Source organism: Amphibalanus amphitrite, unplaced genomic scaffold, assembly GCF_019059575.1.
Source record: "Amphibalanus amphitrite isolate SeventyFive unplaced genomic scaffold, NRLGWU_Aamphi_draft 000378F_arrow, whole genome shotgun sequence".
Lineage (NCBI taxonomy): Eukaryota > Metazoa > Arthropoda > Thecostraca > Balanomorpha > Balanidae > Amphibalanus > Amphibalanus amphitrite.
Window position 1 is genome coordinate 513,899 of NW_024881872.1, and position 70,739 is coordinate 584,637.

At 51.7% G+C, this 70,739-nt stretch overlaps 3 protein-coding genes and 1 non-coding gene across 12 annotated transcripts in view; 2 read left to right on the top strand and 2 right to left on the bottom strand.

Annotated features, from left to right (window-relative positions):
• LOC122389970 (tyrosine-protein kinase RYK-like) overlaps nt 1–5,021 on the top strand; it is an 11,264-nt gene extending 6,243 nt beyond the window's left edge. For all 5 annotated transcript variants that reach the window (XM_043382516.1, XM_043382518.1, XM_043382520.1 and 2 more), the window contains exons 5-11: nt 1–161; nt 514–685; nt 1,162–1,484; nt 1,771–1,936; nt 2,216–2,368; nt 2,710–3,006; nt 3,452–5,021. The exon at nt 1–161 is cut by the window's left edge and continues 7 nt beyond it. In XM_043382516.1, the coding sequence (XP_043238451.1) occupies nt 1–161; nt 514–685; nt 1,162–1,484; nt 1,771–1,936; nt 2,216–2,368; nt 2,710–3,006; nt 3,452–3,563 (1,384 nt within the window). In that variant the 3' untranslated portion in view covers nt 3,564–5,021. The remainder of the gene's footprint in view (nt 162–513; nt 686–1,161; nt 1,485–1,770; nt 1,937–2,215; nt 2,369–2,709; nt 3,007–3,451) is intronic.
• An 8,571-nt stretch (nt 5,022–13,592) lies between these two features.
• LOC122389972 (DNA polymerase alpha catalytic subunit-like) lies at nt 13,593–34,778 on the bottom strand. Of its 2 annotated transcripts, none has more exons than XM_043382521.1 (29): nt 34,648–34,778; nt 28,681–28,881; nt 28,241–28,419; nt 27,913–28,043; nt 27,639–27,756; nt 27,241–27,318; nt 26,759–26,892; nt 26,385–26,514; nt 25,934–26,098; nt 25,529–25,717; nt 25,035–25,211; nt 24,131–24,335; nt 23,570–23,694; nt 23,297–23,446; nt 22,860–22,982; nt 22,305–22,472; nt 21,877–22,011; nt 21,284–21,520; nt 20,757–20,906; nt 20,265–20,373; nt 18,716–18,855; nt 18,148–18,353; nt 17,550–17,685; nt 17,082–17,210; nt 16,626–16,803; nt 16,066–16,367; nt 15,696–15,812; nt 14,388–14,481; nt 13,593–14,129 (listed from the first exon to the last, which is right to left on the bottom strand). In XM_043382521.1, exons 1-29 carry the CDS (start codon nt 34,664–34,666, stop codon nt 13,966–13,968), a joined length of 4,389 nt encoding a protein of 1,462 aa, XP_043238456.1. In that variant the 5' UTR covers nt 34,667–34,778; the 3' UTR covers nt 13,593–13,965. The 2 variants fall into 2 exon arrangements, with proteins under 2 accessions (XP_043238456.1, XP_043238458.1); XM_043382523.1 differs by lacking the exon at nt 34,648–34,778 and adding an exon at nt 30,240–30,374.
• Trnal-uag lies at nt 23,876–23,955 on the bottom strand. The gene has a single exon. It is a non-coding gene; the product is annotated as a tRNA-Leu (tRNA).
• On the top strand, nt 34,610–41,033 carry LOC122389973 (NKAP family protein CG6066-like). Of its 4 annotated transcripts, XM_043382527.1 has the most exons (7): nt 34,829–35,038; nt 36,470–37,003; nt 37,172–37,616; nt 37,978–38,186; nt 38,398–38,523; nt 38,869–38,989; nt 40,397–41,033. In XM_043382527.1, exons 2-7 carry the CDS (start codon nt 36,478–36,480, stop codon nt 40,560–40,562), a joined length of 1,593 nt encoding a protein of 530 aa, XP_043238462.1. In that variant the 5' UTR covers nt 34,829–35,038; nt 36,470–36,477; the 3' UTR covers nt 40,563–41,033. The 4 variants fall into 4 exon arrangements, with proteins under 4 accessions (XP_043238460.1, XP_043238459.1, XP_043238461.1 ...); XM_043382525.1 differs by lacking the exon at nt 34,829–35,038 and adding an exon at nt 34,610–34,779 and having other exon boundaries at nt 36,470–37,616; XM_043382524.1 differs by having other exon boundaries at nt 34,780–35,038; nt 36,470–37,616.
• The last annotated feature ends 29,706 nt before the right edge of the window (nt 41,034–70,739 follow it).

Genomic DNA, 70,739 nt, shown 5'->3' on the forward strand with positions numbered 1-70,739 from the left:
CCCGCTGCGCGAGGGTCAGTTCCGACTGAACCTGAGGTGCGCTCCGGAGGCGGCGGCAGCGGAGATGGCGCCGTCGCCGGCCGAATTCGTCATTCAGCTGGACGCGGTGGCGGCCGGGAAGCTGACCAGCGTTCAGCTGAGGCGCAGAAAACACTGCTCAGGTAGGTACACGGGAGGCGAAGGGATTTCAGAATTGAGGGTCATCTGGATCTGTGAGATGGGTGCCGGAGAGCGGGTAGAAGCGTCTACTTTGGTTATATGCAGGCGACGACGTCCATTTTAGTTTTCTTTGAATCCTAATCTCGGCTCAACTTTAACGATGGTATGGACTCGGACCATCGTCTTCGCGCGCCGTCCAAACATTCGGAGCGTTGAAGTTACAAACGATTCGAGCATAGTCACTGGCTAGAAGCTCGATAAAGTACGAGTCCTACAGGCCAAGTGACCTTCTAAATTCCTTTACATCGTAAGTCCCCCGGCCCCCATCTGACCTCTGACTTGTATGACCCACAGAGCCGTCGCCGTTCGAGGCGGATATCGTGGTGATGCCGCGCCGGGATGGGATCGGCTCAGCGGCCACCTTCTACGTGGGTCTCGGCGCGCTGGTGGCCCTGATGGTCGGCGCGGTCATCACCGGTGTGGCGGTGGCCTATTGCAGCAGAGGCTGGGAGAGCACCCTCAGACCGTGAGTGGGGGAGGGGGTTGGAGGGGGGGGGGGGCAGTGCGGTGGCCTACTGCAGCAAAGGCTGGGAGAGCACCCTCAGACCGTGAGTGGGGGAGGGGGTTGGAGGGGGGGGGGCAGTGCGGTGGCCTACTGCGGCCGCGACTGGGAGAGCACCCTCAGACCGTGAGTGGGGGCGGGGGCAATCTGACTAGAGAGTAACTGGGAACTGGGGGACGATACTGTCACCTTGGAGCCATGTAGCCCTGCTTAGTGCGCGGGCTAACGATAGGTAAATCGTGTTTTGGTTTTTGATTTGGTAGCTGTTATCCTTTTAGCCCCCTAGTTTATGGAAAATGAGAAAGAACACTCAAGCCCAGTCGCTGCACTAGTATTTATGTCTTACTACGTCGCCTGACGCCTAGTATATGTTTCTCACTCGTCTGTCAAGCTCCATGTCCTTTACCCCCGCTGTGACACTCGTCTCTTTTCGCCGCCAGTTCCCCGGCCAGTCAGTACTCGTCAGTGAACGGCATACCCCCGCCACCTCCGCCGCTCTCCGCCCTACCTTCTGCCAGTCCCGCCGGCTCCGTGGGTACCCTGACATCACGGCCTGCCGGGGAGCCGCCCTCTGTGCCGCCGCCGCCGCCGCCCGGACCGCCGCCGGCCGCCCCCGCCCCCGCCCCGGTGCTGGAGCCACTGGATGTGGACAGTCTGGAGGTGGAGGAGGTGCTGATGGAGGGCACGTTCGGCCGCATCTGCCGCGGGAGACTGGTAAAGGACGAACAGGATGACCTGCCCGTGCTGGTCAAACTTGCCACAGGTGAGGAGGGCGTCGGGGAGGGACGCCTGACGCTTCTTACGAATTGATTCTCTTTAAAGATTACATTTTATCTCGCCGAATCGTACCGTACACGGCTTTGGAACTTATAACTATAAACAAACATCCACCAGCATATTTTCTGTAATATAGTGACTGGCTTCATACAGCTATGTGCTTTGGATTTAGTTCAACATTGACGACTCGGGAGGGGATAGCGATAAACCGTACCTCGACTTGTGGCTATCGTTAATATTGTTCTAACGTCACGTTTGTTTCCGCACGGCAGAGGTGGCCTCCGATACCCAGGTGTCTGTGATGCTGCGCGAGGCGGCTGCCATGACGGCACTGGCTCACCCGAACCTGCTGTCGGCCATGGGCGTGGTGGAAGACGGGCCGGAGTCGCGCAGACCGCGCATCGTCTACATGTACTACCCGAGCGTCAACCTCAAACGGTGAGACATCGTCTATCTTTACATCCATGAAGTTAAAATACATTCAGCTAGGTTTTGGAACGCTTACATATCTGTTTCAAGAAGCTAACTGCTTTTTATTAATGGTCTATTTTTATCGTCCAAAAAGTCACACTTCAGTTCTTTCTAGTCTGTTTGTTCCCTAGATTTGTTTTGATCCGGCTCAAACATTTCCCGTTCTTTTTCTGAATGCCTGCCCGCTGTCTCTCCCCTTTGTTCGTCGCCGTTCCCTGACCCCCTTTCTCTGCTCCCTGTTGTCAGGTTCCTGCACCAGTGCCGCTCGGCCGGCGAGGGCTGGTCGCGCACTCTGCTCACACAGGAGGTGGTGCACATGGCCGTGCAGGCTCTGAACGCCCTCAGCCACCTGCACCAGCACTCGGTGGTGCATAAGGACGTGGCGGCGCGCAACTGTGTGTGAGTACAGCAGAGGTGGCTCGGAGGAAGGCTAAGGGGTTTGAGAACTACGGGGAAAGGTTGCGAGAGGGGGCTGCGTTGGTACTGCGAGTGAACGAGAACCGGAAAAAGCACCACGTTTGAGTTACCGGAAGGAGTGATTGTGTGCACTACAATTATTATTGGGTGACGGTTCGAAAACTTTGTTGGCGTAGCGCAACGCAATAATTGCAGCTTGAATGCTTTGTTTGTTTATCTGTTGTTAAAAGTTATCTAACCTTTAGATTGCAGTGATGGACTTGACTCCTGTAACAGCTAGAATTATCATGTTCACTCCAGCTCTTTCCTTCCCTCACCCACAGCGTGGACGACCAGCTGCGTGTGAAGCTGTGCGACCTGGCGCTCTCGCGCGACCTCTTCCCGGGCGACTACCACTGTCTGGGCGACAACGAGAACCGTCCCGTCAAGTGGCTCTCGCTCGAGGCGCTGTCGGAGCGGCGCTTCTCACCGGCCGCCGACGTCTGGTCGTTCGGCGTGCTCTTCTGGGAGCTGATGACACTCGGCCAGCAGCCGTACGTGGAGGTGGATCCGTTCGAGATGGCTGCCTACCTGAGGGAGGGCTACCGGCTGGCCCAGCCCGTCAACTGCCCCGACGAACTGTGAGTAGGGGGCGGGGGCAGGAGCATTTGATCGTATCTACTGCACCCTTTCTGTTGCAGCCAATATAGCTTACGGCGTCACCGCTTTACACAGACAATACAGTTAGACTTTAGGTGGGGGTAGGATAATTATTGCCTGACGAACTACGAGTGGGGTTGAGGGGAATGGAGAGGAGGGTATGGTGTGTAAATGGCTGGGGTGATGCAAATTCATGTGTCTGGTAAAGTGCCTATGTTAGATATTCATGATACAGACAGGTGACATATTTTTGGCAGAGGCAATGATCGCCTAACATTTTTTTATACATATATTAAGTCTCGTATTTCGTGTAACTCATCTCTTGCTTTAGCCGATTATCTTATTTATCCTGAGCTGCCACGCCTACCCGTGGGTCATGGGCTCCCACAACCGTCCACTGACTGAGTTTGTACGTCTGACTGTCAGGTTTGCGGTGATGGCCTACTGCTGGGCCACGGAGCCGTCCGAGCGCCCGGGCCTGCACCACCTGCAGACGTGTCTCATCGACTTCCACATGCACCTCGACAACTACGTTTGAGTCACCGTCTCCTACAGCTGCTCCCCTGCTGAGCCGCCGCCCACTGCCGCTCGGTGGGACGGAGAGGGACCGAGTCTCAGTACTGGTGATACAGGGTATTCGGCATTTAGGTACTGACCCGACTCTGACAGACCGTGGTTTGATTGAGGGATTGGTGGGAGCATGGAGTGCTTCGCTACAGTCTGCTGCTGCATGTGTGGGTGTCTGATGGCGTGTGTGTGGTTCGGGGACCACTCTCATGATCGCTGCCATAAATGTTGCTCGCAGTCGCGTGTAAGTGATGCATATCTTTGTTCGGTTAGCCATATCATACATTAGGAGCAGCGATAGCTGTATAGCGCCCTGTGATATTTCGCCGTCATTGCTAGCTCGTGTTTCTTTGAACGGTTCGCTTTTTCCATGTGCCGTGTGCTTAGACGATGTTTTTATGTTTGGAGGGCGAGCCATAGTTCTATTTGCATCAGAGTCGACTGAACATGCCCGCGATCAGTGGGGGCTGCGTGACAATGAATTTCGGCGCTCGCCTATCTACTGCAATGGGAGAACCTCTGATGCGGCTGATTCGATTTTTATCACAAGTGACGACTCAAGAGGTGTGATGGTAGGTACGCATTATGAGCATTAACTACTATTGATTTGTCACGCCTTTAGCAATGAGATTTTCACTAGATAAAGAATAAGAGGCTGCCAGTAATTAGTATGTTCAGTAAGCGATGTGTGTCGTCTGCAGCCTGACAGGTATGGGCTCTATTTCCAGTTGTTTGGTACAAAGTGCGGCTCCATGGGTCACACGGAGATGCTGAGTTAGAGATAATGTATTGATACATCTAGTTCGTGGATATGTTTGGTAAGCTGGTAGATTGTTTCTCGTATAGGTAATTATCTTACCTCTCAGTTAATGGCACATCCAGGTGATTGTTACAGACCGGGTTGTAATAGTATGTTTTGTGACGTATTTTCACTATGTATAATGGTATCTTATCTCTTCGATGAGTATCTTCGGTAGGTTTGCCTGGTGTCTCATCGAGAACGCGTCATTAAATGTCATTGTAACTTATAGAATATGCGATACGCGATGTTGCTTATGGCATCCTCCACACTATGTTCATATCGTCAAGGTTGTCATGGCAACGCTAGTTGTGCGCGTTCATGGGACAATGATTCCAGATGGGAACGCCTTTTGTTGATTTTTTTTTCTGACGGCGTTCCGATTTGTGGGGTCGGCCCAGGCTGACCAACCGCCGCGTCGCAACTGTGCCACATTTCCATTGTTTCGCAACATGTTTCATCAGGGTTTTAGAGAGCTTCGCGTTAGTCTGAACCTCGTGCTCGAGGCGAAGGCGGTCAGAAGTGTCATTGTGCGCATGTCTCGCTATCATTATCTGGCCGACTGCATCGGTAGACTTCCGTTAGCCAGTTTTTACGCATTTTTGCTACGTCAAATGCATTTGTAATTAAGCAAACCAATGTTTTGCTTGCCGATGAACGAATGTGTAGACGTGTCCGGAGTCCCAACACCCAAGCCACCTGTAGACAGACATACATACAGGTACAAGAACATTGGAAGGTCGCTCGCCATGTATTCATAAAGCCCAGAAGAGAAGCCGGACAAGTTACACGAGCACGCATTCACATATGTACATTCATTCTACACACGCCGGATATAGCCTACTAAAAGCATGACTGATCACGGAAGGCACATGTGTAACTGTCGGCCAGAAAAGGGCAGCATTCACGACATCCCTTTTCACAACGTTTGTATAATTGCATGCAGATTGATATCAATCTCGTACATGCAGATTCCGGACCCTTTCAAATCGCCTCAAACTTGGCATGTAGACCAAACAGGACACGCTGATCACGAATCCGAAGTCCGTTCCGAGGCACATATGAAACTTTTCCCGTAACTGACGAATTACGGATCGGCGGCATGCAGATTCCGGACCCTTTCAAATCGCCTCAAAATCGGCATGTAGACCAAACAGGACAGGCTGATCACGAATCCGAAGTCCGTTCCGCGGCACATATGAAACTTTTCCCGTAATTGACGAATTACGGATCTGCATGCAGATTCCGAACCCTTTCAAAACGCCTCAAAATCGGCATGCAGACCAAACAGGACACGCTGATCACGAATCTGAAGTCCGTTCCGCGGCACATATGAAACTTTTCCCGTAATTGACAAATTACGGATCTGCATGCAGATTCCGGACCCTTTCAAATCGCCTCAAAATCGGCATGTCGACCAAACAGGACACGCTGATCACGAATCCGAAGTCCGTTCCGCGGCACATATGATTTTTTTTCTGACACTGAAAGGTCTGGCTTGGATGAAAAGTAGCATATCCAAAATTTCAGCTTTCTATTCCTACGCGTTCTCCAGATTCGTGATCAGCGTGTCCTGTTTGGTCTACATGCCGATTTTGAGGCGAGTTGAAAGAGTCCGGAATCTGCATGCAGGTCCGTAATTTGTCAATTACGGGAAAAGTTTCATATGTGCCGCGGAACGGACTTCAGATTCGTGATCAGCGTGTCCTGTTTGGTCTACATGCCAATTTTGAGGCGATTTGAAAGGGTCCGGAATCTGCATGCAGATCCGTAATTCGTCAATTACGGGAAAAGTTTCATATGTGCCGCGGAACGGACTTCGGATTCGTGATCAGCGTGTCCTGTTTGGTCTACATGCTGATTTTGAGGCGATTTGAAAGGGTCCGGAATCTGCATGCAGATCCGTAATTCGTCAATTACGGGAAAAGTTTCATATGTGCCGCGGAACGGACTTCAGATTCGTGATCAGCGTGTCCTGTTTGGTCTACATGCTGATTTTGAGGCGATTTGAAAAGGTCCGGAATCTGCATGCCGATCCGTAATTCGTCAATTACGGGAAAAGTTTCATATGTGCCGCGGAACGGACTTCGGATTCGTGATCAGCGTGTCCTGTTTGGTCTACATGCCGATTTTTAGGCGATTTGAAAGGGTCCGGAATCTGCATGCAGATCCGTAATTCGTCAATTACGGGAAAAGTTTCATATGTGCCGCGGAACGGACTTCGGATTCGTGATCAGCGTGTCCTGTTTGGTGTACATGCTGATTTTGAGGCGTTTTGAAAGGGTCCGGAATCTGCATGCAGATCAGTAATTTGTCAATTACGGGAAAAGTTTCATATGTGCCGCGGAACGGACTTCAGATTCGTGATCAGCGTGTCCTGTTTGGTCTACATACTGATTTTGAGGCGATTTGAAAGGGTCCGGAATCTGCATGCAGATCCGTAATTCGTCAATTACGGGAAAAGTTTCATATGTGCCGCGGAACGGACTTCAGATTCGTGATCAGCGTGTCCTGTTTGGTCTACATGCCAATTTTGAGGCGTTTTGAAAGGGTCCGGAATCTGCATGCAGATCCGTTATTTGTCAATTACGGGAAAGGTTTTATATGTGCCGCGGAACGGACTTCAGATTCGTGATCAGCGTGTCCTGTTTGGTCTACATGCCAATTTTGAGGCGATTTGAAAGGGTCCGGAATCTGCATGCAGATCCGTAATTCGTCAATTACGGGAAAAGTTTCATATGTGCCGCGGAACAGACTTCGGATTCGTGATCAGCGTGTCCTGTTTGGTCTACATGCTGATTTTGAGGCGATTTGAAAGGGTCCGGAATCTGCATGCAGATCCGTAATTCGTCAATTACGGGGAAAGTTTCATATGTGCCGCGGAACGGACTTCAGATTTGTGATCAGCGTGTCCTGTTTGGTCTACATGCCGATTTTGAGGCGATTTGAAAGGGTCCGGAATCTGCATGCAGATCCGTAATTTGTCAATTACGGGAAAAGTTTCACATGTGCCGCGGAACGGACTTCAGATTCGTGATCAGCGTGTCCTGTTTGGTCTACATGCCAATTTTGAGGCGATTTGAAAGGGTCCGGAATCTGCATGCAGATCCGTAATTCGTCAATTACGGGAAAAGTTTCATATGTGCCGCGGAACGGACTTCGGATTCGTGATCAGCGTGTCCTGTTTGGTCTACATGCCGATTTTGAGGCGATTTGAAAGGGTCCGGAATCTGCATGCAGATCCGTAATTCGTCAATTACGGGAAAAGTTTCATATGTGCCGCGGAACGGACTTCAGATTCGTGATCAGCGTGTCCTGTTTGGTCTACATGCTGATTTTGAGGCGATTTGAAAGGGTCCGGAATCTGCATGCCGATCCGTAATTCGTCAATTACGGGAAAAGTTTCATATGTGCCGCGGAACGGACTTCGGATTCGTAATCAGCGTGTCCTGTTTGGTCTACATGCCGATTTTGAGGCGATTTGAAAGGGTCCGGAATCTGCATGCCGATCCGTAATTCGTCAATTACGGGAAAAGTTTCATATGTGCCGCGGAACGGACTTCGGATTCGTGATCAGCGTGTCCTGTTTGGTCTACATGCCGATTTTGAGGCGATTTGAAAGGGTCCGGAATCTGCATGCAGATCCGTAATTCGTCAATTACGGGAAAAGTTTCATATGTGCCGCGGAACGGACTTCGGATTCGTGATCAGCGTGTCCTGTTTGGTCTACATGCTGATTTTGAGGCGTTTTGAAAGGGTCCGGAATCTGCATGCAGATCAGTAATTTGTCAACTACGGAAAAAGTTTCATATGTGCCGCGGAACGGACTTCAGATTCGTGATCAGCGTGTCCTGTTTGGTCTACATGCTGATTTTGAGACGATTTGAAAGGGTCCGGAATCTGCATGCAGATCCGTAATTCGTCAATTACGGGAAAAGTTTCGTATGTGCCGCGGAACGGACTTCAGATTCGTGATCAGCGTGTCCTGTTTGGTCTACATGCCGATTTCGAGGCGTTTTGAAAGGGTCCGGAATCTGCATAGTGCATGCAGATCCGTAATTTGTCAATTACGGAAAAGGTTTTATATGTGCCGCGGAACGGACTTCAGATTCGTGATCAGCGTGTCCTTTTTGGTCTACATGCTGATTTTGAGGCGATTTGAAAGGGTCCGGAATCTGCATGCAGATCCGTAATTTGTCAATTACGGGAAAAGTTTCATATGTGCCGCGGAACGGACTTCGGATTCGTGATCAGCGTGCCCTGTTTGGTCTACATGCTGATTTTGAGGCGATTTGAAAGGGTCCGGAATCTGCATGCAGATCCGTAATTCGTCAATTACGGGAAAAGTTTCATATGCGCCGCGGAACGGACTTCAGATTCGTGATCAGCGTGTCCTGTTTGGTCTACATGCCAATTTTGAGGCGATTTGAAAGGGTCCGGAATCTGCATGCAGATCCGTAATTCGTCAATTACGGGAAAAGTTTCATATGTGCCGCGGAACGGACTTCAGATTCGTGATCAGCGTGTCCTGTTTGGTCTACATGCCGATTTTGAGGCGTTTTGAAAGGGTCCGGAATCTGCATGCAGATCCGTAATTTGTCAATTACGGGAAAGGTTTTATATGTGCCGCGGAACGGACTTCAGATTCGTGATCAGCGTGTCCTGTTTGGTCTACATGCTGATTTTGAGGCGATTTGAAAGGGTCCGGAATCTGCATGCAGATCCGTAATTTGTCAATTACGGGAAAAGTTTCATATGTGCCGCGGAACGGACTTCGGATTCGTGATCAGCGTGTCCTGTTTGGTCTACATGCTGATTTTGAGGCGATTTGAAAGGGTCCGGAATCTGCATGCCGATCCGTAATTCGTCAATTACGGGAAAAGTTTCATATGTGCCGCGGAACGGACTTCGGATTCGTGATCAGCGTGTCCTGTTTGGTCTACATGCCGATTTTGAGGCGATTTGAAAGGGTCCGGAATCTGCATGCAGATCCGTAATTCGTCAATTACGGGAAAAGTTTCATATGTGCCGCGGAACGGACTTCGGATTCGTGATCAGCGTGTCCTGTTTGGTCTACATGCTGATTTTGAGGCGTTTTGAAAGGGTCCGGAATCTGCATGCAGATCAGTAATTTGTCAACTACGGAAAAAGTTTCATATGTGCCGCGGAACGGACTTCAGATTCGTGATCAGCGTGTCCTGTTTGGTCTACATGCTGATTTTGAGACGACTTGAAAGGGTCCGGAATCTGCATGCAGATCCGTAATTCGTCAATTACGGGAAAAGTTTCGTATGTGCCGCGGAACGGACTTCAGATTCGTGATCAGCGTGTCCTGTTTGGTCTACATGCCGATTTCGAGGCGTTTTGAAAGGGTCCGGAATCTGCATAGTGCATGCAGATCCGTAATTTGTCAATTACGGAAAAGGTTTTATATGTGCCGCGGAACGGACTTCAGATTCGTGATCAGCGTGTCCTGTTTGGTCTACATGCTGATTTTGAGGCGATTTGAAAGGGTCCGGAATCTGCATGCAGATCCGTAATTTGTCAATTACGGGAAAAGTTTCATATGTGCCGCGGAACGGACTTCGGATTCGTGATCAGCGTGTCCTGTTTGGTCTACATGCTGATTTTGAGGCGATTTGAAAGGGTCCGGAATCTGCATGCAAATCCGTAATTCGTCAATTACGGGAAAAGTTTCATATGTGCCGCGGAACGGACTTCGGATTCGTGATCAGCGTGTCCTGTTTGGTCTACATGCTGATTTTGAGACGACTTGAAAGGGTCCGGAATCTGCATGCAGATCCGTAATTCGTCAATTACGGGAAAAGTTTCGTATGTGCCGCGGAACGGACTTCAGATTCGTGATCAGCGTGTCCTGTTTGGTCTACATGCCGATTTCGAGGCGTTTTGAAAGGGTCCGGAATCTGCATAGTGCATGCAGATCCGTAATTTGTCAATTACGGAAAAGGTTTTATATGTGCCGCGGAACGGACTTCAGATTCGTGATCAGCGTGTCCTGTTTGGTCTACATGCTGATTTTGAGGCGATTTGAAAGGGTCCGGAATCTGCATGCAGATCCGTAATTTGTCAATTACGGGAAAAGTTTCATATGTGCCGCGGAACGGACTTCGGATTCGTGATCAGCGTGCCCTGTTTGGTCTACATGCTGATTTTGAGGCGATTTGAAAGGGTCCGGAATCTGCATGCCGATCCGTAATTCGTCAATTACGGGAAAAGTTTCATATGTGCCGCGGAACGGACTTCGGATTCGTGATCAGCGTGTCCTGTTTGGTCTACATGCCGATTTTGAGGCGATTTGAAAGGGTCCGGAATCTGCATGCAGATCCGTAATTCGTCAATTACGGGAAAAGTTTCATATGTGCCGCGGAACGGACTTCGGATTCGTGATCAGCGTGTCCTGTTTGGTCTACATGCTGATTTTGAGGCGTTTTGAAAGGGTCCGGAATCTGCATGCAGATCAGTAATTTGTCAACTACGGAAAAAGTTTCATATGTGCCGCGGAACGGACTTCAGATTCGTGATCAGCGTGTCCTGTTTGGTCTACATGCTGATTTTGAGACGACTTGAAAGGGTCCGGAATCTGCATGCAGATCCGTAATTCGTCAATTACGGGAAAAGTTTCGTATGTGCCGCGGAACGGACTTCAGATTCGTGATCAGCGTGTCCTGTTTGGTCTACATGCCGATTTCGAGGCGTTTTGAAAGGGTCCGGAATCTGCATAGTGCATGCAGATCCGTAATTTGTCAATTACGGAAAAGGTTTTATATGTGCCGCGGAACGGACTTCAGATTCGTGATCAGCGTGTCCTGTTTGGTCTACATGCTGATTTTGAGGCGATTTGAAAGGGTCCGGAATCTGCATGCAGATCCGTAATTTGTCAATTACGGGAAAAGTTTCATATGTGCCGCGGAACGGACTTCGGATTCGTGATCAGCGTGTCCTGTTTGGTCTACATGCTGATTTTGAGGCGATTTGAAAGGGTCCGGAATCTGCATGCAAATCCGTAATTCGTCAATTACGGGAAAAGTTTCATATGTGCCGCGGAACGGACTTCGGATTCGTGATCAGCGTGTCCTGTTTGGTCTACATGCTGATTTTGAGACGACTTGAAAGGGTCCGGAATCTGCATGCAGATCCGTAATTCGTCAATTACGGGAAAAGTTTCGTATGTGCCGCGGAACGGACTTCAGATTCGTGATCAGCGTGTCCTGTTTGGTCTACATGCCGATTTCGAGGCGTTTTGAAAGGGTCCGGAATCTGCATAGTGCATGCAGATCCGTAATTTGTCAATTACGGAAAAGGTTTTATATGTGCCGCGGAACGGACTTCAGATTCGTGATCAGCGTGTCCTGTTTGGTCTACATGCTGATTTTGAGGCGATTTGAAAGGGTCCGGAATCTGCATGCAGATCCGTAATTTGTCAATTACGGGAAAAGTTTCATATGTGCCGCGGAACGGACTTCGGATTCGTGATCAGCGTGCCCTGTTTGGTCTACATGCTGATTTTGAGGCGATTTGAAAGGGTCCGGAATCTGCATGCAGATCCGTAATTCGTCAATTACGGGAAAAGTTTCATATGCGCCGCGGAACGGACTTCAGATTCGTGATCAGCGTGTCCTGTTTGGTCTACATGCCAATTTTGAGGCGATTTGAAAGGGTCCGGAATCTGCATGCAGATCCGTAATTCGTCAATTACGGGAAAAGTTTCATATGTGCCGCGGAACGGACTTCAGATTCGTGATCAGCGTGTCCTGTTTGGTCTACATGCCGATTTTGAGGCGTTTTGAAAGGGTCCGGAATCTGCATGCAGATCCGTAATTTGTCAATTACGGGAAAGGTTTTATATGTGCCGCGGAACGGACTTCAGATTCGTGATCAGCGTGTCCTGTTTGGTCTACATGCTGATTTTGAGGCGATTTGAAAGGGTCCGGAATCTGCATGCAGATCCGTAATTTGTCAATTACGGGAAAAGTTTCATATGTGCCGCGGAACGGACTTCGGATTCGTGATCAGCGTGTCCTGTTTGGTCTACATGCTGATTTTGAGGCGATTTGAAAGGGTCCGGAATCTGCATGCCGATCCGTAATTCGTCAATTACGGGAAAAGTTTCATATGTGCCGCGGAACGGACTTCGGATTCGTGATCAGCGTGTCCTGTTTGGTCTACATGCCGATTTTGAGGCGATTTGAAAGGGTCCGGAATCTGCATGCAGATCCGTAATTCGTCAATTACGGGAAAAGTTTCATATGTGCCGCGGAACGGACTTCGGATTCGTGATCAGCGTGTCCTGTTTGGTCTACATGCTGATTTTGAGGCGTTTTGAAAGGGTCCGGAATCTGCATGCAGATCAGTAATTTGTCAACTACGGAAAAAGTTTCATATGTGCCGCGGAACGGACTTCAGATTCGTGATCAGCGTGTCCTGTTTGGTCTACATGCTGATTTTGAGACGACTTGAAAGGGTCCGGAATCTGCATGCAGATCCGTAATTCGTCAATTACGGGAAAAGTTTCGTATGTGCCGCGGAACGGACTTCAGATTCGTGATCAGCGTGTCCTGTTTGGTCTACATGCCGATTTCGAGGCGTTTTGAAAGGGTCCGGAATCTGCATAGTGCATGCAGATCCGTAATTTGTCAATTACGGAAAAGGTTTTATATGTGCCGCGGAACGGACTTCAGATTCGTGATCAGCGTGTCCTGTTTGGTCTACATGCTGATTTTGAGGCGATTTGAAAGGGTCCGGAATCTGCATGCAGATCCGTAATTTGTCAATTACGGGAAAAGTTTCATATGTGCCGCGGAACGGACTTCGGATTCGTGATCAGCGTGTCCTGTTTGGTCTACATGCTGATTTTGAGGCGATTTGAAAGGGTCCGGAATCTGCATGCAAATCCGTAATTCGTCAATTACGGGAAAAGTTTCATATGTGCCGCGGAACGGACTTCGGATTCGTGATCAGCGTGTCCTGTTTGGTCTACATGCCGATTTTGAGGCGATTTGAAAGGGTCCGGAATCTGCATGTACGAGATTGATATCAATCTGCATGCAATTATACAAACGTCTTTTCACAAATAACTACAAACTACGCCGCTTGTGTACATTCGACGCCCTGTAAAAACACAGACAAATATGAAATGGAACTAGCACGCACACACAGACACAAAGACACCGTACTATTTTGTACAATTAACTATTTGTACAACTGCAAACCAAATGGTCTGATCCAAATAGTTTGGTCCAATACGATCGGCAGCGCATTGACAGCCCCCGATGACAGCACTTCATTATTGGTCCCTAATCCCTATGCTGTCGAACCCAGCCTGCTGGGCCGTCGAATGAGGAAGGAGTCCACATCTAACCAATGCATCGTTTCACTCTTCGTCACCTTAGACCAAATGTAGCATTTGAGTACCCATCAGCCAGGCAGAAAATACCTGGGCAGACGCAGGACGTTTCAAGGATCCCAATTCAGACAGGTAGCGTTCGCTACCAAACATTCTCCTCCAAACCCAGCCGCGTCACGCCCAACCCCTGGCACCCACCCCTCCGACCTGCTAGCTGGCCTGTGACCCTGCCGGCCGCAACATCATATCCTGGAACAGCAGGCCCAGGTCGATGTGGGAGTAGTTGCTGAGTCGGATGGCGGCGTCGGCCTCCGAGCTCAGAGTGTGGTAGGCCGCCTCCAGAGCGGCAAAGTCGGGAGTTCGCCGCACGACCTCTGTGGACAGGCGGAGAGGAATAAGTTTAGTTTATTTGGGATTTTAGATTTCATAACTAGTAACTACTGTCATTTTGCACCATGGATTTTACTTAGCTGACTTCATTGGAATACTGAATGGAACAAAGCAAAATGAAACATTAGCATATTCTCTTCCAGTGACAGGCGACAATACCAAAGTGGTGGACGTTTAGACACGTTAGACCCAGCCGCGCCTCTGCAGCTGACACAACGAGGCGGCTAAATAAAGTCACTTACGCTTCTGGTTGGGGTCGAGACTGTCCAGCGCCTTCTTGAGGTCGAAGATGTGCTGGTAGTAGCACAGCTGGTTGTACAATGACCGATCGTCGTACTGCCGGGGTGATACGACGGCAAGTCAGCGCAGGGAACACGGTACTTTCAAGTTTTAACATCAGAGGGATGAAACACGCATAGACACGGCAGAGGTTTGACGCTCGAGAAGCTACATGGCCATACCAAATGAGTCAGGGTCCCAGGTCCCACAGGCTATATGGTTTGACACACATTCAAAAAGTGACCTTATTGAGAATAACGGGAGGGCCGCCACAACACTGATCGATGGTACGTTTTTGAATGACTTAAAGGTAGTGTGCCACCTTTGAAAGATTTCCCATCTTATTTTTCCTAGGATAAGAAGCTTCTGTTTTTACCTAATATCGCAAAAAAATCAAAAATGGGCCTGGAATAGTGCCTTTTTCGCCTAAAAGTTTTTCGGTTTTTAGATATGTATAACAACTGTAGTGGGCTCACCTGCAAACAGGCGTCGGGCAACAATCGCGAATGCGGCGCACTTGTGACAATAAGCAAAGGTCATTATAGTGTTACGACCATACGACGTACGGGAATGAGTTATCAGCTGTCTAATCGTAGACAACACAATGTCGAGCCTTAAACTGTAAGCCCGTATTGGTATTGTTTCTTTTATTTGGCTGTCGAACATTATTTATGGTTTGAAATATGATTTTATGTAAAATAATTGATATGAAAAAGCCGTCTTATAAGTTATGACCCCATTTCACCACACGCAAGTGGCAGAAATGACAATGATCAGCTGACGCATTTTTCTTGGCCGAAGTCAGAGCGCGCGGCCCGACGCACCACGCGTATTTGGAAATTCCGACCTCGACGAGCATCAGAAGCCACCTAACAGGCGTGTTCGAAACCGCAGGAGATGATGATGAACGGGTTTATCGAAACTTGATTGGATGAGCATATCGGTAATAGCGATTTCAGTGTGTGCATTTATTGTTCATAGTGGTGTGAAATGTGGTTGGGGTACGACCGACAACCCGTCGGGGCGAATTTCGCACTGGGGTACTCAAAATTTGAAGAATTTAAGACGTTTCCATGAGTTTTGAAGGTATGGATAAGTTCTAAAAATCCGGTTCTCCTTATCTGGGCCATTAACTCCATACGGTCCAAGAAAGCTGGCACACTACCTTTAACAAGGACCAATATGGTGAGTTGTACTGCATCATTTATTATCCACGGACCACAAATGCTTACCACAGTTTTCCAGTACGTGCGCCATGATCAAGCACTGACCTTTGGGATGAGCACGGCCTTGTGGCAGAGGTCACACGTGGGGAATCCCCGCTCGAAGCGGAACGGTATGCGCCTCGTCTCGTGCGGACAGCCCGGGTCCTCGCAGTACAGCACACCCTGTCAGGAAGAAAAAGCTCTCATTAAACAAAGCGCAGTGTTTGAAAACGACATAGGGACTGCTATTCAACATTGTACACTCTTCAAATTATTGTCAGCAGTTAGATTCGACCAGTCTTATATAATTAAGTCACACGGTAAATACGCACTCTTACATCAACCCCATTCCACAATATGCGACGGGATTACCTCGAACGCGACGCACCTGCCAAACCAGTACCAAACAAGGTCCCATTTTTAAGCGGGGACTCACCTGGAGATACTGTCTGACGGCGTTCCTGATCTCCAGCCTCAGCTTGTTGACGATCAGCGGAAGGTAATCCACCGGCACCGCTTTACACTCGTCATTATCACACTGGGCCATTCGCAGCTTGTGCGCGCCATCTGTGAACACGCTGGCGAACTTCTGTTGCTGACGGCAGCCGACGCAGGGCAGCAGCAGCGGCTGGCAGCCGGCGAACCGCTGTGCCTCCGAGACCCCGGTCAGACCCTGGTGTGAGTCGGGCCCGGTGTCCTGGCGAGCCACCTGCTGACGGAACTTGGACGGGTCCAGACCTGTCGACGAGGAACGGTGAGGACTACTCAGAGATGGAGACCACACGGTGTCTGTGATTACCTTTATAACGAATACGATCAACACTGAAAACCCCTCCCTACGGGCTCAGCCCGAGTGAGAGGGTGCCTGTCCAGACCAATGTCTCCCTAATTCCTATCATCCTCCCGGCTCTGCAATGGTCTCAGTGGACCAAAAAGGGCCTAACCCAGCAAAACAAACAAAAACAACAGCAAAACAAACAATCCCGCAGCCCTCACCGAGCGCCTGGGCGAGTCTGGCGGCGTCGGTGCCCTCCAGCGGCTCCACCAGTCGGCTGACCACCGGGTGGACCTGGCCGGAGAGGTAGTACTCGACGTCCGGCGTCAGCTGGCCCTGGCTCTCCGCCACCTCATCCACTGAGTAGGCGCGCTGCATCGGGTCCAGGCCGCTGTTGTCCTGTGGGGGGGGGGGGGGTTAGAGCGGAAAAGTGGTGATTTAGAAAAGCCTGAGGCGGGATAGAACGGTACAGAGGCGATTAATTAAATGAAGAGACGGACGACCGGAGAAAGATATATGAATAACAATCAGCACAACCACACCTGGTCTGGTTTACACCACATACACGGTAACTCAACATCATGCTTACAATAAAGCTCAATACATGCTTACAGAACATCCACACGGGTCGACATCCACGCATCTTCCCCGCCCATTCCACGCGCCCCGTCCCTCACCTTGCAGATGATGTACTGGACGGTGTCACCGCGTCTCAGCTTCTTCCCGCCCCGCGAGTTGACCCTCAGGGCGACGTTCACGTGCGCCTGGCCCTTCTTGTCGGCGTACTCCTCTGGGTTCTTCTTCAGCTGAGGACGGGAGAGAGGGACCGTTAGCCGGACCGACGGGGGTGACGGGGAGGACAGTTAAGTCAAAGGTGCAGGAGCCTAATTTTGGGCAATTCATCGCAAAACCGTCTTCATACAACATACGATTATCCTGATTTAACAAATCAAATGCAAGTTAAAGTGGAAAATTCAGAAGTTTGTGCTATGCAAGCAAGCAAAACGCAAGTAAAATGGTAAAACTAGACATTCGGAAAAAGGCGTCACCGTTACCGAAGTCCGAGCACGCACTTCCACCCAACCTCCGCTCACTAACACGCTGCCATGTCCCTAGCTGTCGAACACCGTCTGCATCAGGCTCACCTCCTTGGTGATGGCGAGCTCGGCCAGCGGCACCTGGCCCTGCTCCAGACGCTGCCGCACCGCCTCCAGATGGGTGTGGATCCGCTCCAACTTCTCGTCATGGTTCAGCGCAGAGAATATCTGGTCGATCACGTAACTGAGAACGGGGAGAGAGATATATGCGGTCAAACTAGGTAGTTTTTGGTCGATATCGACAACGGAGAAGACATCCAAGACGATAAACCAAGACGATAAACAGGTTTTGTCGGAATCGACGCAGAGCACAACCGAAAGGTGGACATTTTGATAAAGCAAAAAACGAAGCTAGTAAACTAGGCAGGTCGAATGTCAAAACATCAGTAAATATTAAGTCAGTGTTATGAGGTTCGGCTTGTTCCATGAAATCAGATAAAAAAACGTGCACACGAAACAAATTACAGCTAACAAGCGCGGTCACTCAAGTTCACTAAACAAGTGACTTGGTCGAGATGTCTGCACATAGGCAAATCACGCGCTACACACCATTCACGAGCTACAACCCCCGAAGGTATCACATTGTCACGATACGGCACTGACATCCCTTCTCACAATACACCCTCCCCGCACTCCGTCTACTCACGTGCCGCAGTTGGCCGACAGCTGACTCCAGTCTCGGCGCACGATGTCCAGACCCTTCAGCTCCCGGGTGTACTGGATGACGCCGTCGGAGCCGCGGCTGGCTGCCACCGCCGCGTACTTTTTCTTCTTGAGCAGCAGCATGTAGCGGTACAGGCCGTCCACATCCAGCTCCAGCAGCTTGTACAGCTTGTTCACCTCACGCTTGATCTGATGGAGCGTGAAGGCAGATGTCAGAAGCGAATATAATCCTGATGGGCATTCATGGGACTCCAGGTAATAAAAGCATCATAAAAGAAACATGAGGTGATATTCAGACGTCACTAGTATCTGAGGTACCGCGTAAGTCTTGTCGCTGGCAATAATATTCACACTGCTCTTCTGATTTATAAGAATTCTAAAGAGGTTTCACAGCATAGCGATGGAAATAAATGAAAATAATACTGAAAACATACAGAGCATTACAGAGGTAAGCCGCGATTCTGGATGTTAATTAGCGCGGCATGCTCCACTCCTACATTTCTCCCACTCTCTTCAGCCAGACCTCTGACCCTGACCTCCCAGTTTCTCACCTCCTTTCCGAGCTCCATGACCTGGTCGTAGTTGAGCTGGCGCGAGTTGATCATGATGGAGTCGGTGTCTCCGTACACCACCTCCAGGTCCATCCGCTCCACCAGCGACTTGGTCTGCATCAGGATGTCGCGGCCCTTGGCTGTGTGGAGGGAGAAGGGGTCAATGCGGGGGTAAGGGTAGGCCCGGTCCACCAGTGACTTGGTCTGCATCAGGATGTCGCGGCCCTTGGCTGTGTGGAGGGAGGACAGGGTCAACACATGGGTACCTACTTGGTCTGCATCAGGATGTCGTGCCCCTTGGCTGTGTAGAACGAAATCAGTGGTGTCAGAGCAGGGACGATAGGGGACAGCTGCCGGGGAGGGTACGGGGTGAACGCGGATGGGACTAGGCAGGACGTCAACTCCACATTGTGACGTCACCTAAAGAACTGATAACCACCAGCAGCAGACAGGCGAAGGAAACGTAAAATCATAATTTTAATCAGGGATGCGGAGCCGGAGCCGGAGTCGGAGCCGGAGCCGCCGGAGCCGGCATATTTTTCCCGGAGCCGGAGCCGGAGCCGGAGCCGTGAAACAATATAGCCCGGAGCCGGAGCCGGAGCCGGAGCCGCCAAAAAAGGGGGCGACTCCGGCTCCTTTTTATTTTTTGAAGAGGAAAAAAATAATTGACCTAGTTCGGTTTGACAGTACAAGGCAGTAAAACATATGGTACTTTACTTACGTCATGGGCCATCAAGTGAATGAAAAAAGCCGAATATCCCCAGTATCCCACAGTACGCAATCAACTTCTTGTCTGCTCCTCCCCCCCCCCCCCCCCACGTCTACTGCATCCCCAGAGCATGAGGACCGGTCATCAGGTGACGGCCATTGTTTTCAAGCCAGTGCAGTGGACTGCGACTCCCAGCACCGTCTCTTAACTCTCCCCCCACCCCACCCCCACTCCCACCCCCAATGCAGCCGAGACTGGTGTCAGCTTACGATGGTTCAGTGAACTCCAATTCGCGGCGACTGCGTTTCCAATGCCATCGCTTCCTAGTTCTTTGTTCTGCCAGTTCTCTCCGAGGTGCGTTTGCGCGGGGACGCGGTGAGCCGGTCATGGCAAAGAGTAACGCGTAAAACCAATCCAATTTTTCTTCCACCCGTATTTAATTGATTGCATAGGGGATGTACTGAGTCGGAGCCGGAGCCGCCGGAGCCGGAGCCGCCGGAGCCGGACCATTTTACTCGGAGCCGGAGCCGGAGCCGGAGCCGCCACAACATTTCACCCGGAGCCGGAGCCGGAGCCGGAGCCGATTTTTTTCTCCGGAGCCGGAGCCGGAGCCGGAGCCGTCTGAAATTTCCACGGCTCCGCATCCCTGATTTTAATCCATCAAAAAATGTCACACGGATTACGGAAAAGGTTTGAAGTAAAAATATCCGCATTTAGCGGAAAACAATCAGAAACGTTTTCATTTAACGACAAAAGTTTATGCGATGAATTTGGTTCAGAAATGGGGGCTTGTTATGCAGTAAACGACACAATAATGTGCGTCGTGAGTCGAGCGTTTACCTGTGATGAGGGCGGCCAGGTGTTTGGCGTAGAACCGGGACGAGTCGAATCCCAGACATCCGTACATACTGTTAGCGGTCAGCTTGAGGGCCTTTTGGCGCACGTCCAGCTGCAAACAGACAGTGGCGTAAGGACGATTTTACTGCTGGGTAACGGGCAAAGGGGCGCTGAGATACCTTCTGATTACAGCGGGACGACGGGAAAGAAATGACAGAATACAGACAGGCCAGACATGCCGACTTTTCAAGTGTGCTTGATGAGTTAATTTGGAGCTTAAGCTTGATGAGGTTCTTTGAAGACGTGATGTCCACTGATTTCAATTTCAATTTCACTTCTGACCCAAGAGCAAGTAATTGCCCACTCGAGCGATAAAACGAATCGATACGTATCGATAAAAGTAAAAAATACACCCGGCATGCAGACACAGCATTTATGTTCACACGATACAAACGTTCCAACATCTATTCACGCGTCTCGGCATTCGGCACACACCTGCATCATCTCCTCGGGACTGGTGTTTTCGGCCTTCATCAGCTGCTTGACGGCGCGCCGTCGGTCCACCAGCTTTTTGATCTCCATGGGCAGCACTCCGGTCTCCAGGTCGTCGGCGGGCATCTCCAGCGACACCTCGTCGTCCTCGTCCTGATGTCATATAGCGGAGTTGGCGTCACACAACGGCGGTGACCTCATAGCATGGTGGTAACGTCACACGAGTAGAGCAAAGATGTGGGCACAAGAATAATTACGTGAGGAGAGCAAAGATGTGGGCACAACTCACAAGAATAATTACGTAAGTCAGCGTAAGTGCAAGCGAACTGTAAAACGCATACTTTGCATTTTCTAGCACGACATAGCTTAAATAAAATAGATCGAACTAGAAAAAGTAAGAAAGTACAACTTCATTAACAACAACTAAGTGATTCACAGTCTTTGGAAAACGACGAAGAAATATACTGCATCGGTCTCAAACCCTCCAGCCCAAAATACAGGCGACCATTCTGGGACGACAGGCCACTCACCTCCTGCTTGGTGGGCGCCAGCCGCGGCAGCGTCGTGAAGCAGATGTTGTACTCCTGGATGATGCTGGGGTAGAGTGAGTTGAAGTCCATCAGCAGGATGTAGCGGTCGTAGAAGCCCTTCTTGGGGTCGAGCACCAGGCCGCCTCCGTACTTGGGTTTCCTGCGTCCCTTGGAGTCGGCGGTGGTGGTCTCGGCAGCGTCCTCCTCACCCGGCGCCGGCTCGACGGCGCGAGCGAACTGACGGCACGCACACGACACGCATAGTTAACTCACCGGACAAACGCTTTTATCCAGAACTGGTCGTTGAAACTTAAACAAACAAGATGTTTCTATTCAAGACAGTCGGAACTTTACAACAAAACGAATGCCCGGTTATTTCAAGGTTTGATATTAACAATGGAGATGAAAAAGAGAAAATCACACTTGTGGAGCAATCTTGGGAATACCTTTTGTGAGATTTCCCTAAATCAAATGCAACTCTAATGTAATTTGTGCATACAATACATGACGACAAAACAGCAGCCAGCCGAAGTTCCAGAACCTCAGCTGCGCTACCTTCACCACCGCCCACCGTCCCCCGCGGTTCGTCTCACCTTCCTCTTGCCGTACTGTTTGTCGGGCACGATGTAGCCACGCTCGGTGAAGGCGTGCAGCAGCAGAAACTCGTTCCGCTCGGCCCGGCCGCCCAGCAGGGTGCGAGACATCAGGTTACCGGCCAGACACGTGATCTGGGGAGGAGGGGGGGGGGGGCAGAGGGAGAGGGAGGGGTCAGCGGAAAGCGGTGTTATCCGGGTAACGAACTATGGCATGCCATTAAAGTATGTTTGGAGAAGAAGCGTTATTGACCAAGTTGGTTTTCATGACGCAAATATATCGCGTATCCGTATGCCGGTTTTCAGCAAATGCACACAACAATGACTTCAAAATAAAAACGGCAACCACCGTAAGCTAACACTTTTACGTAGAACGGAAGACAGAGTAGATAATATGACTTTACTTCAGTTGCGCAACGGGCCCTGACCTGCAGCGCGAGGGGCAGCGCGTTGAGCTCTGCCAGCACCCGGACGGCGTTGTGCGCCTCCTGCATGGTCATCGTCACCAGGTCGAGGATCGGCCGCGAGCCCGTGAACATGCCGGACACCTTGTCCTGCGACAGGTCCACGATCTCGGCGTCCGGTAGACGCAGAACCTGCGGGACAGACAAGTGGTGAGGCTGGCGTGACCGCTTAGGTAATGTCGGTATATAATAAGCTATAAGTGAGTAAAGTCTGGAGAAACAGACTAGCCAGTGCAGTCTTGATATGGTCCAAATCCGACACAAAAGAATATACCAATTATTACCGAATGTCTATTGATATCAACTGGCTCTTCTATCATCTCTTCCTAGGCGCAATGTCAACGTCATTAATAAAACTTACATATGTTACGATTATCGGCCGTGGCGTCAACAATCACGAATCCAATAACAAATAGTAAACTGGCTTTTTCTTCAAAAACTTCGGGCGAGTAAAAAGCAAAACTTAAATAAACCGACTAACAAGATTGTACCCCTACACCCAGCCGTCCGGCGCCGTACCGTTCTGCACAGTTCGGGCAGGTCGTAGCTCTTCTGTCTAGTCAGCTCCTTGGCCGAGAGGAAGGTGTCGCACAGCAGCCGGCCGCACATGGCACTCCGGCGAACAGAGTCGTCCGAGAATTTCTGCAGACGGAGGTCACGGGCGGTCAGCAAATGGAAAGACTCAGACGAGACCCCGGGGTCGAAACATTTTTAAAAATGACCTCAGCACACATAGGGAATAGGGGAAAATATGCGTCAATGTTCCGAAAACGGTTCACATCGTGAATAACTGTGACCAATCGAAAAACAAAATATTCAACAAATTACAAAATTACGGCGGGTAATAGATGAATACGGTCTCCTATTAGCCCACATCTTAACATATACTGCATCCAGCTTGCATCTACCCCTCCCCAGTCCAGCGGCCCTCTCTGGCACCGTCCTTTGCGACTGACCGTTCTGAAGAGGACGTCGCCGGAGCGCCGGAGCCGCCCCATGTGCGCCCACTGGCCGACCTTCAGCAGCCGGCACCGACTCAGCAGCACGTCCAAGTCGAAGCCGTACACGTTGTGACCCACCACGATGTCCGGGTCCAGCTTGTTCATCTGAAAGGCGCAGCAGGGCTAGTGTTACAAGGAAGAAACAAAACCGCCAAGCCAGAATACAATAGCACTAACTATTTACAAATGGGCAATAAACTGCAATGATGCATTGGTCTAATCAATTACCTTGGCGAGGAAGAACGAGATGAGCGCCTTTTCGTTGACGCATTTTCTGACGGTCGTTGCGGTATATCCCGTCAGCTGCCGGTCAATGTCGTATGGCCAGGCCGCGTCTGCCGGCTTCGTTAGCGCTGTGGGGAGAGAGCCAGTGACATGAGGCGGTAGCACCATTATCAGCGGCGATGGTGAACGCAGCCACCGCATGCTTGTTTATTACCGACGGTAATCGATCTGACGGGACCGCGCACCCAACGATCAATATGCATTCTGATCAGCAGCAATCGATTACTTGATCAATAGATATAAAGGTTTTGACAGCGGTGGGATTCGAACCCACGCCCTTTCGGACTGGTGCCTAAAACCAGCGCCTTAGACCACTCGGCCACGCTGCCACGAGATCCACTCTGGAGCCGAGCTCTGGAAGCCAGAAGGCTGCAAAGGCTCCTTATTCGCAACTCAAAGCACGCCCTTTGATCATACGCCAGCTCCCAAACCGACGAACGCCTCCCCGGTCACCCCAGCCTAACCCTCCTCTCCACCCCTCCCTTCTCGCGATAAGACACCCACCACAAAAGTGCTGCTGGAAGAGGGGTGTCGGCGCGGCGGCGTCCAGTCGAAACTCCTTATGCACCAGACACGACACGAGCACCAGTTCACTCTGATGGGTGCGTGAGTTTACCACGGTACGTGTGGCCAGTGTGAGGACGGTGAGCGGCGGCGGAGGCGCCGTGGTAGCCGACACTAGGCCCGGCTGCGGCAGGGTGGCCGCCGCCTGTCGTGCGGAGAGGTGACGGGTGTCAGCGGGTAAACATCGAGATGGCCTAAAAAGTGTCAGTGCGTGAGTCAAAGGTCAAAGGCCAGTGTGTGGTGATTATGCTATCACTGACAGTAAAGTGTTCAACAACCTACACATTACATGACCTCAATGACATACACACCTCACCGTTCCGTGCTTCTGTCCTCAGGATACTGAAATCCTTCTCCTCCACGCCGCGACCCCCCTCCGGGCTGGACAGGCAACTTTATCTCATGCGGGCTGCTCCCTTGGAGCGGCACCGCTGCTCCCGAGGGAGCGCACCCCGTAGCCGGGTGCAGTGAGTGCCTTGGGGCTGGGTGGCCTGTCCTCTGGACGGGCTCAGCCCCGGCGACTCACTAGGGTGCCTGCCCAGACCAATGTCTCCCCCTATATCCTATCATCCTCCCGGCTCTGAAATGGTCTCATTGGACCGAAAGGGCCTAACCCAACAAAACAAACAAACAAACAAACAAACAAACATACACACTTGAAGTTCAGTTAAAGTTCGACTATAACTGCCGCGAAAGACACTCGACGCATCGCAAGAATTACTGTCCCGTGTCTCACACTAAAACATTTCACAGTATGGTTTCACAAGCCGACACAATTACAGAACAAAGTCTCAATCAGTGATTAAAAAAGAACGCTCCGACCTCCCGAGCAGCGAAGACTTACCTCGATGGTGCAGAAACTGAGCTTCTGCTGGGGTATGGCCGGGTTCTTGACCTCGAGCCAGCAGGGTCCTTTGACCTTGTTGCCGATGAGGAAGGCCTCCAGGGTGCTCGTGTTGGCACCGAACACGTGACTGAAGGTCTCACCCTCCAGGTTCTGAGGCAGCGCCTGGTACTGCGACTGAAACGGAGAGAAACGAAACGATGTGAAATTAATTCTAATCTTCCTTTACATCACAGAAACAATCATTGTAAGCTGCACTCTCATCGTTTCAAACTTTCTATCAGCACTTAAGTATTTGGCGAAGGATGAAATCGTAAAGAAATATTACGTACAAGACGTGTACTTAGCTAGCGTACGCTTCGTGGACATTTTACATCGTCAATTCAAAACAAGTTATCAGACCAGCGGAAAATATGTCTGAACCAGACAGTGACTCGCTGAAAACTGCTTTCAGTGCACACATCCCCGCACGCCCATCCCAAACCCCAACTCACAGAATACATAACCTCCAGGTAGTCGGCCTGATTGGGCACCTCGAACTTCTCGAACGCGTAGCTCTTGGTGGAGACTTTGGAGCGGAACTCTGCGATCTTGAAGCGGCTGGCGATCTTGTTGTTGAACTCCTCGTAGACGTCCTTCATGGTGATCTCGTCTCCCTCCTCGCCAGTGCGCGGGTTCAGTCGCTGGCCGGCGGACATTTGATGCGTTAAAAACATTTACAATGCGTATCGATAGAAATTAGCAGGCAGTCTGATATTGCGTAGGTGGGAGATTAGATAACAGCTCAACGTCTTAAATCATAGTCTCATTGTCCTTTACGCTGTTATGGTGAAATGGGTTTTAAGGACGCCTCGGCAAAAAAGGCCATTCGACCATCTGCGCCGTTACCAACCACTCACCCGTTTTCTCGGCAGGAGGAACACCCGTCGGGGCACGTTTGAGATGCGCACGCAGCAGGACACGTAGGCTGAGGCCGATTGTACCCAGACCCGACCGAACAGGTACACAACGCTGTTCGTGGATGCGTTATCGCAGTACGCGTCCAGCCAGAAGAACCTCAACACCTGAATGGGGAGATACGGTGCGGGTCAGGTCACCCACGAAAAGACTTCGAACGGTCAATAATGAACGTTTGGTTCTCAAATCTTTAAATGTGACATGTTCGGCAATACGGCGTTGGCGAGCATGTGATGATATTAACAAAATGTCAGGGCTACCAACCGATCATCATGAAAATCAAAAGCAAAGAAATATGAACAAATGACACTGACTATATTGACATCAATCAAACGCCTCAAACAACCACTACCATCACTCGCGCTCCACTGTTCAAAGTCCCTTGCTCCCCACCTGATCTCCATTGGCGTTCGTGGTGAGCGGCAGGGATGACGCGTCTACCACGGTATCGGTGGAAGGAGGCGGATCCACGCACAGCTGGGTGGTTCGCTGCCACTCAGAGGTCACGTCCGCCGCCGGCTCACTGAGGCAGAGGTCAATGCGGGTCACGGCAGGTCACATAAGGTCAGACATTCGGGCTACGTCAGGCGCGTGGGTTATCGGTGGACAGCAACTAATGGCTGTCTAAAACAACTCACAACAATGTTTGATTGGAGTTGCCTTGGTAATAAGAAACTTTGGAGCGTCCAATGAGCTACCCGATCAACACATTCAAAGCTGTGTGACCACGCGTACGGAATAATATAACGATAACTCGCTAGACTCACGTTTTCACTGGTTTGACCTCGGTGACGGCGGGGACGGCTACGTCTTCCTCCAGATCACCGTCCGGCAGATCCATGCTCTCGAACATTGAGTCGTCATCCTGGATCAGGGCCTCGGCCGCCTCCCGTTCCGCGTGCTGTGAGTCACAGATCGATACGTGATCGCTAGAGCTGGTGGGGAGGCGCAGCTTCCCCTCATCACTACCTCATTGTATCCTTACGTAGATGAAATATAGCACAGAGTTAAAGCTGCCATGTTTATGCACATAATTAGGTTCTACAGTAGGACTACAGCTGTTGTTGACAGGCGAATCAGAAATGAAGGTGCGCTCTCACTTGACACTATAAAATCTAGAGACAATAACGCTGCCTACAGCTTTCACGATTATAGTTTTTTTAAGTTACATTAACGACAAAATAAGGCAATCGTTTCGCTCGGCCGCCGAGCAGTGACGCCCACCATTCAATACAACGGTGTTCCGTACCTTGTCATCAGGCTCTTGAGTCGCAGGGAATTCCTCAATCAGCTGTGAAGCCGGGTCGCTGTTCTCCTTCTTAATTGGCTGCAAAACGTCAAAAAAAAAGATAATCAAACCGTTGGACTAGCTGCAGGTAACAATACGCCCTCAAATCACGCTGCTTAAGGCCTTAAGGGCCGGTTTCTTTACATTGCAGTCGGGTAAAGAGACAAAATTACCACCACCCAATACACATCGATTTGTCTGATTGAGCCCGTACACATGAAAACTGAAGTCTGTGTCGATTTTTCGAATCAGCTCGAATCACCTACCGATTCTGTAAGGGCTCGTCTTTCGAACCTGTACTGATCCGTCAGTATCATTCGAAGCTTCAAGCTATCCACATTATTAGCATCCCTACCCACCCGTCCGTTGACCCTGGGCCGCTCCGTTCTCGCTACGGTCGATGTGCGCGCGACAGGCGTCGTCTTCAGCTGAGTCAGCGAATCCCGGGACGCAGACGGCGTCAGCGGCTTCTTCGCTCTGAAACGAGGAGACATCAGGCAAGGAATAAATATTACAAAAGGTAGTGCCAGATTAGACATAAACGGTGAAGTGTAATTGCTGTGGTGAGCAAACAGCCAAAATTTTGATCTTTATTTTTCACCAAATCCATCTCTGGCGACTAGGTAAACTTACAGGGCCGCTGCGCCGGGGACCGGTTTGCGTTTGAGCGTCGGGCCCTTGGCGGCGATGGCCGGCGACGCCTTGATGTCCTGCAGGATGTTCTGCAGATCGGTATCCTCTTCAAGCTTGACGTCTTTGCGCGGCTGGAATGGCAGGAATGGTATACGTGAGAGCTGCAACCGCACACTTATCGAAATCAATGACGACCGATGCTGCTATTGATGTAATAAATATGTCTTCAGCAATTATCGATTAGCTAACAAGACCTTTATAAGCTACCTCAACTTTATCGATATAAGCAACTACGCGACATAGCGGAGACCGTTCACGATGGACATACCTTTTTGCCTGGCATGTTGAGCAGCATGTCCCTGATGTTGCTCTTCTTGGGCTGCGACGGATCTCGTACGCGGCTGTTGGACTTTCTCTTGGCCCTGCTGGCTCCGCTGCTGCTACCGTCGTCCACGATGTCGTCATCGAATATCTCCCGGCCGTCTTCGACGTACCCGTCGCCGCCACCTGATCAAGCATATTCATCACTCAGCAGTCACCAGACGCGACGGCCGACGCACACCTCTTGTTTGTTTGTTTATTGGGGCATTGGGACGCACCGACTACAAGGTCATTTTGCGTCCAACAACACACACCCCTGGTATAGCTGGTATGCACCTACCTAGCAACCACAATCTACAAGCTATCGTCCGCCCACAATTCCACAATCAGTCCATCATCAGCAATCAACCACCTACACTGATCCACTAGCTATACAAATCCACGAACCATCGTCCACAATCCAGTCGTCCTCGAGCCGCTCCTGGACGCGCCGCGAGTACTCGCTCTCGTCGACGACGTCGTACACCCGGTCGTCGTCCGTGACTTCGTACTTGTTCTTCTGACCACTGCGGATCTTGTCCAGGGCGGCAGTGCGTCCCGTGTTTTCACGGCGAGAGCGACGCGAACGGCCCGCCGCGAGGCCCACGTCTGCGAGAGGGACAGATGAAGCAGGGATGTAAGAAAATTGTGTGGATTAGTGCAGGGTCCAATACTCTCTAGGCATGTAATTGTGAATTGCCTAAATGGTTGTGGGATGGCAAATAGCTGGTATGCATTACCCTGCTTTAAAAAGCTGGTAATGCATACCAGACTAAAAAGTAGAAACAATGAGACAGTAACAAGGAAAAGTGTTTAAAGTGAGATAGCAGAGAAGCTAAGCAGCGTGTTTCAAAGGATACAGCTTTTAAAAATAGAAAATGGAGCAGTTACCAATAGCTTAACAAGTAGCACAGAAAGTAGCTGTTTGAAAAAGAATTATAGTGGTGGGCGCAACACTCACCCACCAATTTAGTGCAAAACAGTGGGACATAATCTTTGGATGCTCTACTACCTAAGTTAGGGCATATCAAATATTTTGTCCCTTCTTCATTCATACACCGTGGTGCTATCCTAAATTTACCTGATGTCTTCTATGAGACTTTGGTCCAAAGAGGACTATCTACTCTCCTTGCAGTCTAGAGACATGATACTGGGCATCAGGTGATGGGCTAACAAAACAATGATGTTCACTATGTGAATACTATTCACTATTGTACTATTGGTCTTAAGAGAAGGGCCCAAGCGACCTGTATACTTGCTGCGGTGAATACCCTTACCCTCGCCACAGCTCAGCTCGGGCCGAGTGCACCCCTCTTCCCACCCAGCTCCACCCCCACTCGAGTTGTGATGAGGGTGAGGGTATTCTTTCATGGCATCCGAACCTCCTAGGTTGTCTGGGCCCTTATCTTGAGACCAATAGTACAATGAAAGAATATTGCAAACTGGCTGAGCCCCTCAGTGCTAAAACATTTTGTCATAAATGTCATGCTCGCAGACTGATTTGGCAGGAGCCTGGGCCCTGTTCGGTCGCTGTTTTTAGATCAGCGTGCTGTCAGTTTTCCCATATAAGGAAGTTATTGCTGGTGCTTCTTAGCCTCTCATTGGTCTAACAAATAGACCACTTGAATTTGACCAATGAGGAGCCAAGAAGTAGCAGCATGCTTGCAGCCTGCTGATAAATAAACAGGGGGTGAACAGAGCTCAGGAGTCTGTACGTGTCAGGCTTTGCAGCACGCCACAATGAAACAGATCAATCTATTGATAGATAGGTCAGCAAACAAAGCGAGACAAGGTTGATAAGATATGAAGGTCACCATGGCACCTATCATGCTAAAGCAAATAGGGATGCATACAGTCATTTGTAATGTTATTATAATCAAATGACATTATGACCACTGGGACTGGTTCAACTTTCATCACATGCATTACAATATGCAAATACACAAAATAAGATGAATAAATCTTACCATCAGAGTCTGCCATTTCAGTGAGCCTTAAATGGCAGATAATCTTATTTTGTTTACCAGCTCCTCACTCCCTTTTATTGAAAAAACAAGCGATTTTCCAATGGCGATTTTCAATCATCCCAAGAATCATCCACTGGCCCCCATAACGGACATGCCTAAGAGCTGGACTTTTTGCACGCGTTCCCCGCCAGGGGGCGCCACTGAGGAAGCACCCTCTGACGTCACGATAAAACTGCGCGCACTGTGCGCACGGTTCTGTAAGCAAGTAGCATAGTGGTGGTTTCATGGTGGAAATTGGAATAAGTATTTTGACATTGTAAAATTTCAAGCCGTTTTTGTGAAATTAATTAGTAAATGCATTTGAAAAGTATTTATTTCTAGTGTGAAAGGAGAATAATTAGAAAAACATGCATATTTTTGTTCCAATAGCTTATTATGTGAGACATGATCGGTACTAACGGGTACTTCTAAGAAGTAGTGAAGAAGTACCAAACAGCCTGCTCGGCTACGATCGTCAGCTGTCCTTTGGAGCTGGACTTCAACGCTGTAAAAAAATATGTGCTGAATTAATTTTTAGTTTCACCAAAATATAAGCAATTTACCAATTCTTTTTCACTTTTGTAATTATTGTTGAGTGAAGAGACATGTTGCTAGTTCTGACTATATAAATTATTAATAAAAAAACGAAATGCGACGGTAAGTATCTGCTACTAAATTATCACTAAAACCAAATACATGGAGAATCTTGCTACCATTGCTTATAAAACGTGCTTATCAATACACAAATGTTTTATTTCAGACAAGAAGGATTTATTTGCCTGAAGTCTTGCGTCATGTGCTACTGCTTTGATTCCAAAGACGCTCTCCGGGTCGGGGTACTTTAGTTCTTCATCGATCGATAAGAGATTTTGATTCCATTGATATCCAAATTGATAAGCTCGGCACCATGGAGTAAGGGCGTCTCCACAGGGGTGACGCAGGAAATATGAATGGCGTTTACACCGACAGTAGTTTCCCACAGCCGGCAATGGGAATCTCATGTCGGTGTAAACGCCACTATAGTCCCATCCAACTCAAACACTGGGGAATATCCCCGCACTTTTGAGGACGGAAATCTATGGACCTGCTCGAAAAATAGTGGATAAAATACGGCGAGCTTTCAGTTTTATGGTTGGGTCTCCCTTCCGAGGCACATATTTACGGGGGATATTGGGTCATATTCCCCCGGCGTCCTGATGATCGGCGCCCAGCTCAACGTCGAAGGCGCCCTGAATCAGAATCAGAATCAGAATATATTTCATAACGAATCCATCGAATATGGTTTTTCATCGTCACACGTCAAAGGTTGAAAACATACGAGGTAAAATACATTCAGGCCAATACAATACACCGCGATACTTGATCAGGTCAGCCATACAGTTCTCTGAGTAGGTAGCGTCTCAGGGTTGATTTGAAGTGGCGAGTGTTTGTGTCGAATGGCAGCTGGTTGTACTGCTGGACAGCACCGTAGCTGAGACGCCTGCGACCCGACTCAGAGTGTATCCTCGGTCCTGATACGCGGCACTGCTATCTGTGAAGGTGCCCAGGTTGCTGCCGCTCGAATTTTGGTCGCCTACTTAACAAAACCTCTGTTGGTGCCATCTCAGTTTCCTCGAGGTCAGGCAACCTTCACACGCCGTTGGCTACCTTGGCTGGCCGGCGACTCGTTCCCCTCGTGGCGACGCTCTTGACATCCAGTCAAAAGTTAGTGGCTGGCGCCCCCAGTGGGGGCCGGGGAAGGGGCAGTGGGCCTCCACGTTGCTCTCTTCCCGAGCCTATGGTGACTTGGCTCAACTCTCCTCAATAGAATCTGGATTCTGCACGCTGTATGAACATGGGCGTATTTGTATTTTGTATTTGTATCCATGAGTATTTGTATCCATGACACCACTACGGACAATGCGGACAGTAGGTGTGACAATCAGTAGTGCCATTCATATAGAGGGTGTCATATATGAGCGGAGAGGCAACAGTACAGCTGAGCGGAGAGACAACATTAAAACAACAGTACAACTGGCGTTGCATGGAGCTGCAGGCAACCGGACAGCGGAGGCTTTCGAAAAATAAACAATTCGTCACTTCAACGTATAAACAATAGTAAAAGCAACATAAACACATATTCTCATGGTCGAACCCATGCACTAGCGGCTCACGGCGGGCACAGGCACGCAGTGCGGTAGCGGTACCGGATCACACGTCATGGGCGTTGTCTCAGCATAGGTTGTTATGAGCGGAGAGGCAACAGTGCAGCTGAGCGGAGACAACATTAAAACAACAGTACAGCTGGCGTTGCATGGAGCTGCAGGCAACCGGACAGCGGAGGCTTGCGAAAAATAAACAATTCGTCACTTTAACGTATAAACAATAGTATAAAAAGCAACATAAACACATATTCTCATGGTCGAACCCATGCACTCAGCACTAGCGGCTCACGGCGGGCACAGGCACGCAGTGCGGTAGCGGTACCGGATCACACGACATGGGCGTTGTCTCAGCAAAGGTTGTTCGCAATATAGTTGAAGCCTAAGAAGACGGCCAGTGGGGTCTCACTGCTGCTGAGGCGACCTCGGAGACGATGCGTCGCCCCTCCTGTCGGCGACCTGCGGTGAGCACCTGAGCAGGACTCCAGATAGCTGTCTGGCACGTTGCCGACACTGCCAGACGCTGTCAGCAGGCCTCACTGCTGCAAGTGATGTGCAGATGGACGCCAGGTGACTTCGTCTGCAGGCGATTCCGGAGACCGCGGCCTCACCAGGCAGCACCACCTGCATCGCCATGTCGGTGTTTCTAGAAATGGAAAAATAACAGTATCGGTGAAGGACAAGCAATACAATGTATTGTTTTCCTCTCTTGCAGGTATACGTAATCTACAATTATCATTGTTCCTATTTCATTCAACTGAACCTGAAAATTCCATATTGGCACATTGTTTGACTAAATTTGTGTAGTTGGGAACAGGGGCGACGCCACGGTGCGACGACAGGAGGGGACATTAACCATTTTGGAGGGGACGAGGTGACGAGGACCATTTCAAGTCGATTCTTTCCATGCAACGCCATAGTCGTAATGTTAAAATTTTAAAAAGTGGAGGGGACGAGATCCCCTCTCCCCCGTGGCGACGCCCTTGGTTGGGAAGCAGATTGTTTGAAATACATGTTTGGCTGAACAGTGCGGAAAATATTTCATTGATCACTATAGCTGCAACAAAAATACTGAGACAGAAAACATTTGCGCTTACCTGGCTCCTTTGTCAGTCCCGCACAACGGAAGTGGTACCATTTATCACAGCCGTCGCATCCGACCATCGGTGCTGCACTGATGCTGCTGCACTCCCCACATTCCCAGCACCTTAGGAGCGTCTTGGCTGTGAAAAGATTACATGAGTCATGGCGCATACATGAATAGTAAGATGTTTTATATGTTTAACATCGCATAGCAAAGACACAACAGCTGGGAGTCAAGTGTAAGCAAGTGTAAGCAAGGGACAGAAACAGGAAAATCTGGTGCAGAAGTTAAAAAATTGACACAGAAGTGATTTTCTCAGCTTCTCACTGCTTCCTACATCATTATATCGTTACATTATTTGCATCATTAGGGGCAGGAATTGGGCTGCCCCTGGACTCAGCATTCAGATTCGGGGCAGGATTTTGTCTGCCCCCAAAATCTTGTCGAGCTCCCTGCCATGTTTTGCAGACTGGATTTTAAGCAAGAAAAGCTTTGCTAAAAATGACGCTTGACGAAGCCTCATCCTACTGGGCTGTCTGACATGTCTCCCTGTAAAAAACATGTGGCCCTTATATTGTATATAAGATGAATATGTTAATAATGCAGAGAAAACACAGTATAAATTATACCCAACGTTTCAACGTTGAACAGCTTAAGATGGGTGAAGTGTAAGGGTACCTAGGTACATCTGAAAATAAACTGAATCTGCGTTCAATAAACATTGATTTTGATAATACATTTCACAAATCAATTGCAAATAACAATCATACTAAAATAGCACGACAGATAACTAACAATCGCATGAGAAGAACTTCTTGATTCGCCTTGACATTGTCGTCCGAACGAATGTTGTCTGAAGTTACACATTTGTCTTTTCTGCGCAGCATTTGTGTTTGCCATTTACCGCACCAATGTTCGCCAGCGGTGGTGACTTTTCCTTACCTGCTCACGAAACGTCACACACGACATGACGTCACCCGAAGACGTCATCAAAAAGTCCAGCTCTTAGGCGTGTCCAGTGTTTGGCGCCAAATACAGGTTAATAAAAAAGTATTCCATATGAAGTTTACTTCAGTCGATGAAAGTTTCCCTTCATTTTTAATTGTCTCACATTCTTCACATATGTCTACAAACAAGAACTTACTGTTCAGATCAAACAACATTTCCTTGGTTGCCTAGCAACTCACAAAAAGATCTTCAGTAGCCAGGCAATTTGCTATTACTGAGCGTAGCGTCTTCGAAAATGAACACAGAAGTATAAGGAACGTTTTCCTTTGTGAGTACCAATGGGTGCTTGCGGCAGGGTATATTGCTTGCGGTGCTTGCATATAGGTGCTTGGGGTGCTTGTCAACTAGTAGCAACAATTGCTCGTAACACTGCTTCCTGTTGATTGTAGTTACCTATAATTTGGAATTACGTTCACCGTGATTCCCCGTTAGTGTTATAGCTCACCATTGCTAGTTGTTGTCTTTTAGTCCGTGCCAAGGTGCTGAGGTCATGCTTCTTTAGCTCGACCTGTTTGTTTTTTTGCTAGGTAAGTTCTCATCTCAGCATCCCATTATTACCAATATACCAGATGTCGACATCTTCCTGTTATTCATTACTCTGCATCTCGCGTGGTGTATCATACTATCATGGCACTGCACTGCGCGCAGCAGCAATTGAGTTTCCCCATGAAAACATCAACTCAACTTGGGTGCTTGCAACACCGAAGTGTCCAGCAGAATTCGTCTCAACTGCTGCAACAATACAGCAGAGCACTGCAGCGTTGGGCCATGAAGCACCACCTTGATAACTATTTTCATATTAGCATGTCACAGTTTTTTCTGAACCTGCTAAGCTCTAATCTGATCTAATGGTTCAAGTTGCTTTCATGACATCTAACATGGATATTAAAGGAAAAGGGCCACCTTCGTGAAATATGAAGATATCGTTGTTTTTCATTTTGACATTATTATTTTTCATTTTCTTTTTAAAACTGGTGCCAGAAGTGCACAATTCGCGAAAAAGTATTTAAAACTATTTAACATATTGGTACTATGTTGATACTCTCTACGGCACCTACTGTATGATGGCATAGCGATGACGTCACACTCAAGCCAATCAGCGTTCAGAAGACAGACTCGTCGGATTGTGTCAGATAAGCTGATTGGTTAAAGCTGAGCTGGTTGGAGCTGATTGGTAAAAAACCAAAGCCTCGCCGCGGGTGACTGTATTGTCGGATAAGAACGCATTCCTGGGATAAGGACGCATTCCTGGCGTATTTTCTTTTAAAATTGCCGATAACTACGAATGGAGGCCGAAATCGGCCGTAAGGAGGAAGACAGATAGGTTTTCGGACACGGGCTACAAGATGGCTATCTCAGTTTCAATCCCCATGTTAAAGGTGGCCCTTTTCCTTTAAGAACAATAAAAATTGCTCTTCAACCAAGCCTAACAAAACTCACCATCTTAACCAAACTAGACCAACTTCTTCCACTTACCAAACAATGACAGTCTCTGTGTCATATTTCTTTGTACAAATCGTATCTATCATTTCTTCTTTTTGTAAATTTCCATCTCCACATTTTTTATATTGCATTGATTTGTCTGATATTTCTTTATGGCACAATGTGGTTGTTCATTTCTTAGTAGGGAGGTCTAGGGAGAGGAACTTCGTCACTTCCTTAGCTCCACAAATTGTCATCCTCAGTTATGGTTTGCTTGATATGATTGTTTTATTTTTCTTAAAACATTCCTGTGCACAGATGAAATTTTGGTATGCATATGTCTTTGTCAACTATTTTACATTTTTCATCAGGATTATTTATTCAATAAGTGGATGATGCTGCTGTTGTTAAATTTTCCATCTTATTTCCAGTGGCAGAGCAGGATTAATGTTTAGTTTCTACTGACACTTTTGGCACAATATTTTCATTAATAATGTCATGAATAGTATTTTCAGACTGTCTTGCCTGTCTTCCAGTGGTCGTCATGGCAGGGCGCCACTCGCGGAAGAGTGACTCGGACTCAGACTCTAGTCAGTCACCGTCTCCGAAGCACTCCGGCTCGTCACGACGCACCGCCGGTCGGTCTCGCCACTCCTCTGCCAGCTCTGGTTCAGACTCTGACTCTGACTCCTCTGGTGACCGGCGGCCGACGGAGCGGCGACGAGACGGCGACTCGGCCAAGCGAGGATCGTCGCGACGTTCGCGCTCGCCGGTCCGTCGTGATCGACGCAGTCTCTCCCGTGACCGGCACGCCAAGCACGGCGACAAGGATCGGTCGCGTCGGCACGGCGATGACCGTGATTCGCGACGGTCGGACTCCCATCGCCGAGAGAACGGTAGTGATCGGAAGGATAGGGAGGAACGTGGTGATAGGAGGGACCGCGATGATCGAAAGGAGCGGAGTGATCGACACGAGCGTGATCGTGGGGACCGCAAAGATCGCGAACGTGATCGTAGTGGCAAATATGATCGTGAGGACCGGAAAGATCGAAGTGATCGGAAGGACCGGGGTGAGCGTGAAAACCGGAAAGATCGCAGTGAGAGAGATGATAAGAAAGAACGGAGTGAGCGAGATGATAGAAAAGATCGGCGTGAACGGGACGATCGGAAAAACCGACACGATCGCAGCGATCGCAAAGACCGCGGTGACCGTAATGGGCACGAACGCAGTGACCGAGCTGACCGCGAGGTCAGGTCACGTGAGGTGAACGGTGAGCACGCCAAGCGCGGCCACCGCAGCGCGTCTCGCGAGGGGGGCAGTCGGACTTCACACCGGCGGAGTCGGTCTCGCGAGCGGGACCGATCGCCGCACCGCCGCGAGGGGACCGTCCCGAAGCACGGGTCACACCACCGGCAGTCCAGTCCCCCGGCTGACGGCGACACCAAGCGGCGGTCAGGCGAGGCGAAACATTCGATCAACGACGACAGGTGGCAGCACCGTTCGCCGTCGCCGCAGCAGCCGGGCGAGTGGAGCTGGGGCCCGCGGGTGCAGCCGGACCGCCGCCGGCCGCCGCCGCCCGCAGACTTCTTCTCTGAGAGGCGCGAGCAGAGGATACGAATCAGCGAGCGGGGAGTGCCCGAGGCCTGGGGCCGCTCCCCGCCCCGGGAGGAGGCCGAGATAGAGTGAGTGATGCCAACGTGCGGACGATAAGTGGGACACAAGTATAATATTCATGCCTCAGTTGTATAGAAAATCTGATACACTTTAGAGCTAAGGTTTTCCTTGCATATTGAAGGGCTGTATAGACCTCAAAAGAGGTTCTTAGGCGGTTTCAGTGGAAGCCTATTTATTCCAAAACGAATGAACTTGAACGAATAACGAACGAATCTGATATGTGAACTGTGCGTAGTTTAGTTAGTTGAGCATCTCTACCAGCTCGTATTCTTTGGCCGTTTACGCATCTCGCGAGGTATTGTCTTAGGAGCTGATTCGTTAAGCGTTTCCTGAACAGATCATTTCACTGTCGACATGGTTTCCTTTCAGCTCGGATCTAAATAGTCCGAAGCCGGAGCCGGAGTCAGGTTCATCTGACGAAGAGGCGGAAAAGGTGAAGAAAAAGAAGGCGAAGAAGGAGAAGAAAGCTAAGAAAGACAAGAAGAAGAAGAAGAAGCGAAAGAAGAAAAAGAAGAAGGCCTCGTCCTCGTCCTCTAGTGAATCAGAGATAGAGGAGGGCCAATGGGTAGAGATAGGAGGTAAGTTTGCGACCCGCTCTTGTGCAAACATGATGACCATACTCAGTCTTTGGTCTAAGCTTCGTTCAATGAATGGTGTTCCCCCGTTACACAATCAAACTAGTGTCTGAGTGCAGTTGATTTTATCTTTGGTGATTGTTCGACAATTTCTGTCCAGCTTCTCAACTCCGACCCGCCTATAGCTATAAACCTGACCCATGTCTTCCTCCAGCGTCGGTATCCGGCACCGGAGAGGGCGCGTCGGCGGGTGTCGATGATGATGCGTTCGGACCCATGCCCAAGGAGAAGGTGCAGCTGTCCAAGAAGGAGATGGGACAGGCCCTGCTGCCTGGAGAAGGTACGACTCGGTGGAGCTTGCGATGCTCGAAATCTGGCGATTACGCTCGTGATGCGGGACATAAATTCAACGTCTTGTTTGCATCTCAATATCTATTAAACGTAAACTGGCCGAGGTGCCAGATGCCAACACCTTTATAAATGTGCTGCGAAATTCTGCAGGCACCTTTCTTCAATCTTTACATTAAATTTTTTCAACGAGCATGTTGTCTCGAAGGTTTGTTTTCATTGGGCACTATCCCGGACAAAATTATTTTCGTTCGACCGCGCCCACCGTTTCCTGAATCTCCCACCTGTACTTATATTTCGTGTGCTGTGACTGACGGGGCGGCGTTTCGCGGCGCAGGTGCGGCCATGGCGGCGTTCGTGGCCGAGGGTAAGCGCATCCCGCGCCGAGGAGAGATCGGCCTGACCAGCGAGGAGATCGCCTCCTTCGAGGCCAAGGGATACGTCATGAGCGGCAGCAGGTTCGTGACATCGAAAGGAGCGTGCATGGTTTGCGAGGGGAGAATGACAGGCTTCTGAGAGAAGGTTTGGAGATATTTGTGTCTTTTCAGCTAATAGACGACATTCCTTCTAATGCCCAGGGCTCTTCCTTCGTTTCTTCAGTCGATTCAAAATGTTGTTATATAAACGGCAAACAAAATCCCCTTGTTCTTAAGAAGGTCTTGTTAATGACGCGGTTATCAGTGAGGCTTTCGTGATTCATTTCAAGGGCTTTGTGCCAAGCTTTGCAATCGCCTGATTACATCATTCAGGCACACGATGCTAGAATGTCGTTGCTGTTTATTGTCGGGCTGCCTTTGTTTCACAAAAGACGTTGCTTATGACCAATCCATATTACCGGATTAGATGGGTGCAATTATACCAAAAGGTAATAGACATTTGAGTTGTCTTGTGTTGCGGGCATAAACTACTGAAATGTATTACATATTTGATATTTCAAACATGTCAGAAATATTTATTGTTCGTGGTCCGAAGATTGTAATCAACGAAAAGACTTATTCCAAACCAAATATTACGTATTTTAGGCCAAAGACAGGCGGTATCTTTGCGCCGCGACAGAGCCCGCGGCATTGTTGACGTCCTTACTCATGCGTAACCCCGGAAGCCGGCCGCAGCGCGCCGCTATCTGGCGCACAAGTGTGCTGTCGGTGTTGCACGGCGGTCGTTTTTCCTCCGTGTCACCTGGTACACACGTGAGCCCTGCGCTTTGTTGTGGCACCCCGCCGGCGCCGGCCGCACCTCAAGGTCGGTCTGGCTGGGTGACTCGCCTCACGCCTGCCCCCTGAGCGGAAGAACTATGAGTCAGGATGGCACGCGGCGGGGAGCTGGGGTTCGCGTGCACTGTGTGTAGTTCGGTTAGAGATTGTGCGGAGCGTAACTGGTTTGAACAGTGGGTGGCTGTTATGGTGCTTGCAGCTGGTGGTTGATAGATTACGGGGCACTGTGGTGTATTTGTTGTACACCTTGCGTTCTTCCTGCAGATAACTGTATCTGCTGCGTGTAACTATGTCCGGTGCTTGGTGCTGGTTCGGTGACTGCAGGTCTCAATGCAGGTCGTCTTATGAATGACTGTACTTCGAAGTAGCTGTTATGCTAGCATTTGTGCGTGTTGTTTCTTGTGCCCTGGTTATGTGATAAGCGTGACTGGCGATGACTGGTGGGTGGAGTTCATGAATCACAAATGTGTGAATATGCTTCGCAGTAGCGTGAGCTGTTTCCTCACGCCGTCAGTCACCAGCTCAAGTTGTTCAACACCGCCCGCTCCGACGCATCATGTTTGCCGTGCCACCAAACCAACCTGTCGTGGTGACCAGCACGTCGCCAATGTAACAGCTGGTGCACTGAGCTCCAACCTCGCTTCTTTTCAGACATCGTCGCATGGAGGCTGTGCGCATGCGTAAGGAGAACCAGATCTACTCGGCCGACGAGAAGCGTGCGCTACAAATGTTCAACAAGGAGGAGAGACAGAAGCGCGAGAACAAAATCCTAGGTCAGTTCAAGGAGATGATCAGTAATAAGCTGCAGAAAAAGTAGCAGCCGACGCGGTCGACCCGCCGGGTTAATGTGTGGTTCACGCCTATCTGCGCCATAATGAAGATGCAGTCGACAGTGTGACGGGTTTTTGTTGTCTCGGCGCCTGTGTGTACCCAGTGCGCGGCTGTCTTGTGAGACCGGTCGCTCTGGCGCGCGCCGTGTGATGGTGAATGTGGGGTACCAGGGGCGCCCTCTGTTGTGTCAGCGTCCGGCGGCCGCGGCAGGGTCGTCGCGCCGTGCGCCACCCATGGTAGCGATTTTAGCTACCAGTGTGCTCCGCTGCAGTGGTGCTGCATGGTGAGCTGAGGATTGTTTTTAGAGTCGCCAGATGTGCTGAGAACTCTCGGCCGATCTCGTGAGGACGTGACGTCATTATTTGACGTCGCCAATGAAATGTGACCGGTGTGGTGAGGGACGTGTAGGTATGGATTTTATCCGTCACAACCGGCACTAATACAAACCTTCACACCAGTGGTGACTGTCGTTCAGAGGTATCCGTGATGACTGATGATTTTATCTCGGATTTTAGTATGAACAGAGCGGAACTGTTAACGGTGTCAACTGGTCCCATTATGTATCATCTCTTCCATTCTGTTCCCAACCACCCCAATTAGATACCGGCGTAGCAGTGACAGTGCTACCAGCTTGCGGTTCCTCGTTCACAGATAAAACTAACGACTTTCTCCTGAGATAAGACCCGACAGAAAGCACCAGTAGATGGGAATAAGACGAGGATTACGCCAGTAAAAACCAGTGCCCAGTTTTACAGTTGTCCAGGTGCATATTCACATGGCCAAATGTTGATCATAGCTGAAACCTGTCATCCGGCCGTGCATGGTCGCGAGTGAGGTGGCTTTGTTGTTTAATTTGTGTGTCACGGTTCTGCAGTGACGTAAGAAAAACAAGGATATGATATCACGCTGATTGCATATCGGTCGAGATCTGCGACGTTGTGAGACTTTATGTTGGAAGTTCGCTAGGTTGAAAGAGTCACTGACCACATTGTCGTCGTTAAAATTGTGAAAACAAAACAGAAAGCCAATGACATGCGTCACGCTCTAAAGTAACCTTTCCAATGCACTCACCTTTTCAGATGGCTAGGGTTGGCTAATGGCTGGGCTGGGCGATGTGGACGCCCAACGCTTCCAACCAACGACACTGCGATGATGCCAGTTTAGAAAGACAAAGAGCGGCTCTTGCTCACGCGAGAGCCTCCGTGGCCTTCTATGTCCTTACCAATCCGGTTAGCCCAGCCGAACCGTGAGGGAGCATGATGTGCTTTGTGAAGAGCAGCAAACCATCAAAATATTTTCACACATAACAGCGATCTCTTCTGATCTAACCACGGTCAGGACATGGAGGGCGGGCCGGCTGACAAAAGTCGGACCCGCCGACCATGAGCTAGATCGGCTTACCGTCAGACTGCTACGGATTACCAGCATGCATCGGCAGTTTGTCGTGGATAGATCCGTAAATGGAATTATGTCAGCGGTGCTCCACATACCTACAGGGAGAAGCCCTGCTCCAATATAGCTGCTGAAGTCGTTCCCGGCAGGCCAAGCCAATCGTACAGTTTAGAAAGTTCACGACACGGGAAAGCTGTTCCATTAGTTTATGAACGATGTCGAGCACCCATATACGGTCGGGTCTTGTGAACGAAGTACGGGAGAAGTTTTGACAGGTGCCTTACCGAATCAGAGAATGAGATGACTACAAAAACACTGAATTCATAGAAACATTTGCAAATGTCGTCGAGTTTGTCATCTGCTCTTTTTCTCAGCTTAGTAACGGCGACTATTTCACCGCTGGTTTGGAGCTGCCCTGTCCTTTGTTCCCGTCCGTTTGACATTTTATCACCTCCCGTGCACCTCATGACCTCTAATGGCGGTCGTTCACAGCCCACAAGAGAACCGAACCGCCGGCTCATGTTCCATTCCAATTGCATGGTCCCACTTTCCTGTTAGTCTGCATAGCTAACGGCCCGGCAATCACACCTGAGTCGCTAAGGCGCACGGCCGTCTCTTACTCCGCATCGGCCGACAATTCTGCAACCGAATACCCCTGACGGTGACATAGGCGATCTCACAACTGACCGGGGTGATCTAAGCATCAGAAGCCGGTGATGATCGGCTGTTGTTTCAGCTGCCCGGTGGCGGCGATCACACAGACGGACTGACACCGCCCTGCCCAGCTGTGGCCTGATTCAGTGGCCGGCGCCGCGCGTGGCGGTCGCACTGCACCGCCCAGTGAGTCAGGTGTTGACCGGGTCGGAATTCCGGCACACGGGGAATACATCATACGGTGTCCGCTGCACAGGTGATACGCCACCTCTCCCGCTCACCCCGGCTGAGCTCTGAGTCACACATAGGCTGCCTACTGCTGCCACAGCTGTGGAATCAGCAGGCTGCCTCACTCACCAGCCATAGGGTGCCGTCAGACTCGATCTAGGCACCATGCGATAGTATGAGGTCCTGCCAGAGACCTATGGCCCGAACAGTCTCGGCGATTTCACGTTGGTCCGTTGGTGTTGTATCAACAGCAGCCAGAGATGCTAACTCAGAGCATTCTAATCGCAGACGTGGGTCGATTAGTGTTTGCGTGGTTCAGCGTTAGTTATATGCGAGCACGATAAGCTAAATGGTCAGGTAAATTCCAGCTCCGGTGTTCAGCGTGCCTGTCCTGCCGCTATCAGTGGAACCAGCTGAACATTTTACCTCACAGCCCCACTGGGGAACCCCGCTGCCCGCTAACACATACCCGCTACTGAGATGTGACGTGTATTACAGGGTCCCGGCTCGAGGACAAACATGATCCTTATAAAATGATTCCAATACAGCCTCATCGATTCGCTGTATACAAAAATAATATAGCAATCTACAAATGCCGCACGCTTCAGGGTTAACGAGCGGACGTGTTAACAAGCATGATTCGTCGTCGCGTCGGCGGCCGGCCGTACCCATCTCTCTAACTGACGGTGGGAGCGGGCACGGCCGTCGGCCGCGACGGTACACCATTGAGCACACTCACACACCACTCGGGCCGATCACAGCACGAGCAAGGCCACCTCGCCGCCGCCGCCGCCGCCGCCGCCGCCACAGCACCTATGGCAGCTGGTGCTGACCGCGGCGCGCTCACCGGACCCCGGGCGGCGGGCGGCGAGCGGGTCCGATAAATCTCTCATTTCTTACACTCTGTCGAGCACGACCGCACGGCCGGCGACTCACTGTCCCCGGCGGCGTACAAAACGCGATGTCGTCAACAAGGCTTGGCGTGTCACGATATGAAACTTTGATAGTTCACCGACGGTCGGGCCGGGCCGTCAGGCAGGTCAGACAGACTCCCGGTGGTCTTTTCACGGCCGACCAGACCTGACCAGGAACACCAGTCCACTGCAGAAGCACCACTCTGACCCGTCAATTCAGGCAGCACCCTATCGTCCGCTCCAGGCAGGAGGCCTCCGAGTCTCCTACTAGCACTGTCCCAGAACAGATGGCAGGAGCGGCGCTCCGGGAACGCATCCAGAGTTCTACCTCGGGAGTATCACTCAGCTACGATCACCCGTACCATAACACCAGGCAGGAGCACCACTCCGGTACAATCACTCGAGGCAGCACCAGGATCAGGACGGTGACTCCAGGCACCAGGATCACCCGCTGTCTGACTATCGACAGGAGTATCCTGCAGCCTCCTGAAGACGTATGGAGCGGCCCGTGGTCTTCCAGGGCTCACCGGAGGCTTGCCGTCTCCCAGGGACCACTGGAGGCTCTGCCGTCTCCCGAGTACCACTGAGGCGTCCGCTGTCCCTCGTAGGACTGCGGTGGTCGTGGTCCCTCTGAAGTAGCTGGCGTCAGGGAGTCTGCCTCAGTAGCAGCCGGCCGGCGGACCGCGCGGACGGTCCTGGCCCGGTCACGAGACAACCGGACCGGGCCGGACCGGACCGCGGAACGATGGACCGCGAGCGGCAGCAGCACCTGAAACAAGCAGAGAACAGGGTCAGAATCGACAACGGAGGAGGATGGCGACAGCACGACAACGGATCGGTGGAGTACTGATATCGACCATTACACAGCGGTGGCTCTCAGCTGTTCAGCATGCGGGCTGAACAATCAGAGGTCAGGTGACAAGGCGGCGCGAGGTTTCAGGGCCCGGTTCGGTCTCACGAGTAGGTCACATCATCATACATCATCACATCACACGAAGCAGGCATTCTTTGAGCAGTAGATGTAAAGCTCCCCGCCCTGGAGAGCTTAAAATAACTGGAAAGTCCACATCACACAGGCAGCAAAGAAGGTTGTCGTGATATTTTGAAAGTAAATGACATCATCTCCATCAGAAAACATAGACAGAACCGCTTCGCTCATACGCAACGAACCCACCCAGCGTCAGGAAAGCAGACGACGCAAAAACGCTCTCCCTTTTTCAACTTTACCCAGCTGTTCACGGCATCATTCATTCACCCCTCCTTCTCTAATGGACTGTGATGACCAAGCGGTCGCACAAGGCCGCGCTGAAGCCACATGGACGGCCCCAACAGGGCGGGGGTGTTAGAGGGAGTCAGAGGGGCAAGGCGACGAACGGGGAGGGTGCAGCGGGAATGGACAGGGAGGGGTGAGATGGGGTCTCACCACAGCTCTATGCAGCTGCTTAACACATCTCCCGCCGACCAAACGAAAGGCTCAGGGTCGGCGCAGCGCCCCTCTGCGCCAGGTTTGGTCAGGCCACCACAGCTGTGGAGCATCAGTCCTAACTGCCGTTACAGACGCCACAGAGGTGCGACGATCGACCCGGCCGGGCCGCGCCGTGGCACCGGGTACGGTCCGAGGACGATATCGCCGCCCGAACAGCAGCGATAACACGAAATCGCCGGTCGATACCTCCCAGGAAGACATTGGAGCTATAGAGCCCGCACGTGTTCGCATTGGTCCATAAGGGCGTGGCTGAAGGCCAGCCGTATTATGTAACTTGAAAAGGTAAATTCAAAATAATGACCGAAGGGGACCATCATCTGCCTACCACCCACTGAGTTCATTCGCGCTTTCTCCCACGGCGCCAGCACTCGACATTCTAGCGGCCCCTGACTCATCCTCCCCCTCTATCGTACTGTCATGGTGACGTCACAGTTGGCGTGTGACAGCCACCACCCATTGCTGCCAGAGTCCATTACCCATCGCCCTTCCCGTCCCCATCACACACACCAAGGGCAAGGACTCGTTCATCTACCATTCCGAGATTCTTTCATGAGTTTCAGCACCATAACTTTGGCCGCTCAGCCTTTCATGAGTTTCAGCATCATCACTTTGGCCGCTCAGCCTTATAAGCACCAATCTGTAGACCTATAATATATAGACCTGCGGGAAAATGAAGACACCTGACGGCAGCGGCAGAGCGCTGGCCGTCCGAACTCTCCGGCGCGGCGGGGTGCGGCGGGGCGGTGGCGTGCTCCGCCCGGCCGGCCACGTGCGGTCGGCAGCTCGGCTGACTCGACTCAGTGCTGGTCGGACCAGAACCGGTCTCTGACGGCGCCGGCCAGTTCAGACCGGGTGCAGGCCAGACCAGGACCGTGGCATACATCGGCCCGGCCGGCAAGGTCACGGCCGCCGCCCGAGCCAGGCGATGGGCGATGGGCGATGGGTTATGAACGGGAGACAGGTGGCGGGCGATGGACAATGACCTAGGAAGAACAGGCGACGAGCGATAGTTGATGAATGCCCGACGATGGAGTGTAGGGTGTGTGACCGAAAACCAGACCTGCTCCACCGCTCCTGGCTAGCCGGTGTATCCGATATTGAATAGAATATATTCAGCTGGCAGTCGCAGCGGCAACTGCCTGCCTAATATCATTCAATCACGCAGCTGTAACACTGCCCATAAAAGTCACCACACTGACACAAATTATACAACAGGTCCATGGATCCCTCACGACCGTTATTTTCGCGTCACTTACGTAAGAGACTCTGAATTGGGGACCAATGGATAACTTCGCTCCCCAGAACGTAATAAATTACAGCTAAACAGGTAGTTTTAACTGCAGGGAGGCCAGTCAAGATCGGGGCTATTGGGACAGAGGGGTAGATGTGTAGGCCGTAGGGTTGGACTGGAGAAGAACCAGACTGGTGAGAGGCGATTTGGGGGGGGGGGGGTTGATAGCCATTCCAGACATTTCCACCCTTCCGCGAAAATGGAACAGCGCAGGGCCGAGTTGGATGGAACGCGACACCTGTTAAAACAGCGGACGCCTGGCTGAGTGAGGAACCTGATCTACCGTAGCTGCTGAACAGCGAGATCAGACGCTCCCTCGACCCACATACGACAGCAAAGAACGCACTCCAAAGAAGCCATAGATATGGCTTCGGCAGGAAAGCCAATTCTGTAATCTTAGCGATCCTCATAAAGGAATACTGAATGTCGCACTCACTGCGCTGACGCCGCTCTTCAAAGACATCAACAAATGAAAGTTGGTCGAGAGTCGGCCCAATGCTGACAGCATAAAAAGGGATTGTCCTGATCTGATCTACTTCCCGACAGCAAAAATGCGCAGTCAGGAGAGCACAAGCCAGAGACACCGAGAGCGGCAGAGAAATTCAGGCGACTTTACCTGCCAAGACGTAAACATCTAGAGTCCCACACGCAAAGGAAGCTATTTGCGGCTGAATAATAACACGGCAAGTAAATGAAGTTATGATGTGATGCATTTCAATAAGCAAACCAACGCATCACAGCACAAGCTCACAAAACCAATCTTCAAAAATATCAAACAGACCGGCAAGTCAATAGCTAACCGAACCTAAGCAGGATTCGGAGCACTGCGTTCAGTACGGAACCAATCTGCCGCCGTCTCACGGGGGAGGTGGCGGTAGCAGACCACCCCTCCCTGAAACGGTGCACCGTCTGTCCTCACCCTACTGTCGGCCCCCTACCGACTACCAACCCACGGCGGGCCGGGGAGGAAGCCGCTGCCGTCGCCCCCACAGACTCACGGCGAGCCGAGCGGGAGGGTGCTGTCTGCGACCGCCGGGAGGGTGCGGGGTCCCGACACAACGAAGCAGAGGGGAGACACCGCCGCGGCAGGGAGGCGCAGGAGACAACCTGACTCCCGCGGCAGGGAGGCGCAGGAGACAACCTGACTCCCGCGGCAGGGAGGCGCAGGAGACAACCTGACTCTCACGGCAGGGAGGCGAAGGAGACAACCTGACTCCCGCTGCAGGGAGGCGTGGAGGGACGGACTGGAGCCGTTTCCGTCTCCGTTAGTTGATTGATGAACTTATGGTGGTGTTTCGAGTGTGGTAGGCACAAAACAGCTGAAGTTCTGATAGCCTGGGACAAATAACCCCTGAGGTTTTCGATTCATACTAGGTTGGTAATATTCTCCTTTTCGTACGTGAAAGTGTGAAAAGAGAGTATCTCTCTTTACCAGCGCACGCTCACAAACTAGCGTCGCCGCTGATATGACGTCATCACGTAACGATGTCACAGGCCGTCACCGCCACCGATAGCCACAATCAATCATGGCACTCAGGCGGCCGATATTGGGCTAGTGACGTCATTATCCATCAGCCAATACGGCTATCAGCCCGAGCTGGGCCCGCTCAGGGCAGCAGTCTCGAAATTCGGGTCGATCCCGTACAGATTCACGATTCATCGAGTGTTTTAGCCCCTGACATATGACAACTGCTACGCACATATATTTTCGTATCTAGCTGACATATAGTTATGCTCGAGGCAATAATGTGAGCTATTATCACTAGTTAAGCAATCGCTGTCATGATGGCTTGTGAAATCAGGCAAAATCGGTTCTGTTCAATAATAGCTGACTACAAGGACTGATGTGATTTTAAGTTTCACCCAGGATCAATGAAACAGCGTTCAGAGATGATGGCCATTTGAATACAACTAAGTGACCAAAATAAATCAAATAGCTTCATTTCGGGTGATTGGGTTGTGAAAATTATTAAAAGAGCTTGAGCAAAGCAGCCTGTCACCCTGTCGGCTTCGCCTCTTGCCAGCAGTTTGATTGTAAAAGCATTACCACGTTGGCATTAACACACTTAAAACATGTTTAAAATATAACAATAATTCAACTCCTTTTCATGATGAGATGAGATGAGATGAGAGATGATTTATTTGAGCATCCATATTTACACTTGTCGAAACATTACGATTGGCGTAGAAGCGCTATGGCGCTTAAAACGAGACGCCGCTCGAAACACGTAGAAAGCAGACAATAACACTTCTAATCGAACACTACTAATCACTACTGATCTTAATCAAAATGTCAATATTAACATAGCGAAGTCGACCCTGCCTTGGCCGAAGCGCCTGTCCCCGCCCCTACTCGCGCCATTGCTCTGTATTCCGAAATGGAAGTGCTGCTCCTAGTTCTAGCAGGCAAATCTCCGCGTTTTGAGTATATAGCTCTGGACGGCCATGGCGGTGTCATGGCGGGTAACCTTTATAACTCGCGAAGGCCCATTTAGCAGTGTTTCTATTTTCTTTTTCCGAGGAATGTTTTGAAAGTTCTCACTGAGAATTTCAGTTAACCTTTCGAACAATTCTTCTCGTTCTGTGCGAAAGAGTGGACAGATTAGGAGGAAATGCTCGTTGTTTTCTGTAGCAGCACCACAACTGCACTTGGCTGAATCACTTTTCCCTAATTTGAATCTGTGGTCTTTAAGATCTGATGAATTAAGCCTGAGTCGGGTGTGAAGCCGGTTTCCAATTTTGGAACCTGTGCTTAGGTAGGAGCTAGGTGACATGTTTATACCGGCATATGCATACAGCCTCTTTTTGAAGAATTTTTGGCTGTGTTCGGCTCGTAAGTCGTTGGGTAGTTCGTTCCAGATTCTTGTTGTTGTTGGGATGATAGATCTCGCGTAGGAAGCTGAGCGGACTGCTGGGATGGTGCGTTGAGTGGACTGTGTGCATCGCAGATTTCTCTCCATCTCTAGGTTTCTCGTTTTGGGTATGATGTCTTTTATGAAGTCCGGAACACGATCATCTAATGCTATCTTGTGATAGAGTTGCACTTTGTGGGCGCGACGTCTGTCTACTAGTGAGGTCCAGCCCAGCTCTTTCCGGAGGCCCGCTGTAGACGTCCTTCGAGGTGTGTCAGTGATAAGGCGTGCCGCCCTGTTCTGTGCTTTCTCTAGTCGGGACTTGTCAAATGCTGTCAGATGGCAATCAAATATTGAGTCGCAGTAGTCGAGATGGGGCTGGACATACATTTGATAGATTTGAAGTAAGATTTGTCGTGGAAGTAGAGATGCTATTGGGAAGAGAGGATTGTCAGACGACGTCAGGCCCAAAGGCAGTGGTTCCCATTTCCCAACATCGCCCTACGCCGCCGGGATTCATTCAGCATCATGCCATCCGGAACAGCATACCTTCAGGTGCCAACAACTAGCGACATCTATTGGCAGATATTGGCACCCTGACGCGCCAGTATCTACTCGGGAATATGCTGCAAAAGGCCGTCGAAGTAGCTGATCACTGATCGGCGACATGCTTTGATGATAGTATTTCCGAGTCTAATTTGGCCTCGATGAATTTTTCAGCGAGGATTAAGGCAGAATGGCGGCAGAACAAGCCAAGATCAAGCATACCACCGCCCACCATCTCGACTGCTGGGCTTGAACTCGCAGTCGTCATGAACGATGAAACTTTAATTCAAGCTTATGTAATGCTACATCTGCAGACCATATCACTCATAAAACATCTAACATGTTAAACGTATGAAGTAAACATGGTGAATTCACAACAGCTGAAATGTTGAGCCACTGAACTATATGAGGCTGAATAACAAGAAGCATGCATGCAGTGTTGAACGCTTGACTGAATAGTGAATTCAGAAGCACCCAACACTTTGCATGTCCCTACCGTAGCAACACAGTGTAGCGATTTGAGGATATGCACCTGGAACAATGTAGGCACGCCACATCTATGAAATGTCGCGCAGAATCTCTACAGCTGCGCTGTACGACCTTTTAGTCTTGTGTGATATACAGCGATGCATATTAAGCCGGACCGTAAAGGTCGACCTGTGGTGGCTTCTGAAGCCCTGCACCGTTGGAAAATGACATGTGAATCCTGAACAACCACCCCGCTGTCTCACAAGCCATGACAGACGCATGTCTGATGTCAGCCCCTGTTGCCAGGACGGCCATTGACAATAAACGCTCGAATATCGGGGGACATCTACCCCATATTTCATAAATACCGGGATATTCACATGCGGAAGACGACAGCACGACCAAGCAACGCACACATTAGCGTCAGTAAGAATATAAAATAAAGTCAATCATACTTCCTTCCTTTACCTCCGGTTCGAACTAAGCTTCAATGCAAACACGCCCTGGTGCCGTCACCTCAGCCATCGGGAGTCCCATCGGGTGAAGTTGGATTCGAATCGGCTCATCCAGCTCATCCGCATACAAGCACAACGCCTTTACCCATATATGAGCTCCATTTGAGAGCCTTTCCCAAAACAAATCCTAACCACATTCTATCAAGCAAGTCGGGAGTGCTTCTGCAAGCACGCAGTTGCGCACTTACGCACGCACGAAGCATTAATCGCGCATACGGACCCACATCCATGGCCCTCCTCTGCAGGCGAATAAATGAGGATCATTCTCCAGCACATCCCGTCTGAGCTGCCTTACGCAAACGGCGGGGCGTGCTGGTCCGGCGGCACGCACTGGCCGCTCTGATAGATGCCGTGTCGACCCGCTATCTGATCGCTCCGGCCGGCCCGGCGCCGGCCGCCCCACGCACCATCACCCGGCTATGGAGGTAATTAATCGAGTTTAGCTTTTTTTGTGGGGCGCGCCCTCAGCGGGGCCCCACATCCATTTGAACTAACACGCAGAATTAATTAATTTCATTTGACGGCCGCCACCGGCGCGGCAGCGGCTCGTAAGAAGAGGTATTCAATCTGAGTGTCAATATCGAGACAGTTCTGTTTCGTCATTGTTACCCGGGTCTCTGAGTGTTCTCAGGGTCGTACTGAACCATGGGGGCCAGGGTTGTGCTTGACTCATGAGTCGAGTCAGAAATTTGACTCAACTCTGACTCAAATGAGTCAGATTTGAGTCGAGTCGGATAACATGTTGAGCTGTTGAGTTGAGTCAGAGTTGAGTCGGACAAAAATATTAAGGCGTTGAGTTGAGTCAGAGTTGAGTCAGTAAAATAACTTTTGACATTGAGATGAGTCAAACATTTAGGAACATGAGTCAGCTGACTCAACTTTCCAGAAACTATATATATATATAAGCTTTTCATTCCCCCCCCCCCCCCGCTTAACAACTTAGCCCTGGCTCTGCTGCCTGATTTTTTTTTTCACCCCCCCCCCGCTTAACAACTTTTTTCTGAGTCAATTTTGAGTCAAGTAACTTCACTCAACAAAAAATTTGAGTCAAGTTTGAGTCGACTCATATTTTCATCCAGCCGCTTGAGTCATGAGTCGAGTCAAGGGAAAAAATCAGCTCCTTGTTTGAGTCAGAGTTGAGTCAGGGCTTTCTGAAGTTAAATGATGAGTCGAGTCGGCAAATTTTTTTGAGTCGAGCACAACCCTGATGGGGGCGCTGGTCCTGGAGAGTGGAGAGGCCCCGAGATCTCAGTACGATAGATCAGTATACAACTTTGCAACAGAATCTTGCAAGGCCAGTTGGGAGTGTACGACCGACCGGGTAGGACGAGCGGTGGCACCTGTCGCTGTGCCCCAATAAGATCGGCAGGTCGCCGGGGCAGTAAAGCCGTGGCCGCGAGTGTGGACCAGTGACCGAGGGCCGGTAGTCACAGATATATTTACACTTCCATGGTCGACATGGCACTTTTGCAAAATGTAATAACTCGAGTCCTTGACCTCATGGCTGGACAACAACTTCGGTGGGAGAGCTTGGGTCCAGTAAAACGGCAAACACTCCCCCGCAAGTGTTCAACCACAGATAACTTCACCTTTTTATTAATTTTTATTCATGACAAGAACCTACCATACGCTGTCTAGAACAATAAAAAGTTTGTAAGTTTTCCAGAAAAAGACACGCCCTAGGAACGACCCTTCAGGCCTGTCAGCTTTACAAGAGACGCTGTCAAGAGACCACAGCTTCCGGGTGGTAGGCCAGTACATTTTTCTTTTGCCGAGAGAACACATGTTGTCTGGATGCCAGACCGCAGCGGGAGCAGGGATAGGCGGTGGTATTGGGACCAGAGCAGAACAGCACCAGTCACCTGTTGGACTAGCTGGACCAGGGACGAGAAAAGAGCAGTGTTGACTACAGTGAAAATCAGCTGTTGGTGAATTTCGGGCCAGGGAAATTCTAGATGTGTGGCATATCTTTTACACAAACGATCGATAACCCATAACTAGGTTATGGATATCGCACATCACGGCTCACTTTCCAGATTATGAAGACTATCATTTCATCGGAAGCGCTGCTACATCCTCATCTCCGATCAGTAACGGGTCGGAGACACGAGTGAAAGCCAACGAGAGCGAAAGGACAGAGCAGAGCGCGAGCGGTCGACCACGGGGAGGCATCCACAAAAACCACCGCGGCCGGCGGCTCCCACGTGACGCTCTGGGCCGCGCCGGGCCGGCGCCACACCGCACCAGGGACACCGGAGACGGCACTCGGGCGCCCACGCACTCTCTCACCAGTGCGCGTCATGCGTGCACGGCTGCAGCGGGTGTGCAACACGTGTGTGCACCGTGCACCGCGTGCATGGCCGGGAGTGCCGGCGGCGGTCGGAGGCGGCGCTTCATCACCGTTCCGTCGGCGCGGCCGCCGGGACACGCCGTAATTGCCGCCGGCACCATTATAAACACACACACTGCACGGCGGCGGCGGTGGTGGTGCGCACAGGACAAACACGGCGCGGCCACCGGCGCGTCGTGCGTCAGCTGTCTGCGGCTGCTGCCAGCAGGAGCGGGCACAGCCGGCCCTGGGCAGAGAGACGCTGGGGTAATCCATTTGCGGCCGGCCCGAGTGGCTCTGAGGTGGCCTGGCAGCCCGGGCCAGACACTCCCGCCTCCCCTGGGTCCGCGGCACCTGTTCATCAGAAACGAGAGAGGCGCATGCAACATTGATGCCTGAATGGCGTCATGATTGCATTTTATCGCGGCGCATTAGTGATCCAGGTCAATACAGGATGTAGGTTAATTTGATTGGTGGGCTCACGGCATTATCTGTTAACCTATCTCGGTAGCTCATCGGCTTGTTCTAGATCAGGATTTATCCCCGCTGGCGAGTGATAAGGTAAAACCGGCGGCAACTGTGAAGCTACGTTCAAGTGAATGCAAAACGTCCGTCACAATTGCCAGATACGAGAGATTGCATCAAATGACTGCAATGGTTACGCAGCGCCCCAAGTGATTTATTTACCTAATACATATTTAGTTTAGAAAAACTGCATTATCTGCCTGACTGACATTCGTTATTGGGGCATTACCCACAAAGTAAAACAAGAAAGAACCAAATCAAGAAGAATCAGCTCAAGAGACCCTATATTACAGTCGAGTTTAATGTAAATAGCTTCATGCAAATACGCCAGTCATTATCAAACGAAACTATTAATCAGCAGTCTAATCGCAAAATTAATCAAATCGACAATGGCTATTGATCAATAGATTAATCAGTAAATTAATCACAATGAGGTCACGAAGAAGTAAATAGAGCGAGGAGTGAAAACAGTTATACGACGCTAAATATTCAAAGATTTACAAAAGCCTTATCAATATAAAGGCTTAAAAATGGGCAGAACTGAAGGAGTAAAGCACGGACGTCATTCGACAGACGAGGCTGACGGCCGACAGGGTCTGGGGGACAGGGTCTGGGGGAGAGGGCGGGGGGGGGGGGGGGGACAGGCGGCGACAGACGCGTGACGGGCTTACAAAGCTCGCTAATGGCTGTCGTATCGTCACAATCGACGAAGAGGTGGTGACGGGGCTGGGAGGGCCTCACACCCACACCCGTTGGTCCTGAGCAGTCAGCACTGAGACCTACCCTCGAGGGGAACGGGAGTGGGGATCACAAGGGGGCGAGAAAATGGGAGAAAATAAAGGAAGACAGGGAGACCATAATCAAAAGCAGACCGAACACAGCCATGAAAAATCAATGGTCACCGAATAAAGCTGAATGAAGTCACCAGTTTATCCAATAAATTGATAACGTCACCAGCCGCCAAATGGCACCCGGACATCGATGATGGCGCACGAAAAATAAACAGGAGCGCAATGGCCAAGCAAACAGCAGGACAGGCGGCAGGCACGGCAGCCAAGAAAAACTGCCCGATACGTCTGCACCTTCCGCGAAGCTAGCAGTTTACACATGTCACAAACAAACCAAAAACATCCCTCGCAGTCCATGGCGTGTTTGCTTTGCCGTGAGTTCAGTAGTACGGATCATACATATCCGGAGCACAGTGTAGTGCCAACGTTCAGTGGCCGGAGGACCGGGCTTACGAGCGGAGATACTCGGATGGGCCGGGAGCTACCTGTCAGTCGACGTACGACCCCTGCCAGGAGAATACATGATAAACAGCCTGCTCTGGCACGGGGCCGCCCAGGTGGACCACCGAGGCCGACCCCACGGTCTGCGCGCGTCCCCTGTCAGCCAGCAATGCGTCCGCGTCAGAGGGATGACCCGGGACCGGGCCGGGGACAGCCGCGCCGGGGTGACACACCGCGCGGTTATGGCTCATGACAGACGGCGACGAGACAGGGACAGCGTGAGTAAATCTCAGCGGTGATGAAGACTTGACGAATGCGACACGCAGTATCATGTCAGGCGTCAACTCTGACAGAAACGTTATCCAATTCTCACTGTCGTCAGAATAGCACCAGACATGTGTTAAGTTAACGCCAATTAGTTGTGGGAAGACGGACCAGCGTGCGTGCTCTAAAACGGTGGCAATTTTTGTCCAAACATTCTTACGAGCCTCCAACCGCCACCGGACGCCGTTCAAGCACCGTCCCTGACCCGGCGTGTCTCTGCGTGACCCTATGTGCCCCGGCATGACCTCTCATACCATGCGGCGTGACCTGCCGACCCGACCGAGCCGTCCCACGGCGCCACGGGCCCGCCTAACGCTTCCGACGACAAGATAGACGACGGCGATACATCAGCGATTCCACGGCAGCCACCACGCAGCAGTTTCAGCATCTCTCACACTCTCACATGTGCTATGTCACACACTGGTCCTGCTGACTCCCTTCCCCTGCCTATGACGGTAGGTCGGCGGCAGCAGGTTGGCAAAATGTAGGCAGGCCTCAGCTGCGGAGCGAACCGCAGTTGCCGCGGTTATTCAGGCATGAATACCATCAGCAAGCTGCTTAGCGTTGAGAGATGGGCGAGAAAACTGGAGGTCTGATGGTCGTGGCGGGCCGTCCGCCGTGGTGTAAATATAGCCACGGGATAGCCAGGGAAAGTGGGATATCATTCGTTACTTTAGCATTGAAAATCTTATACTGCGGTGGTTGTATAACAGCAGATTTCACGCCACGCACAAACCACTGTACGAGAAAAATGTCAAACGCCTATGTCAAAACCGCCGACCTAATTAAAGGTCAGGAATAGTGAAGGCCTTATCTTCTCACCACTCTTTGACCTTCCATGACCAATTTGTTCCCAATAGATGAGAGACTAAAGTTCGAAACCAGATGCCTGGAATCGCCCGCTGATGTATTGCCGGTCGCCTGTGAGCTAGAGCTAGAAGGTATTCACGCAAAATATTCCAGTAACGAGCTTTTAACCAAGACCGATTTGATCTATCATCGGGCCAACAATTCATGATATCCGGGAAATTTTAATATCCTACCTGACTAACGATCCACTCCCATTTCATGACACGCCACTTTTGTGGCTTTATGGGATGATAAATCGAGCGGCATTTCCATTTTGAAAACAGCCCGATCACGTCTGCGGCCACGGCTGAGGTTGGCTGACCGTGGTGAGCCGTCCCTCACCGTACGGGTATCAGCGTGGACCGCGCCGCCGTCGGCCGGAGCAGCACGGCCCAGGTGCTCCGGTTTGAAGTGCCTGGCCCCGTGCCAGTGACCGCAGCGGAGCCAAACGCAACATACCATCAGCGGGGCGCATGCACAGCGGTGCTCGATCCACGACCCGGCCGAAACCATAGCAGCCAACTAACACCTCCCGGCTCCTTCGACAAGGTAAACACGCGAGTCGAGTCTCCTCCCACGGTGGGAGTGGATGAGCAGGAAGTGAACTCTACCCGGGTTGTGCTTATGTACACATAAGAGCGCACACGCACCGAAGTGTTGCATTTAGGGTACGGCAAGCAGTTTTCATGGACATTGTTCCCTTGTGCACCTTTCATGTCGCTGCTTGGGGCCAAACAAAGCGCAGCAAATTCCAGTTTCATAAGTGTCACCAGAGTAGCAGAGCATCACGTGTTTTCCCGCTCCAAATCCCTCAACAGTCACGACCGCATTCCACGGGCCCTACGCCGCGGGGGTATTGCCGGTAAGTTGGCACTATACCACTACCAGTGCTTTGAAACCACTGTAACGTGGCCATCAACCGACCCACACCTAATGCGACGCTCCTGTTGCCCCGCCGAAACTCCCTGGCAGCACGGCTGCGGCCTCTGCGTCTCATTCCGTCACGAAATCACGGAGCGGTACCCGGATCCGGCCCGCCCCCGCGGAGGAGGTCCCGCCCGGGCCGGCGGGTCCCCAAGGCCCCGGGCTGCCCGCGGCGGTCCGCCGGGGCGGGGCCCACCCCCGGAGCGTCGGCAGCGCCTCAGACAGCTCGCTGCAGGTGCACCTGCGGGACGGAAGCGTCCAATGACGGACACCGCCGCTGGCGTCCGTCCCGCTGCCGATTAATTACGGCGCCCGATCGCCCCCGGAGCGACCGAGAGGCGTCACGGCAGAGCAGGGCGGGGTCCCGAGATTCCGGGACAGAGCGTGTATCCTTCTGTGTGCGCGGCGGCGGTGGCAGAAACGAGGAGGCTTGGACCGGATGTTGGGTGAAGATATGGCTCCGTTGACTGCGCGACTACCTGCTATCAGCCGCCGGCGACCGTGGCGCATCATAACACAAATGGCGGACAACCCCCTGACCCCAACGTCAACGGGGAGCGATATGCAATCAGCGGAAAGAACCTGTTGCCAAAAGAGTGATAATGTTGATATAAGGCTGGCAGCAGAGCAAAGTTCAGAGGATTCATCAGGTGGACAAGGCAGCAGCCAGGCAAACAATTCAGTAATCCTCTTCAATTCATTTGTTAATGAAAAAAAAACTTGTGACAAACTAAGCAGCTTCAACAGCGCACCAGGATGAGCCAAGCGTTTGGTAAGTTTCGAGATCTTCAAATCACGGGCAATCTAAACTATCAAAAGCCCAGGGACTCAGCCTCACTCACTTCCAACCTACGGAAACCTCAAGACATCAAATCCCATCACCATTCTGCAGCTGCACCTCCGTACCAAGGAGTCCTCTGCTGTCCCGCGCCACGCACCAGCGCCGCCCACCTCCACCTCCATCCCCATCCCCAGCACGGCCGGGCCGCTCGGTCCTTATCGGGAGTCTCTCGCTCAGACTGCACGTCGGCCCCCTCCTTGTGCCGGCTCTGATCAAGGGCACGGCACCGCGCGCGGCTCCGCTCCGCCGTGACGCGACGCTTTGTTGTTGACACTGCACAGCCGTCACGGACAGGGCGTCACGTACAGACCGTCACGGTCTAGTCGCGTCACGCCGTAGAGCGGCGTCACGGGACAGCGTCACGGCGACATGGGGTCGCGTCAGGGCAGGAGCACGTCGGCACACGGTGCCACGATATCACGATGCCAGGGTATTACGGCACTCACAGCGTCACGAAGTCCGGCACGGCGGCGCCGGGCAAAACGTCACGGATCGTGAGCAGGGTCAATTGTGGTCAGTGGTGATCACGCCACTATGAAAACGACTGGGACCGGATCGCTGAGCTTATATAAAGCCTGGTCGATAGGCAAATCGCCCATGTGAGCTATTGTGTTTGATCCACGTGGTCCATTTCGAGCAGCCCTAACCGCATACAAGAATGAAGGCTTACCAGTGGCGTATCCAGGGGGGAGGCCAAGAGGCCATGGCCTCCCCCTTTGGCATCAAACATGCAAGTGGGCCCTTTGGGTCACTTGAGTGCAGTGACGTACCTAAGGGGGGGGGGGGCATGGGGGCCCTGAGGGGCGCCCTGGTTACCTGAGGGTCCCCCTGGTCACCTGAGGGGCCCCTGGTTACCTGAGTGGCCCCTGGTTATCTGAGGGGCCCATGGTTATCTGAGGGGGCCCTGGTTACCTGATTGGTCCCTGGTTATCTGAAGGACTCTGGTTACCTGAGGGGCCCCTGACCACGGGGCCCCGTTTACCTGAGGGGCCCTGGTTATATGAGGGGCCCATGGTTACCTGAGGGACCTCTGGTTTCCTGAGGGGCCCCTGCTTACCTGAGGGGCCCCTGATTAACTAAGGGGACCGTGATTGCCTGAGAGCCCTTATTTTCTGAGAGGCCCCTGGTTACCAGTGGGGCCTCTTGGTATATGAGGGGCCCCTGGTTATCTGAGGGCCCCTGGCTACCTGAGGGGCCCCTAGCTATCTAAAGGGCCCCTAGCTACCTGAGGGGCCCCTGATCCCCTGGGTGACCCCTGGCCAGTGATCTGAAGAAACCCTGGTCACCTGAAGGGCCCATGTTTACCCGGGGAGTACCTGTATGAAGGGCCCCTGCAGTCACATAAAGGCCCTTAGTTACCCGTGGAGCCCCTGGTATAACCGTCCCCTGGTTATCAGAGGATCCCTTGGTCACCTGGTGGACCCCTGGTCAATTGAAAGGCCCCTGGTCACCTGAGAGGCCCCTGATTACTGGAACGTCCCGTGATCACTCGGATTCAATGGTATGGCCAGGGGCGAGGTGGCGCGTTTCCGTTATAGGGTTTAGGGTCCCCTCGGGCACGAGAGGCCCTGGGGTGCCAATTGGCGGCAGAGGGCCCGCGCTGGTAACGCTTCAACTGGAAAGGAGACCACAGGGCTTGTGAGAACACCCCATGGGCTCTTGCGTAGTCACACTTATCTCCAGAAGGGCCTCACGCCAGGTTCTGAGGGACCTTGCCGGCCCTGAGGGCTCTTGCCGGCCAATAAGGGATCAGCTGTAAGGGCCTCATACCCGTTTGCTATGGCCCCACGGCCCACACCGGTGTTTCTGAGGGCCCTCACAACGGCGCCTGCGAGGGCCTCCACTGCCACCTCTAAGGGCCCTACAACAGTGCCTCTTAAGGGCCTACTTCGGCGGCTCTGAGAGCCCCCACACCGGTGCCTCCGAGGTAGTTACCTATGCAGCGCATCTGACGGTCACTTACCAGCGACTCTGAGGGCCTCTTACCGACCTCTGAGGGTCCCTTGCCGGGCTATGAAGGGCCACCAGTAACTTTCAGGGCCCCACACACGCCTAAGTGATGGCCCCCACCAGTGTCTCTACATAAGCCCTAAGGCCCTCACAACGGCGCCTGTGAGGACCCCGCACCAGCGCATCTGATGGCCTTTCACCGACACCTCTGAGGGACTAACACAGGTGACTCTGAGGTGCTCGCTCGCTTCACTTCCTCATAAAACACCGTGCATTTTATGCATATTTCTCAAGCAAAAAAATGATATTTTTACATGCCAATTTTGCACATTTTCTTACATGGCTTAGACAGACAGACATACAGACGGACAGAGAGGCCCGTCTGCAAGGGGGACCGCAAGATTACTTTACGGGGACCGGACCCACTGTGCCCAATCCCCTCATCGAAAGGTTCTGGATACGCCCCTGCCTGGGTTGACAGCGGCATCCGGGTGACCCGTGGGCCCCTTTGAGAGCAGGCGGCCCCCTCTTGGGCGAAATCCTGGGTACGTGTCTGCTTGAGTGTCCCAAGAGAAACGACCTTCAGGGCCTCATCCAAAGTACTGGCCCAAGCATAAATACAGTCAAACTGCGTCAAACTATCTTAAAATGCCATTTGATGGCCCTCATAGGCCCTCAGAGGCCAAGGCCGAGCCCCCAGAGGATAGCGTGGGCCCTCAGAGGTCGCTTTGGCGGCCATAAAGAAGCTTAGACTCGAGCGTGGGATCCTTTGACGCTGGTGTAGAGCCCTAAGGAGCCAGCGCTCGACCCTCTAAGGCCAGCATGGGGCCCTCTAAGGCTATTGAGGGGTCTTCTAAGTCCAGTGTGGGGCCTTCTAAGGCCAGTGTGAGGCCTTGTAAGGCCAGTGTGGGACCTTCTATGTCCAGCATGGGGCCGTCTAAGTCCAGCGTGGGGTCTTTTAAGCCCAGCGACATGGGGCCTTCTTAGGTCAGACTGAGGCCCATTGGCCACCGTTTCCCCATTGGCCCATTGGCCCATTGGGCACTCTTTTCAAGTTAAGGGTATCAGCCCTCAACCAGCGCAAGACACTAAGAGATTGACATCTGCCCTTTGAAAAATGTTACAATCGTTAAAAAAATTGGCAAAACATTTTGCTTTTGATAATCTTTAGTGGCCCCGGCAACGACCAAAGTAAAAAAAAAAAAAAACTGTATGCCTACTCCTGAAATAAATTGTACACTACATACAGACCTATCGACATCGATGGCTTTTCACGTTTTCCTTTTCTTTTTTAGATTGCCGAGTGTGCCTAAAAAGGCTCCCTCACATGGTGAAAGTGGCAGAGAACCGCACCTGGGCATGGGTTAAGTACGCCACTACTGGGGCCCCTAAGATAAGGGTGGGGCCCCTTGAGCAGGTTTGGCCTCCCCCTTTTCAAGATCCTGGATACGCCACTGAGGCTTACTAACTATCACATGATAAAGGTGAATGATACCTACTATGGACGCCAAACCGCTTGAGACCCCACTTTTTTGCGATTATTTTAAAATGCGTCAACTCTCGTTGACAATATTCTGGCAATGTGTGTTTCAGAACCTGCCGAAACTTTTATTACTAAGGTATTTTGACGGCAAACGATTATGAAAGGTAGGTACTTCTCATTCACTCGTAATGTTAAATTTCACGGAACGAATCTGCTGTTTGGGTAGAGGCTACGCGCTCATGGGGCGGAGCCACGTAATGACGTCAGCGCTAATCTCCGCCCTACCCCTCCGGCGCTCCTTGCTCGGCGACCGGTCACTCGCGTCCCTCGCTCCATTCAGGCTTGATGGTGGTCGTTAGCTGGTAGCGGTAGCGGGCGCTGGTAGATGGCATTTAGAGCAGATGGCGCTGGTGGCGGGGCTCGAGTGTGGCCGAGCGCAAGCCTCTGCCCGGGCCTGAATTGACCTTAGCATTACGAGTGAATGAGAAGTACCTTCCATAATCGTTTGGCGTCAAAATACCTTAGAAATAAAAGTTTCGGCAGGTTCTGAAACATACATTGCCAGAATATTGTCCACGAAAGTTGACGCATTTAAACATTATCGCAAAAAAGTGGGGTCTCAAGCGGTTTGACGTTCATAGTAGACATGGCATGCTGGAGGATGAAGGACATTTGATTGACCTCTACCAGAACACTGAGAGTCGAGTACACCCAAGAACACCACGAGGAGACGGTCTATTGCCGAGATTGGCCGTAAGTGTCGGAGGCTATAATGCCCAATCACCGTCGCCTTTCAAGAAGACGTTTGAAGCGCAGTATAAAACCACCATAGATGGCCTAACACCGTCTCTGCCACATCACAAGGACCCCTTGCTTGGTGAAGGAGCGGTAAGGATCACCAAATCACAGCACCACCCAATATGCATAGACATAGTACGCCGTACTCGCCAAGCACAAGTGTCAGTGGACACCATGGCACTTTAGCGCGCGTCTGTGGGTCACAGCGGCCTGTAATTGGATTCGTATTCGGCGCGGCGCGTCCCCCTCTGTTGATGTGATGGAGCCGGCCGCTGCACGCTGCCTGCAGACACCGCGTGCCGACAATTGGTGCGAGACGCTGCAGCGGTGGGGCCCCCGACGGACGGGTGAGAGGGACGCCTGGGAGAGGAGCGGAGGAGGTCACTGAGAGAAGGGACGGGTAGTTCACCCTTAGAAGGGCTCTAAAGAAGGACAATAATAAAAGAAAGAGGAGCTGGAGGGAAGGGAGAATGCGGAAGACCACATCAGCAAACTACCTCGAAAGAGAGAAACAGCGATGTTAACAAATCGTTCTCAGATGCACTTTTCTTCGCCAAAAAAAAACTTCATTTCTAACAGCTTCTCACCAATCGGAGCTCCACCGCTCTGCATCTGTTCACCAGCACCACTCTGCGACCAGCATCTCTCCGCGCTCCACCCCACCCCAGTACACAGAACAGACAGCTCTGCGCTTCGACACATCGCAGGAACTGGGTCGGTACTGACAATCCCCGCCGTACCCTACCGCCTCCACCCTCTGGGAGACACAGGCGGCACGTGGCAGTGCGCACGGCGCCCTCCCAGAGGACAGGGCCCGCGGAAGCCCAGGAGCTCGAGATGGTCGCCATCACTCGGCCAGCCGTTCGAGCGGAGAGCGGCCGGGCCCATAAACATTACGCCGCGGGCAAACAGAGGAGCCGATCGTTTCCGGACACGGTAGCTCCCGGGGACACATGGGGATCCAGCGCAGGGCCTGGCAGACGCAATGCGACACCGCTCTGCCCACTGTCCGTCCAAACCTCTTTCGCTCAGCTGGGTATAAAGCTCTCTTTATATTATCTCGCTTTTGACAGCGATTTGAGAGCAGCCGGAAGTGCTAGCTTACAATTTAATCCTCTTAGCCTTATATGCCACTGTCTCCAAAGTTATGACTCACTGAATAAGCGAGAGAAAACTCAACTGGCTTTCAACAGCAGCAGTTAATGTTCATGCTTCTTATTTATGGTGTTAAATGACAGACAACCAAGGAGAGCGGAGAGAAAGAGAAAATAAAACAGATGGATGAGAGAGGGGGAGAGAGAGAGAGAGAGAGAGCGAGAGAGAGAGAGGAGAGAGAGAGAGAGAGAGAGAGAGCGAGAGGAGAGAGAGAGAGAAGAGAAGGCGTGAGAGGTAGAGGGGAGAGAGAGAGAGAGAGGAGAGAGGAGGAGAGGAGAGAGAGAGAGAGAGGAAGGGAGGGAGAGGAGGAAGGGAGAGAGGTGAGAGAGGAGCGAGAGAGAGAGAGAGAGGGCAGGAGGAGAGGAGAGGAGGAAGGGAGGGGAGGAGAGCGTGGGGGAGAGAGAGGGGGAGAGGAGGGTGGAGAGAAGAGAGAGGAAGAGAGAGAGGAGGAGAGGAGAGGAGAGGAGAGAGAGGAGAGAGGGAGGAGAGAGAGAGAGAGGAAGAGAGAGAGAGAGGAGGAGAGAGAGAGAGAGGGAGGAGAGAGAGAGAGGAGAAGAGAGAGAGAGAGAGAGAGAGAGAGAGAGAGAGAGAGAGAGAGTCTGGGCTGCCGCTACCCTAGTACGAAGTACCATGCACTGTGTGAGCGCGAGCACCGTCTCCCGGGACGCCGCAGTCGGGCGGCGGGCGACTCCGAGGGCTACGTTCATCAAACACCAATGCATCGGTACGACGATACAGCGGCAGGGGGCCGTCGGGAGCGCCGTCACACGACGTCCTAACGAGAATAGTGGAGCTGTCACTGTCAGTCGGACACGGACCTCCGCCCGAGAGACGAGATGGGAGACGAACTGAGCCGGCTCGCGACGCGGGCGGGCGCCGGAAGTTACCCCTTTCCTGCACCGGGGATCCTCGCCTTCCCTCAGTCGGTACTTCAGACCGACCCGCCCGGTCCGTGTCACCTAACACCGTACTGGAATGAAGCCGACACCCTTTCCCCTCCCCGTTGCCTCCGGTGACGGCCACTGAGCGGCACTGTCCGCGCATCTGGCTGCCACCGGGACCCAGGAGCGGTGGCAGTGACGCACTCGTACAACTGGACAGACATCGGCGCCAATCACCACAGTGGTGAGCCCTACAAAATGCACATCCATGTATGCAGACTCTGCATCATTTATGAACACATCAGACCAATCATCTCGGTGTGTATATCCATACATCACACATTCACACATACATATATGCACATGTAACCTGGTACGCCATAGATCATACATGCATCTCGGGCTATGCATCAGGTGTAGACACAATGCAGCGCGATGGCCTGGCTCTGACACCCTCCCTCGCCCTCCCCCCCCCCCGGGTCGGGGTGCGGGGAGGGCGTTCCGTGGCCGCAGTCGCGTCTATTCCGGTCCTCCCGGACAGCCCGGCCCTCCCGTCCGGCCGACGGAGGAGGCAGACGAGGTGGCTGCCGAGCCATTCCTTCTCATTTGGAGCGCACTGAGGTCTCCCAGACAGACGGACAGATGGATGGATGGATATTGGATAGCGTGGCTAGAGTTGTCAGGGAGCAGAGGGGGTGCCTTTATACAAGGAGCGAAGGAGAGACAGAAGACAGTGTAGTCAGCTGACTTCAGTCAGCATGTATTTATTTGATCCAAGGATGGAGTGAACCTTCATAATGTTGAAGTGCAATGTCTTGACGCGTCGCCCGAACGGCAGAAAAGTGCATGTCTGACAGCTAATACAAATAGAGCATTTGAATAGGGGTCTCCTGATATGGACTACGAGTCGTACAAGTCAAGATTACTCTGTCCAGCTTGTTTTGTAAGCCATGGGTCCTTGAAAGGGGCAAAGGGTTCAGCCCGAAGTCACCGGTCTGTCATGTAAAATGTCCAGTGCTCTACAACCTCAGTCCAATGCGCTTTACAAGGCCGGGCATGACGATGGCCATCGCAAATGGTACGGGGATGCAGGTGGAAAATCTGTGACGTGCGCTACTTCAAGAGATCCTTAGTTCTAGTTTTCCTTTCGTTTTTCTGTAATTGATGGCAGGCCGCGACTGGCTTCATCACTTACTGGCAAACACAAAAACAAAAGTTGTGGCATCGTAGCTTCCTGTTTTACAGGGAACAACAGCTGCGCCATCACGTCTTTTCCACACCGAAGTAATATCCCTCAGATCTAAAACTTAATAATTTGTTCAACAGCAGAGACTTAGCACGTCGGTGCAAAAACACCAGCTCTCTGTTAACGAGCCCCGAGCTCCGCCTGTGGGCGTGGCAAAAACACAGACGCCGCAGGACGCCATTGGCGGATAAAGCAGCGTCTTTGTGGCACTAAGCTGGTCAGCAAAAAGTCGTCCCAGGAGGCAGGACCGTACGAGAGATGGATACAAAATACGAAATACGGAACAGTGTGTGACCGTCCGACTGCCAAATCGGGTCAAGTACACATCAACCACGTTGTGCTGAGCGCCGACTTTGGGAAAACACAAAAACAACGACGGTCTAGGTCGGATCGAAGAAGCCATTCGCAGCTTCACATCCAAGCTGTTTATACCAACTTCAGTAGCATTGATCTCATTTTCCTGTATTGATAGCCCTTAGCAACGAATCAGACGTTGCATAAAGTTTGCGGTCGTGAAGGCAGGAGTTCCTTGTTGTCGGACGTTACGCAATGTGCACTGTGCAGGCATGTGGACAATGGATTTAAGAATGGCGCTGACGTCATCGATACGGGATCCTGTCAGTGGATGGCTCGGCGGCCAACTGGTGACGCCCGCGGTCACGCAGGCCGCCAATACAATTTTGAGCAATTCAGACCGGCTAATATCGCACTCTTTTACCGATGCATTCAGCCTTGAGAGCAAAGCATAACAAAGCAAATCGCTGTACGTACATGGACTGTTGAAACAAATATTTGGAAAGGAAACAATCATTGCAGAAAGTCTTGTTAGGGCTGCTCAAGTGCTCATGGCCATCACTGGCTCAAATGTCTCATGGCCATTTCGACCTAGAAACTGGCCAGACAACACCACAGCTACCTCCGGATGGGCTCTCTATTTTTATGTTGTGCATGTTTGTTTGTTCACGGCACTCGACACGGAATGTGACGAGCCTGTCTGACGGGTCAGCTGATGCCAAAACGAACATATAAACCTTCAGAGAACCAGAGCGGGCATGGATGCCACAGACGGGCGAGTCATTGGCTACGGGATACGCGAAGCTACAGTGCGAGGCTAAAAGGAAGGACACAACGAGCTTTATGACAACTAATCATGCAAGAGCCAGAACAATATTGACAGACAGACAGACAGACAGACAGACAGACAGACAGACAGACAGACAGACAGACAGACAGACAGACAGACAGACAGACAGACAGACAGACAGACAGACAGACAGACAGACAGACAGACAGACAGACAGACAGACAGACAGACAGACAGACAGACAGACAGACAGACAGACAGACAGACAGACAGACAGACAGACAGACAGACAGACAGACAGACAGACAGACAGACAGACAGACAGACAGACAGACAGACAGACAGACAGACAGACAGACAGACAGACAGACAGACAGACAGACAGACAGACAGAGACAGACAGACAGACAGACAGACAGACAGACAGACAGACAGACAGACAGACAGACAGACAGACAGACAGACAGACAGACAGACAGACAGACAGACAGACAGACAGACAGACAGACAGAGAGCGAGAGAGAGAGAGAGAGAGAGAGAGGAGAGAGAGAGAGAGAGAGAGAGAGAAAGAGAGAGAAAGAGGGAGAGTAAGAGTGAGGGAGAGGGAGAGAGAGGGTGGGATGGAGGGAGGGAGAGTGGAGGGAGAGGGAGAGGGAGAGAGGGAGAGGGAGAGGGAGAGGGAGAGGGAAAGAGACTCTCCTCTGGACTCGAACCAGGTTCCCAGAGAACCCCGGACCACCTATTTCCATAGTTCTCGGCGGCCGTGCGCCGGCCGGACCACTCTCCGACCCGAGTCGACCCCCGCCGTGTCGCGCGCGGCTCTGAGTGGCCTGGACAGCGGCAGGGGAGGCGCCCGGCCGCCAGACGCGCCACTTTCACCCTCCGCTGCACAGCGGGGCACGGCGGCCGGCCGCCGACCCACAGACACACAGACAGTCGGCCTACCGAGGGCCGGCAGCGAGATACAGCCGGGCACCCGAGGCGTGGGCTTCAATAATTCACAGTCACACAAGCGAGGTGGCTATTGTTATCCCGGACTTCGGTAGGTAATGACGGGGTATGACGGGAACCCCAGATTCTTTACATCCACACAATATGTTTTACTGAAGTTATCATTACAGCACCCACTTGTTAACTAACGGATTGTTGTAATGCTCATGACGACAACCGAAAATGAAAGTGGATGGCAGAAGATTACACTCGGGGCAGGCGAACCCCTCTCCTTTTCATTCGTACTGGGCCATTTTTCGTACAGAGACAAACGGAGGTACAGCGGCTGCTGCTCGTAAATCGTACCGTTTTCCAATTGGTTCTGCTACCCACCTCAATGTATAATGGTAAGACAGACTGACACGGAACCTATATCCCCAAACCGTCCGACAGGAGCTCGCACACACTCCGTCGAAAACAGCCAGTGATCCTTCCAACTTGCCCAATCTGATCGATCCCCGATAACCGATCGACAGACTGCGCACGTGACGGAGGCTGGCCACTTTTTGCCGCGGCCGGCGCGTGTCTAAGAAATTAGGCATGACCGGTCGATGGGAGCGCAGCGGGCGGCGGTGTTATTCACCACGCAACCGTCTGCATTCAGCCGCCTTCGAATCAATGGGTCCCATTGATTCGATTGGGAATTCAACAGCTGGCCGCAACAGACTGCTTATACAGTTGGTGAAGCGTAATAAATGTCACACAAATAACAAGCCTCTTGTTCACTTCGGCAATATCAGCTTGTTACAGCACCTCTTGCTCCCAATGTAGGAGGCTCCCAGCCAGAGAGAGTACCTATATAGAACAACCTCCCAGCAACTTGCAGCTTCTCAATCTCCTAGATCAACATAGAGATTCCTGTTCAGCCCACCTCGCGCCTCCACTTTCCTCTCCACTAAGCCGACCAGACCAGAGGTAGTGGTGCAGGCGGCGGAGGACGAGGTAGTTTCCGCCTACCCCGCCCGGCCGGCAGCGGCGGCGCGTGCTGGTTGGTCACGCACAGCGTGCTCCAGCTCAGTAGACGCACATAACACCCGCACGGCAGCCGGGCGAGGCCGGACATTCGTGGTCCGCCAGTGCCTATACGCTGGTTCCAAGTCCAACTGATCGTGTCTATCGCGGATTCTAAGCCGCCCTGCACGGTTGCTGTCTTCGTGCAGGCTCCTGTGGAGGCGCCAAGCCGGGCTCGATGGAGAACGAATCTGACATCATCAGGCAGGCGGCGACGGCGAGTGTATTCGTCAAAACTGCCCAAATCATGCCCTGCCAAACGCAGAAGGCTGCCGGGCCGGTACACTGCAGTCAGCAGGAACTTCATGACTTCAAGATATAACCAGTAAGCGGTCACTTCCCCAGTTCATTGTAACAACTAACGGCTATCGTCAGACCGGGTATCGGCAAGCACCAGCCCTCGGTATTGGCCCAGAATCCACACAATGCAGATTGCACAGTGCTCGTCAGAGGCTGATAAACAGCGCACACAACGCGGCAGACGCGCTGGTGCCTGTCAGCAGACAGCAAACGCCAGCTGTCCTTATCGGAGTTGTGCTGCGACACTGGCAGCTCAAGCTCAGCGTCACACCGCACTCAAACCAATATCAGAGAACCTGTGAGTCATTCGACGTGACACCACGTCATCACTGCGCAACACAGATGATACAGTCCAAAGGCAGGAGACAGACAGGCTACAGCTCAGGCAAATAATCCGTAATAAGGTTTGGTGACTGGTGAGGTTCTAGTCAAAGACGCCTTTTCGCAGCTCCCTAGCCAAACAGCTCACAAGGCTTTACCCTCCGCCGGGTTCCGGTTAGCCGATAACGCGATGACGATCCAGCTTCACCATGGCGGTCAACATAAGGCGCGTTTGTTTGACATGAGATAGTGACGGCGACCCTGACATTCCGACCGATCAGAGCACGTCATGTGTAAACAGTGACGGCATACAGCGTCGGTCGAACACGTGACCCTTCCGCCCGGCGGGACAGTGGTGGAGGCGGCCATCACGTGACTGGAGGACTGCCGCAGTACTGCCGTGGGTGGGAGCGATAAAATATGTTACAAACAGCCGAGTACGGTGATATGGCTATCGTAGAACAAGTAAATGGTGCTTGGTCCGTATAGGGAGCCTGCAGAACAAGAAAAAAGCCAGTCCATACGGGTGCTGGCTGCGACTGAGGGCGATGGCCGGCGGACGGCGGACGCAGTTCAACGACACCCGGAGACAGCCGAGAGACAGACTGAGCGCCGATAAAAACCCGATTACTGTCCGAGTCCATCTGAGACGGCGCCAGTGGCGGCGGCGGTGGCCGGCGGTTTGACAGATGTCTCCCACGCCAAACCAACTCGTCTCACCACTCCGAGCATAACAGCTGGCGCCTTTCCCTTCCTATGAATGGAACTTCGCAGTGACTGAATCCACTACCACCTCCCACACCCATGGATGTTAGGATCCTCTTCCCGCCTAGCCAGATAAAATAAGCCACATTCCGCCAGTTCAACAGATTAGGGCGACTTTCCATCCAACGTAGACACCTAGCTACAGCCCTGAAGAGAGTTCCCAGCGCCCCCAGCCCCCATATGGTACGTATGTACACAGGCGGCAGTTAGCTCCGCGCGGTACCAGCGGCTGACACCGATAGCCCTATCGCCGTGTCACTCCGGCACCCCTGTGACACTCCGGTGGGCGGTGACACGAGTCACCTGTCAGCGGCAAAACCAGCGGGACTGTCGTGTCATCTCGACCCTCCGCCCCCCGCCCGTTCAGCCAGCTCCCCCTCCCGTACCCTACATCAGCGCCCACTGCGATTTACCAACCCAGAGATTCGCCAGCGTCACCCCTTGACGGCCATCTCGGTCACGTTTAACGGCCGCTGAAGACAAGTTTGGTCATCACCGACAGTTGGAATAATCACGGGACACAACTCATACGTGGCGAGTGGGGCGGCCATTCGACGCCCGCGGCCGTCGTCATAAGTTCTGTCACGATGACTTTGATGTGACCATGACCTTGACACGTCCTCTGATGCAGGTCACGCGGCGATCGGTCAGCGGAGGGGTCAGAGAGGTCACCGAGGGGAAGGGTACCGTGACCGTTATGGTTACCGGGCCGGTCCAGGGGGGCGACTGATTCTATCAGGTGACGCGCACTCTGCCGTGACCCCACTGCAGGGGCTAGCGGTGCGTGCGACGCTGCGACCGGCGCGGATCCA

Bases quoted from the DNA above. Each gene is read 5' to 3' on its own strand.
- LOC122389972 (XM_043382521.1), bottom strand. The intron at 28,044-28,240 runs GTATGTCCATCG...CTGCCATTCCAG, and splicing joins TCAACATGCCAGGCAAAAAG to CCGCGCAAAGACGTCAAGCT. The intron at 23,447-23,569 runs GTAATTGATTAG...TGCGCCTTTCAG, and splicing joins TCTCGTTCTTCCTCGCCAAG to ATGAACAAGCTGGACCCGGA.
- LOC122389973 (XM_043382525.1), top strand. From the start codon at position 36,478: ATGGCAGGGCGCCACTCGCGGAAGAGTGACTCGGACTCAGACTCTAGT. The intron at 38,524-38,868 runs GTACGACTCGGT...TTCGCGGCGCAG, and splicing joins GGCCCTGCTGCCTGGAGAAG to GTGCGGCCATGGCGGCGTTC. The intron at 38,990-40,396 runs GTTCGTGACATC...GCTTCTTTTCAG, and splicing joins TACGTCATGAGCGGCAGCAG to ACATCGTCGCATGGAGGCTG.